Source organism: Helianthus annuus, chromosome 15 (genome assembly GCF_002127325.2).
Source record: "Helianthus annuus cultivar XRQ/B chromosome 15, HanXRQr2.0-SUNRISE, whole genome shotgun sequence".
Taxonomy (NCBI): Eukaryota; Viridiplantae; Streptophyta; class Magnoliopsida; order Asterales; family Asteraceae; genus Helianthus; species Helianthus annuus.
The window spans coordinates 47426240-47498328 of NC_035447.2; the positions used below are offsets into that span (position 1 = coordinate 47426240).

The 72089-nt window shown below is 37.8% G+C and overlaps 2 protein-coding genes and 3 long non-coding RNA genes across 9 annotated transcripts; 2 read left to right on the forward strand and 3 right to left on the reverse strand.

Moving 5' to 3' along the window:
- Nucleotides 1–16220: 16220 nt before the first annotated feature.
- On the reverse strand, nucleotides 16221–19497 carry LOC110909685. Of its 2 annotated transcripts, XR_002575537.1 has the most exons (4): nucleotides 19360–19497; nucleotides 17803–17888; nucleotides 17215–17305; nucleotides 16221–16410 (listed from the first exon to the last, which is right to left on the reverse strand). It is a non-coding gene; the product is annotated as an uncharacterized LOC110909685 (long non-coding RNA). The 2 variants fall into 2 exon arrangements; XR_002575536.1 differs by having other exon boundaries at nucleotides 17215–17888.
- Nucleotides 19498–24880: 5383 nt separating this feature from the next.
- LOC110909686 lies at nucleotides 24881–27138 on the reverse strand. The gene is made up of 3 exons (XR_002575538.2): nucleotides 27051–27138; nucleotides 26464–26554; nucleotides 24881–25082 (listed from the first exon to the last, which is right to left on the reverse strand). It is a non-coding gene; the product is annotated as an uncharacterized LOC110909686 (long non-coding RNA).
- A 3326-nt stretch (nucleotides 27139–30464) lies between these two features.
- LOC110911648 (AT-rich interactive domain-containing protein 3) lies at nucleotides 30465–35815 on the forward strand. The gene is made up of 12 exons (XM_022156268.2): nucleotides 30465–31111; nucleotides 31209–31248; nucleotides 32463–32515; nucleotides 33176–33221; nucleotides 33622–33711; nucleotides 33898–34020; nucleotides 34669–34714; nucleotides 34802–34877; nucleotides 34980–35046; nucleotides 35173–35223; nucleotides 35318–35410; nucleotides 35491–35815. The coding sequence occupies exons 1-12, from the start codon at nucleotides 30684–30686 to the stop codon at nucleotides 35593–35595; spliced, it is 1218 nt and encodes a 405-aa protein (XP_022011960.1). The 5' UTR covers nucleotides 30465–30683; the 3' UTR covers nucleotides 35596–35815.
- Nucleotides 35816–36886: 1071 nt separating this feature from the next.
- Nucleotides 36887–40290, reverse strand: LOC110909687. The gene is made up of 2 exons (XM_022154511.2): nucleotides 39825–40290; nucleotides 36887–37182 (listed from the first exon to the last, which is right to left on the reverse strand). The coding sequence occupies exons 1-2, from the start codon at nucleotides 40154–40156 to the stop codon at nucleotides 37035–37037; spliced, it is 480 nt and encodes a 159-aa protein (XP_022010203.1). The 5' UTR covers nucleotides 40157–40290; the 3' UTR covers nucleotides 36887–37034.
- Nucleotides 40291–43759: 3469 nt separating this feature from the next.
- On the forward strand, nucleotides 43760–47201 carry LOC110913720. 4 transcript variants are annotated; one of them, XR_004881957.1, is made up of 6 exons: nucleotides 43760–44130; nucleotides 45354–45509; nucleotides 45838–45880; nucleotides 46507–46719; nucleotides 46801–46899; nucleotides 47009–47201. It is a non-coding gene; the product is annotated as an uncharacterized LOC110913720 (long non-coding RNA). The 4 variants fall into 4 exon arrangements; XR_004881956.1 differs by having other exon boundaries at nucleotides 46498–46719; nucleotides 47009–47200; XR_004881954.1 differs by lacking the exon at nucleotides 45354–45509 and having other exon boundaries at nucleotides 43771–44130; nucleotides 46498–46719; nucleotides 47009–47194.
- The last annotated feature ends 24888 nt before the right edge of the window (nucleotides 47202–72089 follow it).

Here is a 72089-nt window from a genome sequence, read left to right on the forward strand (position 1 = left end):
GAGGCCAAATATAAATCCAAACTTGAAAAGTACTACAACGCGCGCGTCCGCGTTTGTACTTTCAACCCAGGAGACTACGTCCTACGCGACAATGAGGCATCTAATGCCGAGCGCCCAGGCAAACTCGCCCCCAAGTGGGAAGGACCCTACCTCATCAACGAGGTCTTAGGGAAAGGCGCGTACAGATTGCAAACACTAGAAGGCGAACCTATCGCACATGGAATGCACAACAGCTTCGACGCTGTTATATGTAAGCCATGTTCTTACATTTCTCTATGTAACCTATTGGGCCGCAGGCCATTTGCAAATAAATAAATAAGCAATTTTCTACATTATCGTTTGTTATTACTATTACAAATGCGTGTTCCACTTTGCGGTATCCCAAAAACAGATTGGCAAAATCTTCATTCGTGATACCCATACAAAGTGGTAACCACACACAAATATTGTAATAGGCCAGCAAAAGGCAAAAAGACTTGCATGTTTTATCCGGCCGGATACACAAGTTTTTGTTACACTTAACACAGTTCCTGAGCCCAAAAAGGCAAACAATGGAATTGACGCGGACTCATACGACAAAGGTATGGAGTACACTCGACCCCATTCACAAATGGGTAGAGTTCCGGATATATAAAGCTTTTACAAAGCTTAAGCAATTCTAAAACCCTCACCCGGTAAATAACAGAATTGATGCATACTCATACGACAAAGGTATGGAGTACACTCGACCCCATTCACAAATGGGTAGAGTTCCGGATATATAAAGCTTTTACAAAGCTTAAGCAATTCTAAAACCCTCACCCGGTAAATAACAGAATTGATGCATACTCATACAACAAAAGTATGGAGTATACTTGACCCCGTTCATAAATGGGTAAAGTTATGCATACATACGTTCAGACATGCAAGAATTAAAAACACTTGTACAAACTGAACAAAGAAACTTTATATTCAAAAAATTCAAGTGTCCACAGGATGCTTAAGGAATTTACATAAAGTTCCTATCCTATACAAGAGGAATACAAAAAGGAGGCACACTCGCCAACCTAAACCCTATTTTGTACCGCTGGTCCCCGCGTCTCCTCCGGCACCACCAGCGGGTTCTTCCTCTTCCACATCCGGATAAAGCATCCGCAAGCGGTCAACATAGTCCGCAACCTCCAAACAGTCGTCCAGCTCCCCTACACAGGCAAGGGGCGTGTCATAAAAGGAGGCTACGGCCGCTTTCAGACGACCTTCGGTATCCACATCACGGAACCCGGATGCCTGATCAGTATAACCGCCTGCGGATAAAACATAGATATGCCCAATGCAGCGGTTATAACCAGCCTTGAAGCCAGCATCGCGCGCACGCTCCTTAACCAGGTCCAAACCAGATGCGGTCTCAGGGGCGTTCATGATAGCCTCGATAATCTGCAATAAAAGGATCATAAGTCTTGAATACTAATCCAAGCAAATGTAAAGGCAACGGATACTTACACGCGCGATGCCGTGAGTCCGCAACCACTCACGGTCAGCTTCCAGCTGGTTAAACGACGACACCAAGGCATCATTGGCCTCAGCAGCAGCGTCAGCCCGCTTCTCCGCAGCAGTCACGCGGGCACTAAGGTCCGTAACTGCGACCTCCCGGGCCTGAACCTCAGCCTGTTACAAAAACAGCAAACAGTTCACTCGATAAATATGTTCAAAACAATAAAGGACGAAAGCAACAAAGTTAAAGAAACGTACCTGCAGGCTTTCAACAACTTTGCCTAAACGAATGCGCTCCGCATTCGCCTATTCAAGAGCCTTAGAAGCACGGCTCTCCTTCTCTCTGGCCTCTTCAAGGGCCTTTGAGGCACGAGCCCCGGCTTCTTTGGCCTCTCCAAGCGCCTTCAGGGCGTCGGCCTTCGCCTGCAGCGCTTTAACAGATATGGCCTCAGCCGCAGCCTTCTCCTGGCTCAAGGTAGCATTCGCTGCCTTGGCATTTGTCAGCTCCTGCCGAGCATGAAACAGAATGTCATTCTGCTTAGCCCACGATGCATTCCACTTCTTGCGCTCATTGGACATTTTTTCATTCCAACTCTTGCGCTCATCAGCAAGAAGTTTAGCAAGGGTACGCACCTGTTTCAGCTGGGCAGCGGTAGCCCATTCAGAAGTCTGCTTCTGCTTCTCAAAAGCAGCCTTGTCCTTTTCGAGCTGCTCCGCACCCGCACGAGCAGCCTCAACCAACTTCTCTGCCTCGGCCCGCATACGAGCAGCATCCTCCTCGCGGCGACCCAGCACCTTATAATCTTCCAAAATGACATTAGCCACAATGGAAGTCCCTACCAGCATTGATGAAAGCTGGTTTATACGCAGCTCTCGGGGTGCGGCACGGGCACGCTCGACTTCAAAAGGGGTGCCCAGGCCACCCAGGATCTCCTTGCATGCCGCAGGGTCGTTAGAAATATCATCCCCCTGCATAACAGTCCAGGGGGTCGGTGATACACCATACTACGACCCGGGGAGTACGTGCGGTAATAATACTCCAATTCAGACTCCCCAGGCTGAATTGGAGACCCGTCATAACCCGCACCACCAGCAGACGAGCCGCTACCTTTCTCCCCAGCAGGAGACTTCTGCGGCTCAGCATCCTGCTGCCGCACCTCAGCATCAGACTTCTGCTTACCGGAATCTGAAAACCTCAAGTTCAATCCATCACCCTCATCAGGAGAGATCAGATTGTCCGAGGAGTCCACAGTGTCAAAAATCCGGTCAGCAGTCGTCTCCACCGTCTTCTCCAAAGGGGGATCACGAACTGGCCCAACAAAAGGGGCCGCAGCCTCCTTGGGCGCGACCGTCTCCTTCGATACACCCGCACCCGCAGCAGCGGTATGCGGAGGAGACGCAGGGATGTCGAAAAAAGAATACCCCGCATCTCGGGATTCTGCAATACAAAGAGTATTCAATGAGTATTTCCCACCCATTGTACATACAAAACAAAGAAAAGGGATATACTTACCAGCAGCAACTGCAGGTTTCTTCTGCACCGGAGCAACTCTCCTGGTCTGCAGTCTCCGCCTCTTCGGTTCACCACCACCAGCAGCTTTCTGCTCTGGCCCCCTTTTCTCTCCAACAACGGGGGGAACCACAGCAGTTCCACCCGCGGCCGATCCACTACCTATAACACCCAAACCCTCAAGGGTGTCAGATACTACGACGTAATCGGTATATCCCCGAGAACAAGATTGATAGGTACCTGCGGCTTCAAAAACGGATGAAGGGGCAGCTGAGCCTTCAACACTCCCCTTGCCACGACCCCGCACGGTCTTCTTTACCGTTTTCTTCTCCACAGTCTTTTTGGGGACGCGTTTCTCAAACTTCCCCAAATCCGCAAGGACACCTGGATTCACACAATCAACAGAACCAGTCAAAAAGATAAACTGAAAAAACTAATGCCACGTAAGACGTACCTCTTGCGTCTCCCGAAACCGGGGCATCCAGCACCGCTTTCGACGGCACGCGGAAGTTCTTCAGAATTTCAAGGTTGAAACCTTTCTTCAGCTCAACCGCAATCAGTTCAACCTGGCCCTTGAAATCAGGCTCAAACATCCTCCACAAGCCAACCGCATCCGCTGATACATGCATGCAGGTTATTACAAAGGCTTAGGAAATAAGGAAAATAACAAAGGGTAACGTGCTTACCACCACCCTGTTCCCGCAACACGGGCCTTTCCTTCCTATCCGGTCTGGAGAGCATCATCCGCAATATCCACAGTTGATCATTATCCAACTTCTTGAGTTCAATAGGCCGCAGCCTAGAGAACCAGTCCGCGGTCTTTGCGGAAGCAACAGGAATGTCTTCATCAGAAACTCCAACATCGACATTCCTGAAAGACATGCTAGCATAGACCGCACAGGCTTTCACATAGAAGAACCTCTTCTTCCAGCCTGTCACACCCTTAGGGGGTGTCATCAACTTCAGACTCCCATGCCTTTGAGTAAACGAGAAAAAACCGGTGTTCACCGTCAACTGGTAGAACCGCCGGAAATTCTCTACTGTAATGGGCAGGCCATGGGCACGGAATGTGTACTCAAAATTCCGAATTCGGAACATTCCGAAAGGACTAAGTTGGGAGATATGGAGGTGATAATACTCCAATACCTCCGCCACAAACACCGTCACCGGCAACCTAAGGTTGCCGTGGTTGAAAAAATCCGCCCACAAGGTTATATAACCGGCCGGAGCATCGGCACCGGTGTCCCCCACTTGTGGGTAAGTAGCATTCCAGTCTTTGGCCATCTGCACAGTGGCCATCAGGGTTTTAAAACTACCCTTTGACCACTTCAACACCGGTAACCCACCACCGGGAACGTCAACATCATCATCTTCGTCTTCATCAGCCGATACTACCGGCTGTTCAGGGTTTTCACCCTCCACATTGTGTGGATTAGATGGTTCAGCCATCAAGAATATCAAAGAAACAGAAGATGGTGAACAGAAAAACTAGAAACCCTCACTGGAACTTCAAGAAATTTCGTCGGAGAAGACAAAGAACAGGTTTTCTCTCACCGGAAAATTTTTGAAATTTCAAACAAGTGAGGGGAAACCACGAACGGTTTCCCCTTATATACCCATCGCAATTAATGCGGAGGGAGAAAACAAATGATCACGTTCAAAAAGAGCGAATCATAGGACACCACGTGTCGAGCGCCGTTTCCGCTGACGGTTATCACGCGCGCGTGGCCGCCCACGCGCCTGACACAAGAGACGTTTACACTCTTCGCTACAGTGCATTTAATGCCTCGGGCAGTGCAAACGTCATTTCATTTCAGCACATGCCAGGAAGATCTCACCAACTTCCACCAACTCACACGCGCGTCCAGCCACGTATGCAACAAAAAGCGACTACATTATCCAATTTCAAGCGGCATGCGGTTTCTCTGGTATAACGCACCATAACCCATACCGCATGTCGTTTTTTAACATACCCCTAAAAATAGGTAAAAACATATATCTCTACACTATAAGGGGGTATAATACCTATCCGCACTACCCACGAGCACACGTGGAATATGCGGACATGACACACACGAGCCCGTTCAGGTGTGTCAGATGCTCAGAACCAGCGTTGGCCGTTGGACTGAACCGCATCTCAGACACAAGAGAACCGGATTGCCTTCATTCTCTTCAAGCTTCAAATCCCTCCTGCCCGGTTCACAACCGCAGAGGGTACATGAACACCTTCTTTAACAAAAGGAAGGAAGGGTATGCACGCGAACGCACATCAGCAACCCTGTCTCCTGAACCTTCAAGAGCTACATCCGACCCACACCCGCTTCGAGCAAATGTGGTAATACAAAACCACAGACACTCACGAGGAGCTACGGACATAACCATAGCTTCCGCAGAGTGGTTGCTACGGAAGAGCCAAGCTCACTCCACATCACCGAACAATGCTACTGCATGGCAAACTCGGTATTGGAGCGGGAAGGTAAGTGGCTCCAAAACGAACGCAGAACAGCGCTCTAAATAAACCCTCGTCGAACAACAAGCGTCCGAACAGCGGTAACAAGTCTGCTTATGACTTTGTTAGCCCGACTATGGGCCGCATAGAATAAACAATGGTGGGCATACCCTTGCCTATGACCATGTTTATTTACCCATAGTATGAATATACATTGTTCGACCAAACATGGCCAACAATGACGCAACGAGGTAACCGCAAAGAACGTGCAGTTACTAGAGAGCTATGACGATAAACACGAAAACCCCACAAAAAAGGGATCGTCGTCTCATAACTCGATGCTGAACATAGAGCTCGAGCAAAGCACTTGCAAGCATCAACAACTTTTGATCCCAGTCTCAAAGATTGGTCCAAAAGTTTCTTTTCTTCTTAATGCACCAATTCAACAATTGGTATGAAGAAAAGCCCACCTTTAAAGGATGGGAAACCTCCACATACCTTCGAACCACCATCTCAGAGGTTGGTTCGAAGTTTGTGCAGCATTACTAACAAGGTCTCCAAGAGACCTTCGGCACAACAACAGGTGGCAGACCACCTGGTGACATAAATCGGCTGAGAATCTCGCATCAGACGAGATTCCTTCACCGATACGGAAGAGGCGTCAGATGACCCTTCCGGACCTCCAGCTTCATTTACATACAGAAAAGACCACACATGGTCTAGGATCTTCTCCAGACTCCAAACTACCTTCCAAACACCATAGTCCAGTACTCCTCCCACATACACCTTGTATGCGGCAGCAACACTAGACTAGGGGGACTTGAAGGGGTATGGTCCCAGATCTCGCGTCAGCATCGACCGCGAGTGACCATTACCCTTATCAAAACCCCCACTAGCTAACAACCTACTTGTGCCCATGCGGGAACGCGTTGACACAAGGGTTGAGTCCAATCTATCTAGTAACAAAGGACTTACATGGAACATGAGAACGGTAGAGTGATGCGACATAACATCACATCTGGTGTATGAAAACGGAAGTATTCACAGCGATGCGGCATCGCACCGCATCCAGTGAACACTTCTACCAATACAGGAAAGCCTTACCTTAGGCATAGAAGAAGATGAACGTAGCGGTATGGTTGACACCGCACCATACGGGCATTTTCGTCACGACAAGGGATGCAGGCAAGACGACGATGCGGCTAGCACCGCATCTCGCGTATTCCTTGATCACAAGTAGGAGACGCGGTAACTTCAGATGTTACCGCACGTAGCGATGCGGCTTGCACCGCATCCTATGTACTCAAGCAAGTGGTACTGACACCACAGTGCAAGTGGCACCAATGACAGTTACCTGTCAGAGCTACGTAAGCAATGGACTGACGTGGCGTAACCTCCATAACCGACGAGCCTGACACACCTGAAAAGGGGCAGCACGTCGTCAGTCCATCCATCATCATCCTCCTCCACTCCTCGGCTATAAATACCAACCCCAAACCAGGTTTGAGGTATCTTCTCACAACTCTCTCACTACTACTACTATCTTACTTTGCTTCCCAAGCAAACTACTGATTCTCACGCCGGAGAGTGGTAACAAGGAGCACCCCCCACCCCATCCTCCTTGTTACGAGTCACGGCTTGTTTCCTTGTGCAGGAGATCAACCACCGGTGATCCAGCCAGCGATCCTCGAGAGGAAGGGATTAACCCTTCTTGACGAGACCAGTGTGTTAACCCTGCCCGGTTAACCATTGTTTCATCAATGGGTGAGATCATAAAGTGGTAATTCAGAAGTGTACGGTCGTGTATAGTTTTTAACATTTTTAGTTTTGACACATTTCATTATAATGTATTAGCTTATGATTCGTTTGACATGTTTCATTTTGATGCACCAATTGTGTACAATTGATGTGTTTCGTATTAGTTCACCATATTATGTGTTTCATTTTTATTCACTTTATTTTGAATTGTTTGGAATGTTATATTTTTTTGACCTGCATTGACCCATTTTATTGTAGTTTTCCTTGCTTTGAGCTGTTTCATTTTAATGCAACAAATTAGGACATTTTTAGTCGGATTCATTTTAGTTAAGTAATTATGACATGTTGGACCTTTTTCATTTTAATGTAACATTTAATACGTTTTATTTTAGTTCGCAAGTTGTGATCAATATGACGTGTTTTAATTTATGCCACTATATTTTGGCGTGTTTTATTTTGGTTTTCTACATGATTCACTCATATGACCTTGATATAGGGTTCTTCACGAGCCTACTCGAGCCGAGTTAGGGAAAGCTCAGATTTGAAATCGAGCTGAACTCTTAGCTCAAGCTCGGCTTGGTTTTTGACCGAGCCAGCTCGGCTTGGTTCAGTTCGGTTTGGCTCTAATTTAAAAATAAATATTGATGTGTGTCGGTGTGTATATAATTTAGATGTATATTTAAGCCCTTTTTACACTTTTAACCAAGTTTTAAATTTATAAAACACGATATTCACTGACACTAAACACACATATGGGCAAGTGCACCCATCGTGGACGTAGTATAGTGTTGGTAAGATACCGAGGTCGTCCAAGGACACAAGAGCTTTTAATACCGGTTTATCCTCAACGTCTAACCAAATCAAAAAGTTAGAAAAATATTTTAAACTAAGAAAAATAAAAACTAACTAAATGCTGAAAAATAAAATAAAATAAAAACAGATAGACAAGATGAATCACTTGGATCCGACACGTGTATTAGTATAACCTTTGATTATTTTCGCACTTTTGCACTTGTTTAAGAGATTATCTTAGTTATTGTAGTAGGCCCCTCTTTTGAAGGCGACGTTACCCTCAACCCAGTAGTTTGAGTCAGCAAGGATACAATCCTAAAGGGTCGGATTATTGAAAGATAATGAATTAAGTTATTAATGCAAATTATGGTAGGCCCCGCTTTTGGCGGTGACGTTACCCTCGGCTAAGTAGTCTGAGTCAGCAGGGATACAGTCCTAAATAGCCGGGTTATAGTATTAATAGTAGTTAGCTTATGAGGGGGTCAAAGAGTTTGGATCCCCGCCATCCAATACCTATGGGCATTGAAGGAGATCCTACTAAATTTGACCCAGGTCCCAAGCAGGACCTCTAAACGCTGAACAAGGGCAAGACCTTTACCAAACCGTTCCCTTAACCCCCGACCAGGTAGCCAACATATCTCCATATAGACCGTGGAGATATGAATGGTGAAAATCTTTTATTTTATATAGACAGTAAAATAATGCCAAGACACCACGGACAAACGATAAGGAAAGATCACCTTCAACATAAGTAACTAGTTATTAAAGTCATTAATACAAAACCAAATAAAAAGTGCAAAAGATTAAAAATAAAAAGTATTATACTAAACACTTGTCTTCACCAAGTGATGTAAGAGACTTAGGCAAACATGGCCTTGATTGTCAAGAACTCTTACGATCAATCTTGGATCCCGAGACGACTCACACACTCTACGATGGACAATGGATGATGGTGGTGGATGATGGTGTTATGGTGGTGGTGGGTGGTGGATGAAGTGTGAGAGAGGTGGTGTGCCAAGGGATGAGAGAGAATGAAACCAAGCTCCTCTATTTATAGGCTGGACAGAACGCTGGACACGGCCCCGTGTCCGCTGGACACGGCCCCGTGCCCGTCTGACACTCTCTCTCTTCATTAATTGTAATTGCGAATTACAATTAATGCGCCTGCTGTACTTTCAACACGCCCCCGTGCTCGCTGGACACGGCCCCGTGCCCAGCAATAGAAGCTTCTACTGGTTTGTCTTATTTGCTGCTTCCTGGGCACGCCCCCGTGTTCGCTGGACACGGGGCGTGTTCAGACTCTGTTTTCTTCTCTTTGTCTTGGGAGGTGCCGTTGAGGGTCCGGGCAGTCCACTTTTGTTCCTTTTCTTGTATTTATGGTAGAATTAGGGGTCTTTTTGCTTCTTTTGTGATTTTGAGCTCATTTCATCCTGAAAATACAAAAGGAAGACAAAAACACTCTTTTCCCAACATTAGTACTTAAAAAGGGTTAGTTTTATGTCTTAATTGATGTGTTTTATATGTTGCATTTTACACACATCAAATACCCCCACACTTGAACTTTTGCTTGTCCTCAAGCAAAACTCTTTTAATGTGGCTTACACTCCCAAATGGAATAGGTAGAAGAGAAGTTTTTAGCTTGTCCTAGAGTGTCGGGAATCCAAGGTTTGTATAGGTTTTATTTTTATTTTATTTACAATCCTATTCGTCATGATTTATTTTGAACTTTTCATAAGATAAACTACTTATTTGGGCATAACATGCCTTTTTAAAATTCCATTTATATACAAGTTCACATACCTCACGGGAGATCACTCAATCACTCGGCCGAAGGTGTATATTTAAGTGAATCGCTCGAGAGCGGCACGGACTTACGTTTTCCATAGGCTTGCCAAGCGATCAATCCTCCTCCTTTTTAACTTTTTACCTTTGTAAATATCAAGAGGACTTTTGGGGTGAAGGCTTGGGTTTAAAGGTGGGTAGTTGGTTAGTGGTTAGTAAAAAGGGCGAAAATCGTAACAAGTGTCGGTTTTCATAAAATACCTTATTTTTAGTGACATTTATTTTTGAAGTATTTCTCCAAACAAGCTTTTGTAGCTTTTGTTTGTTTTTGACTTCATTATTCATATTTTTTTTTTCGTCACGTAAAGGGTATGTTTATGAAAAACCGAGCTTGTTACTAAAATAAGGGTGAAAAAATGAAAAAGGTTTTTGGTGGGTAAAAAAAATTGTTTTGGGGGTAATGAAATGAAAGGTTTAGGCTCAAAGGGGTTTTTCTAGGGGGATTTTGGGTAGGTAAAAAAAAATGAAAAATAATGGTTTTGAAAGAAAAATAGTTAGTCCTAATGCCTCCATCATTTACTTACTTGGGTTTAAGTTGGTAAGGACCGGGAATGTATCGTCGTGGCAAGTTCTAGATTTGTAAAGACCGAGCGGCTATTCACACAAGAAACGAAAAATGAGCATTTAATCTAAATATGTATATTTTTATGCTCAATAAAGGCTCAAAACTCACTTTTGTGGGAATGGGTTTTTTATGTGACCAAGCATATATAATCGAATTTTTAACTAGACTTGTTATACCGTTTCATAATTTTCTTATGTTAGTTCTTTTTATCACGACGCTATCGGTTGTAAAATAAAAAAAAAATATAATCCTTTTATAACTTGTTATTCCCAACTTAAACTAAGACAAGTAAATAAAAAAAGTTTTTGAAAAAATTTGGGGTGTTTAGCGGTTCCAATAGAGTTTTGTGTAAGGCTTGTTTTAGGATTTTGCAAAATTTCAAGGTTTTAGCATTCCCCCTCACACTTAAATTACACATTGTCCTCAATGTGTCCAAAAATAAAGTTTTTGGTTGATTAGAATATGTAAAAGTGTGTTTAAAAACAAAGTTTTGTGTTACTGGCGCTCTGGACACGGCCCCGTGTTGACCGGGCACGGCCCCGTGGTCAAGTGCCAGTAACAAAAATTATAGAATTGAAACAGAAGCCTGGACACGGGGGCGTGTCCGCTGAACACGGCCCGTGTCCAGTTACCTGAACTGGGTGATTTCCTGCAGGGGGCTCAGCACGGGGCCGTGTTGGTTGGGCACGGCCCGTGTGGAGCCTTCTGTTATGGAGATTTTTGTCGGTTTGTTCTGTTCTTCCGCATGGTTCCATTTTTTTCTCGTTCCCTTTTTCATCCATTACCACCATGAGTGTGATTTATTCTGCAAAAACTAAAAGATTAGACTAAACTAAGGATAGGTCCGCGGAATGCCTCCGTGGTGCGCCACGTTTATAAGGGTCCTTGGCTAGACCCGATTCCCGGTCACACGTCTTTTGATTGGAGTGCCTTGCCTCCCAAGTTACACCGTCGGAGAGCGGCATCCAAGCTTGAATCAATAACCTTCATGTAGTGGACCGGGTCGTCATCCTCTATTCTCTTCCCAACTCCAAACTTTACCTCATCGTCCCCATATCTCAAAGTTAGTGTCCCGTCATTCATGTCCACTACTGCTTGTGCGGTGGCAAGGAAAGGCCTCCCTAGAATAAGGGGGACCTCGGTGTCTTCCTCCATGTCGAGTATGACAAAGTCAACAGGATAAACGAATCTGCTTACCCTTATCAAGACATTCTCGATGACACCTTGCGGGAATTTGACCGATCGATCAGCGAGTTGTATGCTTATTTTTGTGGGGCTTGTGGTTCCCAAGCCAAGCCTTTTGAACATTGAAGAGGGCATGAGGTTAATGCTAGCCCCTAAGTCGGCCAAGGCATTGCGAACGGGAGATTCCCCTATTGAGCATGGAATCGTGAAACTTCCGGGATCGATCTTCTTTTGGGGTAGTTTATTGAGTACGAGGGCAGAGCATTCTTCGCCTAAATTAACTAATTGCAAATTTTCAATTTTCTTTTTATGTGTAAGGAAGTCCCTCATAAATTTAGAGTATTTGGGCATTTGGGTTAGGACTTCGATAAAAGGAATATTGACATGCAATTGTTTTAGCAAACTTTCGAATTTTGCGAATTGCTCATTGGTTTTCTGACGAATTAACCTACCGGGGTACGGAACTCGAGGGGCCTTGGTAGGCTCTGTTGATGGGGGAGTGTCCTTCTCCTGCAGATGTGTTGGCGTTGATTCTTCTGTTGCTGGAGGTACTTCTGCAGGCCCTACGGTGCGGTTTCGTAGTGTGATGAGGTGAACTTGCGCCTTTGGGTTGGTTTCGGTATTGCTAGGTAATGCGCCTTGTGGTCTTTCGGAAAAATTTTGAGCTAGTTGACTTATTTGTTTTTCTATGTTTTGAATGCTAGCTTGTTGATTCCTAAAATTTGATTCTAATTGTAGGAATCTTTCCGAATTTTTCTTATCAGTGTCGGAGACAAGGCGAGATATGGTATCTTCGAGCCTCTCTCTTCCACTTTGTTGAGTGAAATTTTGCGACTCATTTCTTGATTGCTGAAAGTTTGTTCGTTGCGGTTGTTGGTTACTACTATTGCCGGGCTCCCTCCAACCAAGGTTTGGGTGGTTTCGCCATCCTTGGTTGTAGGTCCCCGTTGGAGGACCCGACGGCCTAGGTCTATTATCAATGTAGTTTACCATTTCTTGTTGATCGTCCGTTTCTTTCATGCAACTCCAATTTTCATGTGACCCACCACACCCTTCACAAGCCATGACCGAGACTGTTTTGGTCATTTCTAATTTTTTTATTTTTGAAGAAAGGGCCTCGATTTGGGCTTGTAAAGAGGTGCTTTCGTCTACCTTATGGGCGCCCGGGGCGATATTTTTATTTCCCCGGGGAGTGTGCCACTGAAAATTGGTTTGAGCAATTTCCTCAATCTGATTATATATTTCGTGTGGGCGACGATTACCTAAAAGTCCCCCGGAGCTAGAATCAAGTGTCTGCCTAGTATGTGGCAACAACCCATTGTAGAAAGTGGATACTTGTTGCCATATTGCGAGGCCGTGATGGGGACACTTGCGTAATAGCTCCTTGAACCTTTCCCAAGTTTAATATAAGGATTCCCCGTCCTCTTGTGAGTATGTGTTAATTTCAGCCATTAATTTAGCAGTTTTAGAAGGAGGGAAATACTTATATAGAAATTTTTGGGCTAGTTCATCCCAGGTGTTTACCGATCCAGCTGGGAGGGTGTTGAGCCAAGCTTTCGCTCGGTCTTTTAGTGAGAATGGAAACATACGAAGGCGGATGGCGTCGTTTGATGCTCCATTGATCCGAAAGGTATCACATATTTCTAAGAAATTAGTTATATGTAGATGGGGATCCTCGTCCGCGAGCCCGTGAAAGGTCGCGGAGTTTTGGAGCATTTGTATCAAGTGCGGCCGAAGTTCGAAGTTATTGGCTTCGACATTCGGGGCATTGATAGCGGCGCCGAGATTACCTACGGTGGGCCGTAAGTAATCCATGAGGGTACGTTGGTCCGCCATTGGGGGTGGATCACCCGAAACCTTCTCTTGGTTTTTGGCTTTTAACCTTTTTCTGAGAAAGCGTTCGGGTTCTTCTAATGGTTCCTTTATGTCTTTATTGGAACTGGAGCTCATACACTACGTGAAGTTGGCGTCGGGTTCCAAGTCCTGCAATAAAAACAGAAAAGAATGTTGGTCAGAAGGTTCACCACGGCCCCGTGTCTAGCGAACACGGCCCCGTGGTCGGAGTTACAGTGGTTGTTTTTCAGACCCCAGTTACTGGAAGTTGGACACGGCCCCGTGTTGCACCGACACGGCCCCGTGGTCAGCCTTCTGTAACTTGAAAAACAAAAACTGTCAGTAACGTTGCTGAGCACGGCCCGTGTCCGACCAGGCACGGCCCCGTGCCGGGCTCTGCAGAAGCTGAAAAAATCTAAAAAAAATCCTAAAAATTAAAGAAAAATAAAAAGATGATTAGGCCGTTGATTCCTAACTTTCTTAAAATCCTTGTGTCCCCGGCAGCGGCGCCAAAAACTTGATGTGTGTCGGTGTGTATATAATTTAGATGTATATTTAAGCCCTTTTTACACTTTTAACCAAGTTTTAAATTTATAAAACACGATATTCACTAACACTAAACACACATATGGGCAAGTGCACCCATCGTGGACGTAGTATAGTGTTGGTAAGATACCGAGGTCGTCCAAGGACACAAGAGCTTTTAATACCGGTTTATCCTCAACGTCTAACCAAATCAAAAAGTTAGAAAAATATTTTAAACTAAGAAAAATAAAAACTAACTAAATGCTGAAAAATAAAATAAAATAAAAACAAATAGACAAGATGAATCACTTGGATCCGACACGTGTATTAGTATAACCTTTGATTATTTTCGCACTTTTGCACTTGTTTAAGAGATTATCTTAGTTATTGTAGTAGGCCCCTCTTTTGAAGGCGACGTTACCCTCAACCCAGTAGTTTGAGTCAGCAAGGATACAATCCTAAAGGGTCGGATTATTGAAAGATAATGAATTAAGTTATTAATGCAAATTATGGTAGGCCCCGCTTTTGGCGGTGACGTTACCCTCGGCTAAGTAGTCTGAGTCAGCAGGGATACAGTCCTAAATAGCCGGGTTATAGTATTAATAGTAGTTAGCTTATGAGGGGGTCAAAGAGTTTGGATCCCCGCCATCCAATACCTATGGGCATTGAAGGAGATCCTACTAAATTTGACCCAGGTCCCAAGCAGGACCTCTAAACGCTGAACAAGGGCAAGACCTTTACCAAACCGTTCCCTTAACCCCCGACCAGGTAGCCAACATATCTCCATATAGACCGTGGAGATATGAATGGTGAAAATCTTTTATTTTATATAGACAGTAAAATAATGCCAAGACACCACGGACAAACGATAAGGAAAGATCACCTTCAACATAAGTAACTAGTTATTAAAGTCATTAATACAAAACCAAATAAAAAGTGCAAAAGATTAAAAATAAAAAGTATTATACTAAACACTTGTCTTCACCAAGTGATGTAAGAGACTTAGGCAAACATGGCCTTGATTGTCAAGAACTCTTACGATCAATCTTGGATCCCGAGACGACTCACACACTCTACGATGGACAATGGATGATGGTGGTGGATGATGGTGTTATGGTGGTGGTGGGTGGTGGATGAAGTGTGAGAGAGGTGGTGTGCCAAGGGATGAGAGAGAATGAAACCAAGCTCCTCTATTTATAGGCTGGACAGAACGCTGGACACGGCCCCGTGTCCGCTGGACACGGCCCCGTGCCCGTCTGACACTCTCTCTCTTCATTAATTGTAATTGCGAATTACAATTAATGCGCCTGCTGTACTTTCAACACGCCCCCGTGCTCGCTGGACACGGCCCCGTGCCCAGCAATAGAAGCTTCTACTGGTTTGTCTTATTTGCTGCTTCCTGGGCACGCCCCCGTGTTCGCTGGACACGGGGCGTGTTCAGACTCTGTTTTCTTCTCTTTGTCTTGGGAGGTGCCGTTGAGGGTCCGGGCAGTCCACTTTTGTTCCTTTTCTTGTATTTATGGTAGAATTAGGGGTCTTTTTGCTTCTTTTGTGATTTTGAGCTCATTTCATCCTGAAAATACAAAAGGAAGACAAAAACACTCTTTTCCCAACATTAGTACTTAAAAAGGGTTAGTTTTATGCCTTAATTGATGTGTTTTATATGTTGCATTTTACACACATCAAATATCAACACATAGCTTTCAAAATTCAATAGTCTAAGATATCATTCAGTAATTCAAAATGACATATCCAAAACAAGTTCAGCCTATGAAGAAACACAGAACTAATCTGGTGATTAGTTTGGGATTGTGCCTCGACAAATAAGGTTAATCTTCTTTAACTCGTCCAAGCTGTAATGATGATTCTCTTGCAAAACACTAAACACCTCGTTAAGCTCGTTACGAGTCGAGGAATAGGGGGTTCTCCTCGTAACCATTCTCCGGCGTGAGAAGAAGTATATGTTTTGAGGAGTAAGTATGTAATTAAGAGAGAGAGAGAGCAAGGAAGTGGATCCTTAAACCTGTAGGTGAAGGTTTCTATTTATAGCCGGAGTGGTGTGGAAGGAGATGGGCTGATGGACCTTGGGCCTTGCAGTTGACAACAAGGAATATCCATTTTGTCCCCTCTTCCACGACCGTTGGTGCTTCTGGGCGAGAGGAGAGTTGCTGGTAGCAAGCCTTCCATCGGGAAGAAGGTTACCGGTAGCAAGCCTTCCATCGGGAAGAAGAGGGATGTAAGACCCTTGGTATTATTTAAAAGTTTTCGTATGATTTACGAAAATAAATATGTAATTATGGATACACATATATTGAAAAATACGGGTTTATTAAAACTTTTACAATTTAAGAACAATACAACGTAATGTAATTGAGTTCGCCGTTTAATAATAACGACGAAACTATGTGCGGAAGCTTGTAACTGCATAGTGTTCGGTTCACTTCATTGCTTGATCGACATCCGGATGGTAGCTACATTCACCTAACATCAAAAACAAACTTAAAGGTTAGTTTTGATAACTTAAAAACAAGTATAAACAAGTTCCATAACTTTTTATCTACAAGTCCGTTTCACGTAATTCTTTTCCCACGCGTCCGTAATTAAATTACGAATCTGTTTATCACCTCGGTTTGCATAAAAATCTGATTTATAAGCAAACGACTTAAAAATCCTTTGTGTAATTATTTGACCCGTTACTTTTAACAGCATACTACAAGTTTATTAACAATATTCATTGCTTATCGTTTTTACCCATTCCGGGCTTGCCAAAATTTAGCATTTTAGCTTCCATTACAAGGTTTGTATTCGTGTTTACATTCACCGGTTTATTTTGAAATTTTCCAACACTTAGCCAATCTTAATCACTTGCTTTATTTTGACCCGTTTAACGGTTTTTATGCATTTAAGCATCAATTTCACTCATCTATTTTCGCACTTCACATTTTTATATTTAAGATGTCTACTTATGTTTGACCACAACTATTTTTGTGGTGAATTAATGCAATAAACCGATTATCCCGAGTATTACTTTTCGGTTAGTCATTTTACTAAAAAGACCTATTCTTAGGCATTTGACCCACGAAAGTTTATGCCTATATTCTTATACGTATCAAAAGGGTTACATAATCCTAATACAAGTTCCTAAACAACCTCTAGGGTTCGTTTGCCCGATTTACCCAACGAGGGATTTTTGGTCAATTTTAATCCTTCATTTTACAACGAAGGACTTTCGCTAATTAATTGACCAAGAATCGTATGTTTAACTAAAAGCTTGTTTATGCGTACCTGGCTCGGGTCAACATATAAATCCGTTTTATACCTTGCTTCTATTAGCCGCTACTTTATAGCGACGCAATTATCCACTTCCGGTTCACTCCTGTGAACATACGACTTAACAACCAACGTTAGTCAATATTGTCAAATGGTGTTATCACCACCATTTGACCCGTTTGGCCTATATGACCAAACATTCGCATTTGTTTCAAAGCATGGTTTTTAACTACCCATTTCGGATTTTACCACAAAATTTGCTTTTTCTTACATATTTATCCCATTTCGGCTTACGCCGTGGGTATCCATTTAATCTCAACTTACATTTAGTCATCACATGACTAAATTACCCTTTTTACCCTTTTTTCCCATTTCTAGTTACGCTATTAAGTAACTTTAAGAAAACTTATAAATTCTTAGTCAATTCATGACTAAATTACCATTTTGCCTCTTTTTACCATTAACCATGGTTTTGATCGTTTTTATTCGTTCCGACTCATTTCGGTTCGTGTCGGAACCCATTTTTTTAAACATAATCCATTGTCATATTTATCACCTATAAATTAAACACGTACACTTAAATTGGGTGTAAGCTTTACTTACCTTGCATCCTTGCGAGCTTCATACTTGAACTTGTATCCATTTGACCCGTTCATTTCCACGCTCCTACCTAGCTTGTCAGAGTCAAACTACCATATCATATTCACAAGATGATTAGATTAGTCAACCATTAACATGACCATCACACCTTATGGATTCACACACTTATTCATTAAAGTATGCTATTTATTCAACAACTATTTTTTTTCCAGAATTCTTTCCATTCACTAAGCGTTTGACCCGTTAGTCAAGTTACTTATACAAACTAGTTAGTAAGTGATTTTGAACACTTTAAGCATGTCACATAAAGTGTTATTTGTTCCTAACAATAAATACTTCATGACTAAACAAATATAGACAATCATATGTCTTTTTCTGGATTAATAACAACATTATTAATGTGCAGCGATTTTATATTCAGCTGCTGTAATCGACCATTATGACCCATTTAAACTCCGAACTAGATTAACATGTTCAAAAATGGATCGTAGAAAACTTCAATACCTTCGCAAGCATATAAGGTACACCTTCTAACGAATTTTCTATGATTTTATATGATTTTTATAAAATCAGTACAACAACTATATTTTCATTTTTCAATCAACTTTTAAGGTTTCTGAACAGCTGTTTTAATTCACATTTTTTACGTATTTAACAACCACATTTGTTTCTTATGATTGAAAACAGTAAAAATTTACTCCATAAGCTTTCCGAAAAGGTATAGAACACCCAAATCGCATAAACAGCTGATTTTATATGATGTTTTTAAGATTAGTCAAAATCCATATAAAAAGCTACGGAAATCATGTTTAGGGTCCTTTCAAATTCAACCCAAACCATCAAATGCAACCCATTTCCATGGCTATAACCCTTATTAAACTCTTGGTAATGGCTAGAAACCTATAACACAATGATTGTAGGCTAAGAGACGTCAAAAACATCATCTATTTCAAGAAGTCATCATATGAATCCTAATTTTACCATCTTCTCAACTTCAACTTTGTCAAATTAAGAACTAGAACTAAAATTAACATATATTCAAGTTCTATTTGGTGATTCTCATACACCATCATATTTAAAACCCGTACTATTCCATATCACACGAAATTAGTCAAATTAGCCAATTACGTGTTTCTTTCATAATTTCAACATATAAACATTCGTTTAGGCATTTTAACAAGCACCTAGCGGGAACGATTTCTATACCTCTTATTTAGTTCATGGCTAATCTTTTTAACTAAGTTTCAATCATTAAATCAAACCCTTATTTCTAGCATTCATAAACAATACTAAGACTTGTTTCATAACATCAATTCTACACTATTTCAACATTGAAATTTAGTGTTCATTACATAATTACAACACCCACTTAACGCATGTATGAGTAATTATCAATTTCATAATTTTCATCACTAATTTAACAAGTTATTGACTAGGGTTTACTCCTAGACATGTTTTCATTACTAATTTTATCTAAATATCAATCAATCAAGTTCAGATTTTGATTTCTCATGTTCATCAAAATTCTAAGATGTAACCAAAAGATGAAATTTAACATACCTTGTGATCCCTTCACTTAGGTGATCACTAAAATAAGCTTGGATTTCGATTTGGGACTGATTTGGCCTTCCAATTGCTTGATTTTTGGCTAATTAGGGTTTGGTTGAAAGAAGCTTGTTCGCCCCTGTGTTGTGTACAACCAGAACACACACCAAGTGTGTGTTTTGGGTTTTTAATTTTTGTTTTAATAATAATTATTTTCTCACTTAACACTTTTAGTCCCTCTAATTTCTAAAAGTTATAAAAAGGTTACTATATCAAGTTCCTTCATTATTTTAAAACACTTAACTAACTAGGTTGATATTCATGGTTACTTAGTGGGTCCCGGGAGTTATAACCCGTTTTATTTTAAGTCTGTTAACTCGGGCTTCTTATAAACTTACCTTTTTTAAAGCATTTATTCTCCTTTTAATTAATATTAGGATTATTTGTTTAAATCCATATATTCATCTGGTTAATTTTACCACTAACAATATTTTACCCGTTCATTAATATTAACGTGGTTTGACTATCAAACCTGTTTTCGGGGTGTTACAGGGATCTAAGAAATTTATAGACAGAGGTCTCGCCTGGTAAGTGTTCTTACACTTGTTTTTTGTTGTCTCTTTTTCACCCTTTGTCATTTGCTGACAAATTTTCTTTTGTTTGTTTTCAATTGTAGAGGTTTCAAATAAGCCGACTGCGCGGCCGAAAACCGCTGTCCTTTCCCCCAAAATTGCTGCTGAGAAGAAAGAAGTTGAGACTTCTAAGGCTGAGAAAAAAACCAATTAACTCGAGCTTCTTATAAACTTATTTTTTTAAAGCATTTATTCTCCTTTTAATTAATATTAGGATTATTTGTTTAAATCCTAATATTCACCTGGTTAATTTTACCACTAAAGGTATTTTACCCGTTCATTAATATTAACGTGGTTTGACTATCAAACCTGTTTTCGGGGTGTTACAAATCTACCCCCCTTAAAGAGGTTTCGTCCCCGAAACCTTATTTACGTAGTTCATTGGTTTAATCAAACGAACCAAGTTTCATTTTCAAGGCACCCGTTTCTTTCGGTCCAAAGTTCTCATTTATTTTGACGCATACGTCTTTCATGTGTGAGGCCTCGTGGGCCGTTACTTTCAGCTTATATCCGTTATCTTTGTTGATTATTTACTTTTGCGGTTAGACTTATTAGTCACCGGTTACCTTATACCCCATCACCTGGGTATACCATATTGCCATCTCCGGCCTTATACGTGTTTACTTGTATTTAAGAATTTATGTCTGAGGATTTATTCCTTTCCATTATTATTTGATGCGGGGAATCATAACTACTTCCTACACTAAACCCAAATGACCCGTAGATTCTTTCACTTAGCCTCGTAGGCTATTTATTTAGATTTTCACCTTTTTACCTTTTTAAGGTGAGACCCCGACAATTCGTTTCTTTCTATTTGTGACCCGAAGGTCTTTTTGGTCCCATAGACCTTAACATTACTTATAATCCCATAGGTTATAATGATCCCGTAGATCATCTTTTATTCGAGTCTTTATTCAACTGTATATATATCTATGGTGTCAATGTACCCTTTTTATGTTTAGAATAATTTATTTTTGTTTTTGTGTTTCATTTGACCTTGACCGTAGTCTAAGGCTACTTTTGTTTTCTTTCGAATTATCTTTCCGACTTTATGACTTCTAACGTCATTTACACGTCGGTTTGTCCTACACTTACCGTTACCCGGTTCTTACCTATACTTCTTTACGACCCATCACATAGGTTCATTAATATTTCGCGCTCCCATCAATCGGTTTGTGCTTACTTGTACTACCAAGTTTTTATACTTTATTTATCCCGTTTGACTTATTCGTGTGAGATTTCATCACTTATGAACGTCAAACTTCATTCTTTATTCGACCCGTTCAACTTTAAAATAGTTGAACATAGTTATCAAAATTTATATTTGCAGTTTCTCATCGTCTTTTAGTCATGACTCATAATCCGAGTCTTTTAACTTTCTATTTCGCATTCTCGTCCCTTGGTTTACGCAGACTTTTAAAATCCTACCCATCTATCGGGTATTTTACCGAAGTCACTATCAAGGCAACCATCCCGGTATGTATTAAGACTTCGTTTTAATTTATTTGTTGTCTTAGCGAAATTCATCACTTTTATTCAATCAAGTTCTTTATTCTTTATGTAATTCGTCTGACTTGTCCGTGTGAATTTCATCACTTGCGACAGTCAAACTTTTATCCCTATGCCTTAGCATTCCTATTAATCGGTCTGTATTTTCTCTCGGGCTCGTTATTCTAATGTAATACGCTTCCGTCATCCGACTTGCGTTTACGTTTATTATCAAACATTTTGCTTATTTTATTCATTTGGGTACTTTTTTTTTTTAAATTGTCCCATTCACCCCATCCTTATTAAATCGGACGTAAATGTGTCCATCATATGAAGTTCATGGTATTATGTGTTCACTACTTACTTGGCCAGAGTAAGCGGTCAACACATGACACGCATGACCTTTTTATAATTTTCACATCACGCCCTATGTAAGTAACGCCTCTATTTATTTCTATATCTTTGATTTCATTCCGTAAAACTTTATTTAATTGCTAAACGACAATCATTAGTTTTACTTGTTTTGCCTTTTAACATATAAAATGTTTTTTTTATCAAACTATTATGTAATCACATTCGTTAATGTGATCGCTACTTTTCACAATAGTATAATATTGAGAATTATTCACTTGGGTAATTACTCCCGTCCAAGTTTCCACATAAACTAACTCTATTATTGTCTCGTTATTCACAATCGTGAATAACACATGTTTCTATTTGATTTTTCTTGGAAACATCATTCTAAATAGATATCCTATTCGGGTTTTCCAAGTTTTATCCTACATATGCAACCGTCATTCTCTACGTGTTTGTTGCATATTGTAACGCCCTAACACGTTTTAACCAAAAGTCGCAGCGGAAATACGAACTTAAAATTTTCTTTCATTATATTCATTCTAATATACTTAGAAATACATTAAATCACTCTTTTACATTAAATACATTAATACTTTCTATAAATTTATAAAATCTGACATATTTATATTAAATTACGTGACCATGCACCCACACGTACAATCCATGTCTTGACTCGATCTTCGACCGCTTACACCCCATGATGAGAATCCACAGTTCTGTACAACCTGCAGACACCACATACAATCACATCATTAGCAGCCAGTGTCATCATACATAAAATTTTAAACATGCATAATTAGGCGTCAACATATCATGCTTTTGCTTATGTTAGTCCATTCATCTATCCATTCAAACCACTCGCATTGGATTTCGGTGTCTACCTTCAACTTCCATCACAAGTATACCTGCATCCCCATTTCATTCTCAATAGGAAAACGGTTAGCATCATTAGATTTCATTCATACAAACATATCCATGTATACGCATAACAAGTCTCATTCATTTGTGCATATAACTAAATTCCAATTCATGCATACATACCCTTTCTATCCGTACATGTACTTACAATTTACATTCTACACAATATTACTTACAAGTCCTAAACACACACGTCTATACATGTAAATCGTATACACATAATTCCCCATACTTACGTGTTCATAGTCATACTCTCCTATGAGTCCTAATTACTTACTTACAATCAAACCCATACCTATGCGTATAACTACTTATTTCGTCTTTATGCATAATACCATTATGTAAGCTTCCTTCTTACCTATACTTAATAGAAACTATTTCTTAACCACTTTCGACTCCTTTACCGTACACTTACCTTATTACTTCCATTGTTTCATACTCTCTCACATGATTCACAATAATCATCGTACTACAATACATTTTACATCTAAAGTGTAATTCCGGGATTCACTTACCTCATGCGTCCGAGTTCAAGCACAGCTTCCGTGTTTATCTTTGGCTCGTTGCCCTTCCATGCTTGTGTCCATGTTGAAATGACTCCTATCCGTACATGCTATCACATTCATCATATCATGATTAGCATACATATCTTTTAATGAAGGTTTCTAGCCATTTCATCTTATCAAACTAATTTCCCACTTGTAATTCATTCAAAACACATTCCTTATACAAATCTATTATCTAATACATCATCATCACATTCTACATACATTTATTCATTATTAGCATACAATCTCACTTATCATTTTCTCCTAAGCATTTCATCAAACACCTGGTGCGCGTATCACTTTCTAAGCATAATGTACAAGTGCTTTAAGCATATTCTTCCTTATTTCATCTTATGAGCCATTACATTCAAGCAAAATCTCATAATCATAAATTCCACATCAAGTTTATCTATCTTAGTCTATCATACAACACCCTATACATCACAAGATCACACTATAACATCTTCAAGTTTATCATGATCATCATCTTCACACTCATGCAATGGGTTTCATTCTAAATCACCCAATTACTTGAAATTATTCATAACACAAGTTCTATTTGGTGTTTCTAACACCTCAACATGCTTAATTTCATACAAATTCATGGATTGATCATAACCCACTTCAAACAAGATCATCAAATCTAAGTTTTAAGACATACCTTATGATCCCCTTGTGAAGATGATCGTTAATTCATGTTCAGTTGTGAATTTGGACTTCATTCCACCCTTCAATTTGAAGATTTATCAAGAACAAGGGTTTGAACCCTTGTTCTTCTTCTTCCTGATCGTCTCACGCACATACGAAGTGTGTGTGTGTGTGTGTGTGTTTTCCTTTATTTAATAAATCATGTTTCCTTTTTTAACGGTTTTGGTCCCTCAACTTCGTTTCAATTAATAATGAGACTTACACTCATTATCTTGTTACTTATATACATGTCACCACTCGGTTAGTTATTCCTAGTCAACTTTTATTTACGGTTTCGCTTTTACCCCAAACGGTATTTTACCCGTTTCCTTTATATTAACCGGATTTAAATTATCAAACCCATTTTTGGGGTGTTACACATATTACTATTTGTGCGATTAAATGTAAAACGTGCACCTGGTAATGCTTCCCCCGGCGGGCTTTCCTTGTCGTTAACCTTGTTCGCGATTGTTACGCGATTTTTGTCCTTGGCGAGCATGCCCTGCTTGTCATACTCGGACCGTTTCTCCGTCATATCCAAAATTTGTTACACTCTCAGCATCCTCAGATGTGAGTATCCTTCAATTAAAACATTTACAAGGAAGTAACGTCGACTTCAATAAATGCCCGTATCATAATACAAGGCTTTTCTACTATACGTGTCAACGCACGTAATTTCGTTAACTATATCGATCCTTGATCGATTTAATTGGGGTAACGTGTATTACACGATAATCCTATGTGTTATTTACAACACTTTAATCATACTAAACCATTACTATATACATGTACTTACCGGATTTGCGATCAAGCCTCGAACCGAACACTTTATTCTTTTAACCTTGAGCTCTGATTACCAACTTGTAAGACCCTTGCTATTATTTAAAAGTTTTCGTATGGTTTACGAAAATAAATATGTAATTATGGATACACGTATATTGAAAAATACGGGTTTATTAAAACTTTTACAATTTAAGAACAATACAACGTAATGTAATTGAGTTCGCCGTTTAATAATAACGACGAAACTATGTGCGGAAGCTTGTAACTGCATAGTGTTCGGTTCACTTCATTGCTTGATCGACATCCGGATGGTAGCTACATTCACCTAACATCAAAAACCAACTTAAAGGTTAGTTTTGATGGATTAGGTTCAAACGTGAACAAAATCCCAAGAGTGAACCGCGTGAACTGATCTGGGCCCTTGATTTTTATTATCTTGAGATTAAAGTGAGTGGCATGATGGTAATTATTTGGCTAATTTTTTTCCATTTAATTAAATACAAAAAGGGTATATGTGTAATTTCAATCTTAAATTGATTGCATAAATCTCTCACAAATCAAATCAACGATTAGGAAAGATGTAACTTAATTCAATTATTAAAATAATTATTTGTTTAAATGCAATGTACACATGTGTATTCTGATTTTGCCCTCTTTCTAATGCGATGTACACATGTGTATATCGTCTGTTTTTGTGATATCTCAGATTTTTTTTTTTTGTATTGAATGTTGATGTACACCTGTGAATTACTGTATACATATGTACGATGCCGAGTACACATGTGTACTGTTCTATTTATATCCAAGTACACATGTGTATACCGTTGAAATATGAAGGTTACGTGGATTTTAAAAATCAAAATTTGAATTCTGGTGATGAAATCTGAAATAAAAAGTAAAATTGAAATCTGGTGATTTGTTGTTTGTTTTGATAATTATCTTATTAATAAATAAACATAATGTGGATAATGAATTTAAATTAGGAAAAATGTAACTTAATTCAATTATTAAAATAATGATTTAAATCTAACTTTATATAATTACAATCCTACCCTTAACAACTAAAAAGGAAATCAAGGGTCCATATATGTTCACGCAGTTCACTCTTGAGAGGTTGTTCACGCCGGAACCCTACCCTAAACAAGTTCCATAACTTTTTATCTACAAGTCCGTTTCGCGTAATTCTTTTCCCACGCGCCCGTAATTAAATTACGAATCTGTTTATCACCTCGGTTTGCATAAAAATCTGATTTATATGCAAACGACTTAAAAATCCTTTGTGTAATTATTTGACCCGTTACTTTTAACGTCATACTACAAGTTTATTAACAATATTCATTGCTTATCGTTTTTACCCATTCCGGGCTTGCCAAAATTTAGCATTTTAGCTTCCACCACAACTATTTTTGTGGTGAATTAATGCAATAAACCGATTATCCCGAGTATTACTTTTCGGTTAGTCATTTTACTAAAAAGACCTATTCTTAGGCATTTGACCCACGAAAGTTTATGCCTATATTCTTATACGTATCAAAAGGGTTACATAATCCTAATACAAGTTCCTAAACAACCTCTAGGGTTCGTTTGCCCGGTTTACCCAACGAGGGATTTTTGGTCAATTTTAATCCTTCATTTTACAACGAAGGACTTTCGCTAATTAATTGACCAAGAATCGTATGTTTAACTAAAAGCTTGTTTATGCGTACCTGGCTCGGGTCAACATATAAACCCGTTTTATACCTTGCTTCTATTAGCCGCTACTTTATAGCGACGCAATTATCCACTTCCGGTTCACTCCTGTGAACATACGACTTAACAACCAACGTTAGTCAATATTGTCAAATGGTGTTATCACCACCATTTGACCCGTTTGGCCTATATGACCAAACATTCGCATTTGTTTCAAAGCATGGTTTTTAACTACCCATTTCGGATTTTACCACAAAATTTGCTTTTTCTTACATATTTAACCCATTTCGGCTTACGCCGTGGGTATCCATTTAATCTCAACTTACATTTAGTCATCACATGACTAAATTACCCTTTTTACCCTTTTTCCCATTTCTAGTTACGCTATTAAGTAACTTTAAGAAAACTTATAAATTCTTAGTCAATTCATGACTAAATTACCATTTTGCCTCTTTTTACCATTAACCATGGTTTTGATCGTTTTTATTCGTTCCGACTCATTTCGGTTCGTGTCGGAGCCCATTTTTTTAAACATAATCCATTGTCATATTTATCACCTATAAATTAAACACGTACACTTAAATTGGGTGTAAGCTTTACTTACCTTGCATCCTTGCGAGCTTCATACTTGAACTTGTATCCATTTGACCCGTTCATTTCCACGCTCCTACCTAGCTTGTCAGAGTCAAACTACCATATCATATTCACAAGATGATTAGATTAGTCAACCATTAACATGACCATCACACCTTATGGGTTCACACACTTATTCATCAAAGTATGCTATTTATTCAATAACTATTTTTTTTCCAGAATTCTTTCCATTCACTAAGCGTTTGACCCGTTAGTCAAGTTACTTATACAAACTAGTTAGTAAGTGATTTTGAACACTTTAAGCATGTCACATAAAGTGTTATTTGTTCCTAACAATAAATACTTCATGACTAAACAAGTATACACAATCATATGTCTTTTTCTGGATTAATAATAACATTATTAATGTGCAGCGATTTTATATTCAGCTGCTGTAATCGACCATTATGACCCATTTAAAGTCCGAACTAGATTAACATGTTCAAAAATGGATCGTAGAAAACTTCAATACCTTCGCAAGCATATAAGGTACACCTTCTAACGAATTTTCTATGATTTTATATGATTTTTATAAAATCAGCACAACAACTATATTTTCATTTTTCAATCAACTTTTAAGGTTTCTGAACAGCTGTTTTAATTCACATTTTTGACGTATTTAACAACCACATTTGTTTCTTATGATTGAAAACAGTAAAAATTTACTCCATAAGCTTTCCGAAAAGGTATAGAACACCCAAATCGCATAAACAGTTGATTTTATATGATGTTTTTAAGATTAGTCAAAATCCATATAAAAAGCTACGGAAATCATGTTTAGGATCCTTTCAAATTCGACCCAAACCATCAAATGCAACCCATTTCCATGGCTATAACCCTTATTAAACTCTTGGTAATGGCTAGAAACCTATAACACAATGATTGTAGGCTAAGAGACGTAAAAAACATCATCTATTTCAAGAAGTCATCATATAAATCCTAATTTTACCATCTTCTCAACTTCAACTTTGTCAAATTAAGAACTAGAACTAAAATTAACATATATTCAAGTTCTATTTGGTGATTCTCATACATCATCATATTTAAAACCCGTACTATTCCATATCACACGAAATTAGTCAAATTAGCCAATTACGTGTTTCTTTCATAATTTCAACATATAAACATTCGTTTAGGCATTTTAACAAGCACCTAGCGGGAACGATTTCTATACCTCTTATTTAGTTCATGGCTAATCTTTTTAACCAAGTTTCAATCATTAAATCAAACCCTTATTTCTAGCATTCATAAACAATACTAAGACTTGTTTCATAACATCAATTCTACACTATTTCAACATTGAAATTTAGTGTTCATCACATAATTACGACACCCACTTAACGCATGTATGAGTAATTATCAATTTCATAATTTTCATCACTAATTTAACAAGTTATTGACTAGGGTTTACTCCTAGACATGTTTTCATTACTAATTTCATCTAAATATCAATCAATCAAGTTCAGATTTTGATTTCTCATGTTCATCAAAATTCTAAGATGTAACCAAAAGATGAAATTTAACATACCTTGTGACCCCTTCACTTAGGTGATCACTAAAATAAGTTTGGATTTCGATTTGGGACTGATTTGGCCTTCCAATTGCTTGCTTTTTGGCTAGTTAGGGTTTGGTTGAAAGAAGCTTGTTCGCCCCCTGTGTTGTGTACGACCAGAACACACACCAAGTGTGTGTTTTGGGTTTTTAATTTTTGTTTTAATAATAATTATTTTCTCACTTAACCCTTTTAGTCCCTCTAATTTCTAAAAGTTATAAAAAGGTTACTATATCAAGTTCCTTCATTATTTTAAAACACTTAACTAACTAGGTTGATATTCCTGGTTACTTAGTGGGTCCCGGGAGTTATAACCCATTTTATTTTAAGTCTGTTAACTCGGGCTTCTTATAAACTTACCTTTTTTAAAGCATTTATTCTCCTTTTAATTAATATTAGGATTATTTGTTTAAATCCTAATATTCATCTGGTTAATTTTACCACTAACGATATTTTACCCGTTCATTAATATTAACGTGGTTTGACTATCAAACCTGTTTTCGGGGTGTTACAGGGATCTAAGAAATTTATAGACCGAGGTCTCGCCTGGTAAGTGTTCTTACACTTGTTTTTTGCTGTCTCTTTTTCACCCTTTGTCATTTGCTGACAAATTTTCTTTTGTTTGTTTTCAATTGTAGAGGTTTCAAATAAGCCGACTGCGCGGCCGAAAACCACTGTCCTTTCCCCTAAAATTGCTGCTGAGAAGAAAGAAGTTGAGACTTCTAAGGCTGAAAAAAAAACCAATTGACATAACTCCGGAGATCGAGAAGGCTCAGGAGGTTGGAGGTTGTGAAGACTGCTGGGAGTGAACAACCCATGTTTGAGCGCATGGAGACTTAAGCGCGGGTTGGGAACCCTATCGCGCATCAGGCCGCCCCTATTCAAAAAGAAAATATTGCATCAACTGCTTGGGGGTCTGGTGGCAATGTTCGTGAAGAAGAACACATGGACACCCAGAATGTTGATGGTAAGGCCGTAGATGGATCTGGCGCGGGCGGCAGGAAGGATTACCCGCTCAAGACTCATAGACGGGTACCTTCGCCGATCCGACCTGAAGATACATTGGGTGATATTTATTACAAGTCATATGATGAAGGTCGCGCCAATGAGATCCATGCGCCGGTCTGGAAGGTGGGGTGATTGTGGTGACGGTGAGGTGATTGTGGAGGATAAATTACAAGTTTTGTCCTTTAAATAAGTAAAAAGACTAAATTAACCACGTGTAATAACATTTAGAGTTAAATGCCCGGATAGTCCCTGTGGTTTGCTCTTTTTTTTACCTTTAGTCCCTAACTTTTTAAAATTACAGCTATAGTCCCAAACTTTTGCAATTTCGTTCCCGGATAGTCCCTAGGCCTAACATCAGTTAGTTTTCTCAGTTAAGAGAATGTGAAATGACAAAAATACCCTTACTATAAAACAAAATAACTTAACCTAATAGAATCTATTTAATAGGTTAAGTTATTTTGTTTTATAGTAAGTGTATTTTTGTCATTTCACATTCTCTTAACTGAGAAAACTAACTGATGTTAGGCCTAGGGACTATCTGGGAACGAAATTGCAAAAGTTAGGGACTATAGCTGTAATTTTAGAAAGTTAGGGACTAAAGGTGAAAAAAAGGCAAACCACAGGGACTATCCGGGCATTTAACTCTAACGTTTAACAGAAAAATTTAACTGGATTAGACTCAAAGGACGTAACTCGCAATAACATTCCCTAAAAAGGGCTAAAACTGTTAAAATTCGTTGAAAAGAACACCAAATACAAAATAATAATAATAATACTTCGTATATAAATAAAGTCCAAAACTTAGTAATTTTTTCTTGATAATATGTAGCATAAAGTTATAGGAGTAAAGTATTGGGGTCCAAATATGTACAAAACTACAAATGTCTGAATGAAGTACACCACTAGCAATTTGATTTTGGGAGGGAGAAACAAAGAGAAATTGGGGAAAAATTCTAGGGTTTACAACACGCGATAACGACACCGATTCTCGATAGCAAATTTCCTCCCAAAAAACCCTAGTTACTACCGATAATCAACAACAAAATGCTACCGGAAGATGATCAGGAGCAAGATAAACCTAATTCCGGTGAATTAAATCCATCGTCAGACGAAATCAGATCAAACAATTTCACCGTTGAAACCACAGACGATGCGAATAACACAGAGCATGATCATAAGATCGGTGACTCAGTCACACGGTCTGACTCGGTTGCAGTAGTTGAGAAACAAGTGAAGCTGGAAGATGACGTCATGGATGGTGACGTGGCGGTGGTGCGTGAGGTTGGGGACGAAGTTAAAACCCTAGAAAACCAGAAATCGTTTCTGTTAGAGCCGAATTCGGCCGGTGAAGACGAGTCGGGGACCGAGGAGGAGCAAGCAGAGTTTATGAAGGAGTTAGAGAGTTTTCATAGAGAGAGGTTTTTGGAGTTTAAGCCTCCTAGGTTTTATGGAGAGCCATTGAATTGTCTTAAGTGAGTTTTATCAATTCACCTTGTATAACCTTTTATTTTATCATATTTGTGTTGATTATATTATTGTTGTTTGATTTTGGTTTAATTTGTATGTCAGGTTATGGAGATCAGTGATCAGGCATGGCGGCTATGAACAGGTTGTTTAGTCTCACAAATCTTTTGTATAGTGTGTTTTTGGTTTTAAATGATACCTGTTTATCACATTAGTATCTAGGGATTGTCCTTATATTCATTTGCCTTAAATATGCTAGAAAACAGCTGTTGTTTTATTATTATAAGGGCGGGCCAGTGTCCGGTGGTCATATGTATTATCATGGTTTAAAAAAACGGCCGAGGCGGTCGTACTGAGGCGCGCCTCAGTTCGAAACGGAGAAAAAACGTATATGAGGCGGCGCCTCAGGGTCAGAAATTATACGCACGCCTCAGTGGAGTGAGGCGTAAGTTTCAGATCTGAGGCGGAACGATTTTGGAGAGGCGTACGTATATATTTTGGGTTGGATAAAGACGTACGACGCTTGTGGCTATGCGCAATCAAGAAAAAATAGGGTAGAACAGAGATGGAGACATACCTTATAGCGATGGGTTACCAAGAAAATTAGGGTAGAAGTAGAACAGAGGAGTTGATGACGGCGATAAAAGAGTGATGTAACTTATTAGGGTTACTGAAGAAAATAACTAGAGCTTTATTTATTTCATTTACAAAAACTTACATTACATAAACACCCTTAAACATTAAACTTTTATCATAGTCAACCCAAAACTATTCTCACAAGTCTATTTACATTAGGAAAGTTCTGTATTTTATGTTTAGTATTTTATTTTTTAAAAGATATATAATTTTTATATTATTTTTTTAATTCTGCCTCGGGCTTACGCCTCGGTTCGTCTCGAGGCTTACGCTTCGTGAGGCGAAGGGAAAACGCCTCGAAACTCGTTTCCGTTTTTTTAAACCTTGTGTATTATGCTGCAAGACATGTTTATAATGATTAATGGTTACGGAAGTATTTGGTTTACTTAAGCTTGTACCTTGAAATATGGAGACTGCGTATAAATTTACTAAAATGGCTTAGTTAAACAAAGTTGTCTCTTGAACGTTGTCAATAAGTTGTCTGATAATGAGTTAACCTTAGACATCCCCTTTTTGAATCTTGGCACACCGCACAGCTTTTCTTTTTGGATGCTTCTTGGTGTAATCAAAAGAGATGTTAAAATTGAATGTTTTTGACTTTTGACATGAATTTTTGTGATTTCAAGAACGTTTTTATTTTTGTTAGGTAAAAAATCTCCTATGATCTTTTTTCGAGCACAATATGAAGATTTCAACCATCTTTATATGTTCTTGCATTTGCAGGTGACCTCAGGCAAGGTGTGGCGGACAGTGGGAGAATCATTTAATCCCCCAAAGTAAGCATCAAATGCTCGTTTTTGGCTTTTGTTTATTCATCTTATTTTACTTTAAACAGTCTTATTGAGAAAAACTTGGTTTGCATGATTCGGTCATAGTCTTGTTGTTTATTCGTTAACTGACTTTATCATCAACATGTGAGTACAAATCGCTTATATCGATATCAAGATGTTTTTGTGACAAGCCACCAATGTCAAATGCGGTCTTCTGACAAGCCATTGTTTCTGGATGTTAATATACGAAATCTAGTCACAACTCAAGAATATTGTGATCGTACTCCTTTTCCCAATTAAACGATTTCTACACGTGCTCTTTTTCTTGGTCAGTTTCATTCGAATCTTACAGGAGTCATGGAATCTTATCTTTTATATCGTCAACATTTGAAATATTTTTGTTTTCTTATATGCGATGCGGAGTTATGATGTGATTATAGCATACTATTATTTAATGTTAAGAGAAAACATTGAATGGTGTAAAAGAAAACAGCGCTTGAAGTTGCTTAATAAAGAAAAACTTGAGGCAATAAAGAATAATGTGAACTTCATATTTCTTTTTTTTTTTGCTCTCTCATTATGTTAATTGTGATGTGTGATTACATTCATAAGTTTTTTCTTGAAGACTAATCTCACAGTTTAACACTTATTACTCATTTTATACAGGACTTGTACTACTGTATCATGGACGTTCCGATGTTTTTATGAAAAGGTTCTTTACTTATCTATTCCGAGTTATTTTTTCTTTTTTACTTAATAGCAGTGAACACAGAACATTAACTGTTTTTCTTTGACCTTGCTAATCATATATATCCCCTAAAGTTATCTTTTAGGTTCATCATCGTAGTAGGTATTAACACAAACAGAGTTGGCTTTGTGCTATCTGCTTTAATGTTCTTTCAGGAAATGATTTGAGTGTGTTTGAATGCATCACTAAGAAGTTGTACGTTTATCATGTTACTTTCGTTAGCAACTTAGCATATATGCGTTGAGTTGGTTTATTTCTTTGCCAAATGCCAATTGAAGTAGTTACGAAAGTGAAATCAACAATGACTCTATTAGGATGCTTTTAGTTTCTTCATTACAAATATCATTGGTTTGAAATATTGCAGGCATTGCTTGAATATGAGAAGTATAAAATGAGCATCGGGGATCTGCCATTTTCTGATACTTATCCAGAACCTGCTTCCAGTGCAAAACAGGTACCTCATATTTTATCTACTCAGTTCGATTGGTGATATTCATCATAAAGTGCGACTATCTATAAAAACATTAATTAATTATATATTCATCATAAACGCATAGCAACTTACCTATTCAGTTATATATAAATGTAGCCGTATTCTTCATTAAATATGACTAATCATGAACTTTGTTACTGTTTGTAGCCCAGTATAAATCAAACCCCTGGATCAGGAAGGGCCAGAAGAGATGCAGCAGCGCGAGCCATGCAGGGTTGGCACTCTCAACGTCTTCTCAGTAACGGTGAGGTTGGGGATCCAATCATTAAGGTATAATTTTATGTGTTTTTAATCATCACATTAATATTAGAGTAAAATGCCATTTTCGTCCCGAGGTTTGGCCAGTTTTGCGACTTTCGTCCAAAGGTTTGTTTTTTCGCATCTGGATCCAAAAGGTTTGAAATCTTGCCATTTTCATCCAGTTTGTTAACTCCATCCATTTTTCTTCGTTCAGTCAGGGGTATTTTCGCCTTTTTGTTTACTTAAAGGGCAATTTGGTCTCTTTTTACTTTATGCACAAGCATTGAAGCATTTAGCATAATGTACAAATATTTAAAATACCCTTACTAAATAAAAAGGACGAAAATACCCTTGACTTAGCGGAGAAAAATGGATGGAGTTAAAGAGCCGGATGAAAATGGCAAGATTTCAAACTTTTTGGATCCAGATGCAGAGAAACAAACCTTTGAATGAACGTTGCAAAACTGACCAAACCTCAGGGACGAAAATGGCAAGATTACAAACTTTTTGGATCCGGATGTAGGAAAACAAACCTTTGGATGAAAGTTGCAAAACTGGCCAAACCTCTGGGACGAAAATGGCATTTTACTCTTAATATTATGTGAATTTTTGTAGATATAGATTTTTGTTTGTAGTTTTTATAATATTTGAACTGACACAATAAACTTTGTTTTGCAGGATAGGACGCCAAGTACGTCTGTAAGACGAGATAAGCGAGACATTGGTACAGTTTGCATGATTACACCAAGTTATAACATAAACATATTTGAATGCCTATACTCTCTTTGACCTTTTCCATTTGACTATATAGGTTTGCTGAAGCGTAAAAAGCCATCTCCAGTCGAACGTGCTGTCAAACTTGCACACATGAAAGCATTAAAACCACAGTTGAGATGTTTTGTTTCCTTATAATGTTGTTAAATTTAGGCATATCAAATCTGCAACATATGGTTATAAACTTACACACGTCACTGTAATGAATATCTCAGATTGGACTCAGCGGTTGTTGATGTTGGCCTCCCTGCTGATTGGGTGAAGATCAATGTGCAGAGAACTGTAAGTTTGTCTGTATGTTATTTTTTTTATTATATTCTTCAATTATTTGAATTACTTTAGTTATAGTTAAATGTTTTTTACTTTAGCCATTTGATTTATTACCTTTGTTATAATTTGACCATACAGAAGGACTGCTTTGAGGTGTATGCTTTGGTTCCTGGACTTTTGCGTGAAGAGGTAATATACAATATAAATTTACATATAATCTTTTCTGAGGGGAGTAAGGTAAAACTTGAAGATGAACAGTAACATATTTTGTGGATGGAAGTAGGTGCGGGTACAGTCTGATCCAGCTGGTCGCTTGGTTATATCTGGTCAACCAGAGCAGCTCGACAATCCATGGGGCGTTTCTCCTTTTAAAAAGGTATGCTACGAAATCTGATCATAACAAAATTGGAAATAAATATTCTGATTGTAAATGATAACAAACTTTTTGTGATAAAGGTTGTGAGCTTGCCGTCTAGGATCGACCCTCATCAAACTTCAGCAGTTGTAACCCTGCACGGTCAACTCTTTGTGAGGGTGCCATTTGAGCAGTCAGCCTTGTAGAACCATCACCGAACTGATGCGGAAGATGTGCAGAAGGTTGTAGTTGTAGTTGTAGATGTGCAGTTCATGTTCTCAGTACTGAGTTTAGTGAGGTTTAAATTATTAAAGTTTTTGTTGCTAGATTTAATTTATGAATCCATCTAGTCACAAACGTTTCCTAAAAATTTTACATGGATCTCAATCTAACAAACTTGTTTTTGGAATTAGGTCTTTTAAATTATAGCATGGGAAAATATGCTTCCTTTTCTTTTATGTAAATTAATTTTTATACTTCCTAACTGTAATCATAATGATCTTGGGCTAGAGAGCTCTAATGATATTCGTATCTTTTGTGATATTGATAAATCTTAAACAAAATTTTAGTGACTTCACATTGTAAAGAAAACTTTTTTTTTTCGGTAAGCAACAATGACCAATAACGGAAATAAATAATTAATTCATATATTGCACTAGAATATTAATTTAAAATTTCATGTATGGTTATTTTAAAGGTTTAACTATAAATTAGAATTAGAATATTAATGTAAAGTTTCATGTATGGTTATTTTGAAGGTTTAACTATAAATAGTTTAGATGTTCAAAAAATGATTTAAATAGCATTGAACACATACAAAATAAAATTTACTATTGTGTTTAAAACATTATAAGGATAAACCTATAATGTTTTTTTTTTCAAATGTTAAAATAGAAATATAATTTTTATATTTGTAATTGACCATATCAAATTCTGTATTATAGAAGTTTTGAAAAGTTTTCTAGATAAAAAATAAATAATAATAAGTAATGATTTTTTTTTGGGTTAGGAATAAATTCAAAGGTTTAACTATAAATAAGAAATCGTAAGAAGGGTATCAAACGGATTCCGATTGACCTTATTAAGTGGCATTGGAACCGTTTCATCGAACTCTATGATATGAGATTTTAGGTTTTCACTTTGGATATATACCTCGTAGATTTTAGAATTTTTGTTTATATCATTGTGTCTTTTTATTTAATATTGTTTCTTTTCTACATTTGCGTCATTGTGCCTTTTTTCTTCGACATTGTGTTATATTTTTCAGCACTATGTTATATTTTACTAGATCTTGTGTTATATTTTGGCATTTTACGATCCATTGTATCTTTGTACACTTTTTAGATCTAGGATACTTTGTAGGATAACATTACCCGATATTCTTATAGCTTTAAGAAAATAGCTTCTTCTCTATATAATAGTTCGATATAACGTAAAGCCAGGAGATCATGAACCTGTTTAATAAACATAGCAACCACAATCATATAAACATAAAAGTAAATTTTGAACCAAACAGTTTCAATCTTCTCATGTATTGTCACAACTAAACTGATGTACTGCACTACTGTTCCAACAAAAACTCCTATTGATAGAACAAAATCGGGTAAAAAAATATGGTGAACTACGTTCTTACACAACTACAGTACTATCCAGTCGATCTGATGTGATCCTCATTGGCATTGTTGTCTGCGGTTGTCAAGTCCATTCCCTCTCTGTACACATACACCAAGTCGTCTTCAGTCATTGGCACCCACTTCTGGTGTCTGTCATGAGCATGGCACAATGGCATTCCCCTGAAAACAAGTTCAATATATGACTGTCTGGATTACCATACAATGATTCTTATTAAATACTAATACTCTATCACTAGGATAAAACAAAATGAAGTTGTTGGACAGGAATCTTGAAATTTAGGGTCCGTAGGAGGTTTATATGTAACAACAACATAAGACTTACATAAATTATGAAAACTTATTCGATAAATAGTTTATATGTAAAATAAACAAAAGATATGCAACTTCAACTTCAAGTGTAAATAAATCTTATTTGGTTGTACGTCTCGCCTCAATTTTTGGGACGAAAACGCCTCGAAGCTCTCACGCTTTCTTAGGGTGTCCGGGGCGTACTCGGTAAGCCCATTCGGTGAGCCCTTTCCCCGATCGGGAACACCGCCGCCATCAAAGCGAGGTCCCGATTCGGGGTGTGTTTTGTGTGTGTTCACCGATGGAAATTACGCGAGGAACGAGGAGAAGACCGTTGACAACGGTCGGATTTAAAAAAAAAAAAAATTCAATTTTTTTTGAACTAATATAAATACCCAACTCATTCTCACCCTTTTTTTATACACAACCCATCTCATTCTCTATATTTTTTTAAACTCTCCAACCACAACCATTTCACTTTTTATTTTTTATACTCTCCAACCAAACCCCCTCCACTTTTTATTTTTTATACACCGAGCAATGGAGAACTGACCCCGCGAGGCCAAGAAAAAAAATAAGGGGCGGGTATCGAAACCGTCTCGAGATGGTTCGAGCGGTGCAAATGCTCAACCACAACCCCCTTTCGGATACACTTCACAACCCCCGTTTTTTTTCCAACAACCTCCACACCCCTCGTTTTACAACACCCAACAACCCAATTTCGGCTATTTTCAAAATTTGCTATCAATGGACGCTCCTCCTCAATCCCCCGCCTTCGACCCATACGCTTATCGTTCTCCACAAGTTCCTTGTACACGAGGAAATGTCGAACGTCCTCTACCGGTTTACGACGACGAGGACGATGAGGTAGTGCCCGAAACTCAAAATTTGGGCGACGACGAGGAAGATGAATATAATGTGGACGAAGAAGCGGGCAACGAAGAAGACGAGGCTCGAGAAAAAAAAGGGAAAACGGTGAGCGAAAAATGGACAAAAGAACAAGAAGAGGCGTTGGCGAAGGCGTGGGTACATTGTTCTACCAACAAAAAAAAGGGCAATCAACAAAGTCGCGAAAGTTTTTGGGGTAAAATTTTAGAGCACTTTAACAAAAGTATCGGTGGAAGTAACCGGACCGTTCATCAAGTACGGTCTAAATGGAACCCGATGCATTCGAAAATAAACTTTTTCAACGGCCTATACCAACAAGCGGTAAAAATTATATTTTTTTTTAACATTGCATATTTTTTATTTTTTTCCTAAGTTCATAGTTTTTTAACACTTTATAATTTTTTTTACTTTATAACATGTAGGATCGCACACGAGCAAGCGGATGTCAAGATCTCGACGTGATGAAAATAGCGTTAAAAGAATTTAAAGAGAGATTTCCAAGCGGTTTTCAACACATCGAGGCGTGGGAGGTCGTTCGAAAACACGAGAAATGGGCCCAAGTCCCATTGATGTGCGAGGAAGGTGAAGGTTCGGCACATAAAAGAAAGCCCGTTGACGTAGACTTTTCAATACCGGATATGAACGAAGATCCCTCGCCACAAAGAGCACAACGGCGAGACAAGCGTCAAGCTACATCGTCCGAGGGAAGCTCGGCCGAGTTGGCGGCACAATTCAAAGTGTACACCGCCATGAAAGAAGCGAAGCAAGCGGTAGAATTGGAGGCGATCGAATTGAGGAAAAAAAGAGAGTCGGAGGCTTGCGAGCTCATATCGGCACAACTCGAGACGATGAAAAACTACAATTTCGATCGAGATATGAAAACCTTCCTTAAGCCGCACGACGATGTTCCGCCAAGTATGTTGCCGATCATCCTCGCCCGAAAGCGAGAAATCGCTAACAAGTACGGGTGGCCATGCGATTTCTAGTTTGAATGTATTTTTTTTTTCTAGTTTGAATGTATTTTTTTTTTCTAGTTTGAATGTGTTTTTTTTTCTAGTTTGAATGTGTTTTTTTTTCTAGTTTGAATGTATTTTTTTTTTAAATTTAATGAAATTTCTTTTATATAATTTTTAAACATCCATAATTTTACCAAAAAAAAAAATAATAATAATTTTGAACTCACCTAATAGGTGAGTGCCGCCATCAAAAAGGGGTATTAGGGGAGTGTATTAGGGGAGTTGACGTGGCACCATGTGATTGGTTAGGTGTAAGATGAGGGACTCACCTATTAGGTGAGCACCCCTTACACCCTTATACCAAAAAGTGAAAACACATTGATTTCTTAAACCAAAAAGCCAATACATCTTGATTGCTAAAAATGATCTAAATCTAGAGTCAACCCTACTTCTTTCTAAATTCAAATTAAAAATTCCTAATGCACGTTTATGGACAAATTAACATCAAATCACAAACACTTATTACAATACACTTTATCCCAGTTGCCAATTATTCTAAAAAGCATAAACCCATCCCAATTCTAAAGTCAAACCACGTAACCTTGACCAGCTAAAGTCAAAGTTCCAATTCTCAACAAGAAAACAAAGCGGGAAAAAAAGAAAACGTACCGAATATGAAAAAGATCAGAAATATTGTCCATACAGAGGTAAACATCAACAGATTCCAAGAACGAACGATAAGTGTTCACATGCAAGCCGTCGATTCTTGGATATGGAAGGCGGGGGCGAGGAGGGGACGAAGATCCCTTGAGATAAAGTCTCGCGGCAGGAAACGAGTATTCTTTCCAGACGGGTGCATCAGCTGTTGTGGCGGTGGGAGCGGGTGGTAGAGGGAGGAAGCCGAGAGTAGACAAGATGTGATCGAGTTCTTCGTGGTTGATGATGGGGTGGAAAGTGGGGGTGTGCCAAATTGTGAGTTTTCTAATGGACTCTACTACCATGGTTATGGATTGGAATGGAATCGGAATCGGAATCGGAATTAAGAGTTCTTGATTTCAGTTGGTATCGGAGCGTCAACTTTGTGCATGACAAGAAGAGTAAATTTTGAAAATTTTTAGTTTTCGTCCTCTAGCTTTATTGTAAATTTCAAGAATTGTCCTTAACCCAGTAAATTCGGGCTCGTGGAGTCCTCAAGTGTGGATGTAACTTGTAAGCGGGGACGAGCAATTTGATTTGTTTTGTGTGTGTGTGTGTGTTTTTCTAAGAACGTTGGCTAGGGATGCAAACGAATCGAATGAACATGAACACAACCTTGTTCGTGTTCGTTTGTGAAGGAAATAATGTGTTCATGAATTGTTATGAATGAACACCTATTGAATGAGTTTTTTTATTTATGTTTGTTCATTGTGGAAATGAACATGTTTGTATTCGTTTATGCTTGTTCGTTAATTTTAGATACTGGACAAAAGCAAACACAAACGAACCTTTATGAATACAAACGAACACAAATGAAGGCAAATAAACACAAATAAGTGTTCATAAACATAAATGAACATAAACAACCCATATCTTGTACTGAGAATGACGAAGAACATCAACGCAAAAACCCCGAATCGAAGATTGGAATGAGAGTGGGGGCATAATTGGGTGGCATCTGCTTGGAATGAGAACGGGAACATTTTTTTTACTAGCTTTCCAACAAGTAAGGAGAAACTCTAATACATAATCCACAATATTTAATAAATACTTTATTAGTGGGGATTTTGAAGTACTTAAATATAAAATAAAGCTAAAAACCCTAATTAATAAACTATCAAACACAAAAGAACATGTTATCGAACATTCACGAATATAAACAAATGAACGCGTCCCTTGTTCATGTTCGTTCGTTTAACTAAACGAATGGAATTTCTTGTTCGTGTCCATTCATATATTAAACGAACGAACACAAACGAACTTTCTGCCGAACGATTCACGAACTGTTCAATGAAAGTTTGGTTTGTTTGCAACCCTTACGCTAGAATATACAAAAGGAATTGACTTGTTTATTTATTTATTATTACGCCCAATATATTATTTTGTTTACCACTCAATTTGATATTTCTCAATTAATTTGTATACATTAAAGACATCGCACCCTTTAAAGCCTAGCAAATTCTGACGAATGCCTTATATAGTGAAATAATAATAATAATAATAATAATAATAATAATAATAATAACAATAACAATAACAATAACAATAACAATAACAATAACAATAACAATAACAATAACAATAACAATAACAATAACAATAACAATAACAATAACAATAACAATAACAATAACAATAACAATAACGACTAGTACCTTCATGTTTTTCATTTACTCATGTGTTATATATTATTTAAATTAAATGGTAAATTATATTTTTATATAATTTTTGGTATTAAATTAATTGTTTATAAAGGGGTTTAGGAGAGTTCAAGAAACTATACCTCATTTATTATATTATATAATATAAATTTGAAATTATACATTATATTTGATTAGACTTGAGCTCGAGCTCAATTAACTTATGAGAGCTCGAGCTAAGCTCGAACTCGACTCGTTGGTATTTTCTCAAGCTCGAGTTTGGCTCGGGCTCAACTCGTTTATTATCTATTAATTAATATATTAAATAAAAAATATAAATAATAGACTATTCATGCTCGTGAGCTCGATAAGTGAAGCTCGGGTTCGAGCTCGTTTACTAAATAAGCTTATTTTTAGTTTCGGGGCCGGCTCGTAAACAATTTTAAATAAGATCAGCTCGGCTCGGTTCGTTTACACTAAAGCTGGATAAGGCTCGACGATCCTGACAAGCTTCACATATCAAGCTCGAGCTCGGGCTCGATAAACAAACGAGCTTTTATTTTAGGCTCAAGCTCGACTCGGGCTCGATAAGGCTCGACTTATTTCGAGTTTTTTTCTTGAGCCGATCTCGAGTAGCTCGCGAGCCGCTGATGTGCAAATTATGGTCTAAAAAAACTAACCTAATCTAGACACCCTAGTTTTAAATTTATAAACTAAGACTCTCTAATTGCTAGACCACTGACAGGCAAGTGTACCTATCGTACGAGTAAAGCCTAATTAAGTCCGAATATCGAACCCACGAGACACCAGCGACGCTACCTAGACTCTGACTCAACTAATTACTTAACTGGTTTATTTTGTTTGATTGGATTTTGGGGTTTTAACTAATTAAACTAAAGGAATTAACTAAGACGGACTAGACAACCTAGACGCCGGCTGAAAGCTACTAAGGTGAAATCAAGGATGAGAAAATACTACTCAGGTTTGGAATCCTATTCGTGACTCTCGGTCTTCTCTCGGCCATGGTAACTATGCTGGAACCAGGTTCTAATAATACGATACTCTAAGACTAAAGATAAGTTGAACCTCCTCCCGGTCTCATCAACTTCTCCTAAGGTCCTAAATGTCAAATAAAGCTCACTGGTATGGGTTGGATCACCTCCCGGTCTCTCCAACAATACTAAAGTACCCAAAGACTAGATCTCCTCTCGGTCTCACTAATCACAATACACCCTAGAGTGCACGGGATAACCTAAAAACACTTGACAAGACTTAGGAAAACAAATAATACTAGGCCACTTAGACAGATCTCCTCCCGGTCTCACTGCACCTAAATACCTAGCACCGAAGACAATCCAAACTATCTATCTCCTCCCGGTCTCAAGAATAGGTAGAACACTAAACTCCTCTAAATTATCAAACAAAGTTCCTATGGAGTACGTGAACCATAAACCATAAACTAGTTACGAACACAAAGTAAGTAACCTAACATGCATCTATACATGAAAGACATTCACAAAGACACATGAGGAACGATTGAATGATAATAAATTAGAATAAAGCACGCACGCACATCTAGTCAATTATTATTAGGTCTTTACTTTAATATTTATCCATCACAAAATTACCAAAACCGAGAAATTACCAATTATCAATAAATATTCATCACAAACCCGGGTAGATAAGCTAATTAGCTAAGAATCATAGTCAAGAACAATAATAAACAAGTCTGAAATAACAAATAATTCATGTTCATACGTTGAAAACAACAAAGTAATTAAAACTGAACACTAACTATTTGTAAACCCGACCTGATTCTTGATCATGACTTGAACCCTCGAATCAATCACCTTCTTGATCTTCCCCTTCGCAGTCTCTTCGTTCAAAACCTGCTGCCCGTCCGTTGTTGAATATATCGTAGCCGCCCCTGATGTTGTATATAAAAATTAGGATTGTGGCGTCCCCCGAAAATCCCTTCAAAATATGTCTCCTCATGTATATGGGCTCAATTATTAATATAAGCGAGCATCATGGCCTACTTCCACAAAAGTTCACCGTAGACAATCTGGACTTCTCATGTTTGGCGGCTCAATGTGATTTCCTCTCCAAGAATTTGCGTCTATTGTGCATTATCTCAAATAGGGTACCATCTACCTATTATACTAAAAAAATACACTTAATGCCACATGTCCTTTTCTTAAGCAATCATTTATTGATGTGGCATGTCTCTTTGAGCAGAGAATTGGTACATGGGCGGCAATTTGTTTTCCCCTCTCTCCTTATTATCCTTATTCTCCTTATTACAACACGCGAATTTCAGAACACCCAATCTTCAAATTTCGCCATCTTCTTCGAGCAAATTCTCTTTCGTTGCTAATCATCCACCGCTACAATCCTTTCGATTTGAATCCGGATTTGATTAATCCTCCTTCACATTCAAAAACCCTAATCTACGTCCTGTGCCACCGAATTTAAAATAAAAAACCCTAGATCTGATTATATATTTCATGTTGTCGATTCTTCTCTGAAAGGATTCCGGTCAGCTAGGGTTTTCTCCGCAGCAATTGGTGGTGATGGATTTCTCTCTGCCGATCTAGGGTTTAACTCTAAATCCCCACCTAAAGCAACTTAGCCAAAAGGTATGTTTTCTTCTCAATCTTTAATGTTGTAACCCAGATTTCCGTTGATGATTCCACTTTACCGTATGTTTAATCTGTTTATTGTCCATATGTGTTCTTATTTAGTGTTTTTAAACAATCTAACATTCACCAAATCACTTTTTGATGTTCATCCGAAATTTAAAATCTTGAATCATTTTGATGTTTTTCATATGTGTTATCTGTTTTCTTATTTAGTGTTTTTAAACAATCTAACATTCACCAAATCACTTTTTGATGTTCATCCGAAATTTAAAATCTTGAATCATTTTGATGTTTTTCATATGTGTTATCTGTATAATCTTGATTTCAAGTTATTTTCTTCATCGATTACAGTTTTTCAAAACTCCAAATTCAACAAAAGAAATTAAACTTTTCATGTTGTTCAAGTTATATCTTGATTCACTTTTGATTTCGACTAACTTTCAGTTCTAATTCACAATGGATTTGAATCAAAGCAAACTGTTAAGTTGTGTGATAGGAATTTTGGCATTGGATTGCTGATGCATGATAGTGGATTGAGTTAGTGTATGCACGCCAACCGTTTGTGTATTTGCTTGACTGAAAGTTTTTTATTTTTTTTGATGGATTGGATTACCTCTTGCACGCCAATTGTTTCATTGTTGAATTGTTAGTAGTGAATGCATGATTGTTATGGTTTTGGCCTTTTATGTATTGGATTATAATATACCACCAACTGTCTGTGTTTATGCATGAATGAAAATTTTGTTTTCTTTTTTATAAAAGTACTTAGTGTGTGCTGGATAAGAATCATACCAATGAGGCAAGAATAATTAGGTCAATTCGACGGCCGGGACTTCTAATTTGTGCAATTAAGTGTATTAAGTACATACACTAGAATAGCTTTAAAAAAGTAATTAACCAAAGTTAAAAAAAATTGATAGTTGGCCATATTTTGTGATATGCTACAGTACTAATTTACCAATATACTAGACAAAACTCCAATGACAATATAAGATGTATATTAGAATAATATATAGATACATATTTTGAAAGAATATTTATTACTTTACTTATCAATATGTGTTATTTTCTCTAGCTAGACTATATGTATCTTATAGACTATGAAGATGTGTTTATATGTAGTATATATCTGACATTTTTAGTGCTCTCTTTGTTTTGATAACATGCTAGCAACAACAGTACATGTCTCAACAGATTTTTGTATTTTTTTCAACTAGCAGATACCACTTTTCTCCTAACGTTACCTGTGTATCCATATGACTGGTCCGGCCAGCTGCTGATCGTTTCTTGGATAGAACCAACATAATTTGAGAGAGAGAGAGAGAGAGAGAGAGAGAGAGAGAGAGAGAGAGTTGACACAAAGAGCAGAGTGCCGGGTAAGTTTGCATGAGGTTTTAACAAAGTCTAGAGCAGTAGGATTGGTAATGACACAAGTGGTGTAGTGGAAGTTGATTAGAAGGATTAGCAAGTAAAATGTATGTCCTTAAAGTTTGATATTGTAGTTTAGTTCCTTGAGATTTAACTTTTGAGGACTTAGATAGTAGACACTTATGAAATAGTTTAAGACCAAACTTGATTTTTAGTTAAAGTGTTACCTCTTTTCCAAGATCATTTTTCCTAAGTTGTATGTGACCAATGCAAACCTCAGAACCTAACCCGATTCTATCTAATTAAAAATACTTTTGTGTTTATTTTTCTATGTAGATATTCAATCTCAAGCTTTCTGGAGCAGGAACATTTCACTAAGGTAATTTCTTGGAATTGACATTTGTTAAAAATACCATTCAATGTAGTTTTTTCCATATAATCTAATGCATAAGGTTAAGGGTTAAAGAATAGGTTGTATAAGTCTGTTATCGTTGTGTAGTTCACGTTTGTATGCATTGCTTTTACGGCTAATTAGCATTAAAGTAATCATTTTTGTGCAAAAATGCATCACGTTGCTGTTGAATAGGACTATTTTTAATCTTTTATTTTTACCAAGTATAGTGTGTACCTGAAAAATACTAATTTGTTAGTTTTTTTATTATCAACATAATTACTTTAGAGCAATATGGCAGTTATCTGCTCACACCATGACACCTTGGGCCACATTTTGTTTGCTTTGTTGTAAAGCAAGTGAGTTTAATTTGGTGAACATGCTTTGTTTGCTAGGGTTAAGTTTTAATATTATTAAAGCTAGGGTTTAATTTCTGGTTGAATGATTAGGATTTAGACCGGTCAAAGTTAGGTTAGGGAGATGAGAGATTGATATATGAGGTGAAATGTTATGTTGTTTGAACTTTCTTAATGTGTTTATGAACCGTTTTTGGATTGATTTTTGATAGAGTGTTAGATGATGAGTGATTTTTGTTGATTGTTAAGGTGCATCAGGTTGGAGAGACTGTGAATGTGGACTACTTTTCGGTTGATGGGGTTTCGGATCATGAATTGCTTCTTGATGAGGTTGTGAAACAAAGGGGGGAGCTTCAGCATTTGGAGGTTAATTTGAAGGCTAGATTGATTGCTAGATCAGAAGTGACTGGGATTCATGAACGGTTTGATTCGCAGATTAAACAGCATATTACTTCAAATGTTAAACTTCAGGTGTGTGGGAGTGTCTTGGTTTAAGGATTTATGTTTGTAGTTATAGAAATTTATCGCTTACTAGAGTGTTTCTGTGTAAAGGAACAACTGCATGAAAGGGAAAAGACTATAATGGACTTGCAAAGAACTTTGGATGATAAGGATAAAGAGCTTCATGCAATTAGATTGGACCATGAAGCGGTATTCACCTAAATATTCATGATTTATTTAATGCTTTTATTTATCTGTTATTTTATATATATATATATATATATATATATATATATATTTTTGTTCTTCATTGTTATAGGCATGGGCTAAAGAGGACCTCATACGTGAGCAACAAAAAAAAGGAACTGGCAACTTTTTAGTATATCTTTTTAGTTCAAAGTTTAAACCTTCCATGTTTTTTTGAATTCTGATAATACTTAAACATGTTTACTCTGTGGTTGTATATAGACTTGCATGTATTAGTCACACTGTGGGGATGTATCTAAAATTTGATGATTGTAATATAAGTCATCATATATGCATTTGCAGGAGAGAACGTGATAATTCTGAAGCTGAAAGGGCTCAGCATATTAAAAAAATCCATGATTTACAAGAACATGTTCAAGAAAAGGAGAGGTAGCTCATGAAATTGTAGAGACAAGTACCCTTTCAGCTATTCTTTTGTAATATAAACCAATACCATCATGATTTCAAAGCTTTTTAATCTTTATTCTAATTGCCACAATATCATTGACTTGTGTTATATGTTATATCAAACTGAGCACATCAAGTCAAAGCATTTATGATGATCTATAAAGCTGGCTTTTAAAAGGCGCTACTGGCATGCGCCTCAGGCACAAGGCTGGTCACTTCTGAATTGAAAAGGCCTAATATGTACACAAGGCACACTAAAGGCGAGGCAGGCGCACAGAAAAGCGGCTTGAAGCGCACTCGGGTCCGGAGTCTACTGGTGTTGAACATGTTGGAGGCAGTATGTTTGATCATGTGCCTAAAGCTGATGGAGTTTATATGACAGTTAGCCTTACACTTGAGGTTCTTCTCAATTGCATTTGAAAAGTATTTATAACACAGTTCATACTTTATCTATGAAGCTTTGATATAAATATCATTATAAAATTATTTAGAGCTCAAGTTAGGTGACATGGAATTTTCGATATCTTTTGATAGTACCACTTGAATGAATTGGTGGAGGTAAGTAATAGGTAATTTTTTAGTTTTTTTATGCTAATGAAGTTTTATTTTGATATAGAGTTTTCGATATCTTTTGATAGTACCACTTGAACGACGAGAACCATGAAAATAAAACAGTATCAATTACAATGAATATTTGCTTTTTAAATCCATCATTTCAAGTAATGTCTTTTTTTAAACCAAACATGGTGTAATGAGAATGGTGATATAAAACGTGAAATATGTTATCAGGTGGCGTTTTGTTTGTCTATTAGGGATGAGCATGAGTATTTGTAGTTTTCATATCAACAGGTTTTGGTATTAATGGCTGGGTTACTTTACTTTTTTACAAGAGACTCGGTTAATTCCGTTGACCATCGGTTAACTGTCGGCTTTGAACATAGGTGGATTCAATGATCAACAATTGCTTTTGGCTTCACCTTTGTGTAGGGTGTTTTTAAATTATATCTCTAACATATGCAATTCTAAGATACTCCTTTTAGAAGTTGGCATTGTATTATTTGTGAAATAATGTCATATTATAACCTCATTATCTCTGTTCTAAACTTCTACTAATTGATGTTCTTTATTTTAATAGTTTATTGCCTGATCATAAGTTGAGGACACTTTTTCAGCAACCTCTGAATCACATTCGAGATTTAAAGGAATTCAATTCACTTCTATCATCTGGCAATGGGAGGAATGACTAAAACATAGGTACACCAAATTGTGTTACAATTCCATAGACTAAGTTACATTTGCAGATGCTTCTCACAACAATAGTCACTAAGTCAAATGTGACTAAAATATGAGATTTTATTGTATATAACTACCAAGCCAAATATGATTAACACTTTTGGAGGCTTTCCGTTCCATTGACTCATTTCTTATTTATTTATTTTTTTACCCTTCTCACCAATTAGTAATTTAAGATAACTGGGTCGACCCATTTTGTGTTATGTTATTTGCTAAGCCAGTTATTTCTAAGGTTCGGGTATCTATGTTGGTTTTACAATTATTAGTAAATCCAATTGCTTCCTTCCCTTGGGGGTAGTATTTTTCATTATGATAGGGGGCAAATAGCTTTTTTTCAAATAATAAATAACGACTATTTGCAAAAGTGACGTGTTTTTTAACAGGTAGATAGATGTTTCCTCTACCTACGTTAGTTGATTTTAGTTTATATTGATAGTTGAGACTTGATTAATATATTATTTATCTTGACTATTTTTTTTCACTTGAAACACTTCATTTATAAGGTTGCTTGTGTTGTGTCTGCATAAACTGTTGTCTCAATACATGGTGTCAAATTCCAAGAGATTCTTCGAGTCGATGAGGTGGTTTAGTGAACACATTCATCTCTATTTCAAAATTATATTTTTATCCACTATTAATGCGCAACAAGGTAATTGAACTCAAATCCCTTTAGTTGTTGATATGCATTTATGGTAGGGGTGTCAATTGTGTCTGGTTGGCAGGTTGACAGGTTGCGGGTTGGCGGGCTGAAACCCGCACATGTAAATTCAGGTCAACTCGAACACGTCCCGTTTAACCCATTTTTAAATAGAGTATGTTGACAAGTTATAAACGGGTTGTTGGATTGTAAGCGAGTTATTGGTAACATGTTTAATGGTGAGTATAAGTGGGATAGGTATATAGTATAGTGGGACAAAACTAACGTTATTGTTACTAACCATGTAAAATGAAAAACATAAAAAAATCTAAAAGTTTTTTTTTTCTAAATACTTAAATGGGTTATCGGTTAATCCGTTTTTATATGGTTCAACGCGAACCCAACCTGTTTTTAATACGGGTCAACCCGAACCGGGCCCGTTTTTTATACGTGTCATGTCGTGTCTACCTAAATGAAGTGTTTCTTCGTGTCAGGTTCGGGTCGCGTCAAGAGTTACCGCTCCTAATTTATGGTATACATTTCACGAACCACATATTCTAATTGCACTTAAATATGCAGGTTTAGGTTGGATACATTGCAAGCTTTTAAGGAAGGGTGTTATGCTACCAAGAGCTATCAGCTTGTGTGCAAATAGGTCTATCGACAACTGTCTTTAACAATATTTGTTTTTTTATATAAGTTGGGGGGTGTTAAAATATGTTAATAATCGTAACACGAGAACCAATTGTGAGTATAGTAGCATCTACATCTATGTATAATTTATTAAATCGATAAATTTATAAGAAGTATTTCCTTTATACAGCACGTGTATTTATTGATAACATTTTATGTTAAGGTGTATAAAGAGATTTTCAACGAATTGTGATTTCTGCATATTGATGGTTAATAAAAGGCTGTTACCTGATCCGTTTCAACACGTGTATTTATTCATAACATTTTATGTAAACGACGATGATGATGAGATATTATCTTTAATCAACCCGTGTAATACACGGGTTCTTAAGCTAGTATTTTAATATATAAATGCACAACAGATCCAACATCAATGTTTCACACGATATCTGTTGGGCTTTGTCTTTGATGATGATGATTATATTAGCATCCATTTTTTCAATATATCCTTTTTAGAATAATATACTTCAATAATAACGTAGAGATAGCGGGCTAGGCCCACTCAACGGCAATTTTACTTCGGTCCCTGGCACACCACTTTGCCCAACTGGTTGGTTATTTCCATATTATTCGTTTTTGCTCTATTTGCACCATGACCTGGCCCAATACAAAATAGTATAATATAATACTAAAAACTAAGTAAAACAAATAAAAACTTGTAGGATCGGATCGCGACCCGAATGAGTCGATCAGAGGCGTTTTCGTCAATTACAGGTGCGGAAAACAAGTAATCAACGTAGGAATAGCTTGCAATTCACTTTAAACTCTTTCTTTATTGATTTGACAGCAATTACATTCAGTTCTCGATCCGGCAGCACTTCGGTACGAGATTTAGCAAACGTTACAACTGAAATCGCTCCTAGGGTATATATAGACTACTGGGATCGCTTATTGGACAGGCCCAATAAGCGGTCCAGACACTTGACACATGAGCGGTCCAGGAAGTTGCCACTCGAGCGATCCAGCAAGCGTACATTCGAGCGGACCCAGCTATATATCCGTTCGAGCGATCCTAAACCTAATGGGCTATATGAGCGATCCAACATGCCTAATTCTATACAATCATGCAATTTCTCGTATTTCGTGCCCAGATCTAACAACCTAAGACTATGACTCGATACAAGACGTAATCAGCAGATGTAGTGCACCAACAGACTCCCCCTCAGATGTTGATGGAGTCGACTATCGAGTCACAACAATGCTGTGTCTTCACATCTTCAGTCTTGATCAGTCTTTGGGCTTCTCTCTCTCTAGCTTCAGACTCCCCCTCTCGATTTACTGGTATTCCTTTGTTCTTCAGTAACATCTTCAGGATCATTGTCTGGCTTTTCGTCTAACAGCTTCTCATCGTATCCTGCATAAGCTCTACCTCAAAGTAAATTCCTTTCACATATATTTCAAACATAAAACCCTGCACCAATTCAGACTCTCCTTCAAAACAAATACAGATTTTGATGAACCACTTGAAAGGTTGGATAATGAAAACATTTAACTTCACACAAACACTCCCCCTCAAGTATTGCTCATCATGTTTAGCACTCGGAATTTTGAAAATCAGCTATTCAACATCAGTTGTCGAAAATCTTTTTGACTTTTTCAAAAATTTATGCTAAGACACACTGAAAATCTTTTTGGATTTTTCTAAAAAATAAAATGCAGAAATAAACTATTTACAGACAATATTTTTGTGAGCTCGTGCAAGAGGATCATATCAGATTTGAGACAAATCACTAACACCGTTAAGCTTTAAACATTCTCAGTTCTAAACAATTTACCTAGATTGTCAGTATGTTCGTCCACTTAAATTTTCACACAAATTTCAATTGATTCGAGATACGATATTCATGTTTTAGATACTTAAACTTAATTGTGTATCACTCCACTTGAATATACTCCTGTATCCAGATCCCAAATATTCAGTCTTACAGGTGAATATACCACAGATGATATCTGTAAAGAGGTTATGTGCGAGGGCCGTGAGAGCTCAGGTCGATACTTCCGTATACGCAGAGAGATGACGGCTTCGACTTTTGGTGGGTCCCCTTTAGAGGATCTTTTTTACAACAGCAATGACTATCAATTTTATTGTTTAATCAGATTGCTGAGGGCGGTGCTTTTTCAAGCATTTTGCAGAAAGTATTATCCGGGGACTAGGTCAGTACTTCCATACAGCAGAAGTCCCGGGATAATACCCCAGATATCACTGAGTATAAAGACCTAGTATCTCAGAATACGGGACCTTTCAAACAAGATTTCGGGGGTTACCCATATATTCAAGAATAGTTACCCACGAATCAAGCAAGTTTGATTTAGGTTTATATCTCGTTTCAATTTACTAAATGTGCGAAAATCTACTGACACATCCGCAGTAAGATCGTTTATCACATTTTGACTTTCCAATTCTTTAGCGTATCGTGATAGTCCACTGTTGTACTATCATTTCCTCTTTTATGCAACAAATACTCATTTTTCAATTTTATCATGTTTTTGGGTTTTTCAAATTTTCTGATGTTTTTGGATTTTCTAAAAATTCTTACTCCCCCTAAAATTCAAATACATCTAATGAAAATTGAAAACAAACTGTACAGAACATAACAACTGATATCGAATCACCTCATTCGCCATTCACTAGGCATAAACAATCAGAACTCCCCCTATCAACAAACTATTTTCCCATTTAGATTTCAAAACACTTAAGTTTGTTTTAATCACAATGGTTTTTCCGGAAAATAAGTTTGTTTGATTTTACCAATTGTAGGTTTAACAACAAGTGTTCGGGGGTGTGGTTCATCATCTTGTCTATCGACCAATGTAGGAAAATACAAGTACAACTTAATGTCCTTGATTTACCATTTTCAGTTCAGAAACCTCTGTACCAATTGTAAAACATCAACAAACATAAACAAACCTCTTTACCGTTTGCATAATTGACATTACCGAATAGAATTTTGAGAAAGATGACGATTCATGCTCCACGCTTACCAACCTGGGAGCTCCGGCAAGTCCTGAGACTTATTGTTCATAATATGTACCATCCGAGTCACAAACCAGGGATGGTTCAACTTTTTCTTTCTTTGTTTTCTTCTCGTAAAATTCTTTAACTCCGTTGACTTTTCGATCAATCATTTTTCCAAAGATATTTTTTACTTTGGAGTTAAAGACCTTCTCAGCATCAAATTCCTGTTCATCATGATAAAATTGGTTAGAAATTTCAACTTTACCAATTTTCTTTTTATAATTCTCAGCCCGAAGTAATGGAAACTCCTCATCATTAACAATCGGAACTGAGTTCTCAACTTTTACATCAGCTTCACATTTTGAAACAACTTGTGGCTCAACTGACTTTGTGGAATCCGTTTCATCGCCAGAAGATAGCTCCTCTGATTTCAACCTATCAGAATCATCGCTAGAGCTTTCACTACCCTTCTTCACAACCCATTTTTGTTTATCAGATTTTACATTCTTTTTGTAAAACTTGTTCGAACTCTCACCCTCTTCAAAAATAGAATTTTTAAATAATTTAGTTCTATCCAGTGGTGATTCGAACGCAAACACCTTTTCTGAGATTTTGCGAAAAACTCCCTGTTTTGATTGTATCGCCTGAGAACAATCTTTGGCGATATGTCCAACGTTGTTGCACTTGAAACAGGTTCTCGAGTCCTTCTTTTGTTCAACTACCTTCTTCAACTCAGCTTGTTTCTTTTTCAGAAACTCACTGTTTGTTTCCCTCCAGAAACTTGTCTTTTCTTCTTCATCAGTTGATGTACCTGAAACAAATGACATTTTGGATTTAAAATTACGAACATATTTTTCATTTTTCTGTTTTTCTGTAGGAGTAAAACCAAGACCTTTCTTTTTGAAATTACCGTTATGGTTTGATTTCTTTTGAAAACCAGAACCAGAACCGTAACTCTTTTTCTTGTTTAATCTTTGTTGAATTCTTGAGGTGTAATACTTAGGTTTTTCATTAAGACATAAGTCTTTTATTTCAGAAATATTAATTTCTGTGAGTTTGAAAACCTTTTTTATCAATTCTGTTTTGACACCTCTTATTGGAAATTCATCATCAGAATATAATTTGTCAGAATCATTGAAAGTATAAGCAACTTTAAACAATCCATCATCCAAATTAGGTTTTGACAACAAAAACTTTCTATCATAAACTAATTTGCCCTGTTTTTCTGTTTGACACTGTGTGCTTGACCCAGACTTTGACTCTTCAACATCATCACTCTCTAACACATGATCCACGACTTTCTTCATCAATTGAGATTGTTGATCAGTGTCAGATGATGTAAACAGAACATCAATATTTTCTGGAAGATTTACTGACGACTCTGACTCCCACTGTAAATTTGTGGCCTTTTTGACTCTTTCATCGTTTGGATATCTGGGCAAATATCCATTTTCCAGCGGGGGTGGACACTTATTGTAACTGACACCTTTCTTCTTACCAGATGAAGCCTTTTCAGTGTCCTTTTTCTGATCACTCTTCTTCTTGTCAGCAATCTTTTCACCAGCATCAACTCCAACTGCATTCTCTTCAGTTACATCATCCTCTTCCTATACCTTCATGCTCTCAACAGTCGGATAAATCCTGTCAATCACATAGGAAGTACATGAGTAACTTTTCAACAAACGATTTACTCTTTCAGTTTCAATTCGTTGCAACTCAAGCTTCTGTTCTAAAGCAGCACATTTTTCAATATAGTTGTTTACAACTTTTTGTTTTGTCATAAATGCTCCCTGAAGTGTCTTCATAGCAACAGCTTGCTCTTCACTCGTTTGATTGTACTGATTCATTGTCTTGTTCAGCACATCATAAGACTCCTTCAAACTGTTCAAGTTGTAAATCAAAGTGCTGTTCTGCTTCTTTACAACTTCACAGTTTTCACACTTCACAGGAATCTTTTTTCGCATCAACTTCTTCCTCAACCTTGAATTTAGGCACTTCTTTCACCTTTTGTCTTCTTACCACCGGCACCTCTTCATCATCACTGCTCACCGGTGTCTTGATCTTTTTCTTTTTCTTTTTGACCTTTTCATCTTCACTATCACTTTCAGCAAGTAACTTCATATCTTCTCTGTATTTTCTCGCCCAATACTCTGTATCATCATCACTATCATCTTCAATCTTTGCTGTAAATGCAGTGTAAGCTGTGGTTTGATCAGGAATATAATCATCCCAAGTGAAGTTTGCCCAGCTAAAACCCTCTGCTAGTTTTTCATCTTCTTGATCAATCAAACAAGCTTTTCCATTATCTGGGATATATTTATCCCAGTTAAACGACTGCTTTCCGTCTTGATTTACCACACATGCTCTCTTTCCCGAATCTTCAATCACATCCCTTCCATGTGCAGTTTGAGCTTGATGTTTAGATTGTTGAGATGATTGACCAACTTGGTGATAGATGGCTTTGCGATAGTAATCGTTGTTGTTGTTAAACGGATTTTGAGCTCCACTTGCTTCTCGGTTTGTGCACTCTCTCTTGAAGTGTCCTTTTTCCCTGCACCGAAAACAAGTAACTTTAGATTTGTCAAAACCTAAAGTAGAAACATTCGCATCACGAAGATCATCTCTCCCCGTGATTTGTTTGAACTTCTCAGCTCTCCGTAAAACACTAGCCAGACACCATTTTATGTCCATCAGCTCCATTTCTTCAGCATCTATCTGGTCGTAATCTTCTTTGGTTAACATTGGATTCCCGATACGACCTGCAACAAAACAAGTGTAAGATTCCAAAACCATTCCTAACAAAGACATTTGGTTTTTGACAACTTCCTAAGAATAATCTTGATCATTTTCAAGATTTAACACAATGTTACACTGTAATTTTCTCCCGTTTTTAGTTGCTGAAATATTTGGATCAAAAGATGAAAATGGTGTGAAACTGGTTTTGCTGTTGGATCCCGATGATGGACTTCCAGATGAGTTCTTGGCGCTGTAGGCAGTTTCAACATTCGGAGATAGATTTGAAGATTTTTTCTCATTAACCCCAGCCTTATAATACAGCCCGATATCCTGTTCACCATATCTTTCATTCTAATCACTTTTCTCTGTTCCATTTCCTGAGCCTCTATTTTCTCAATGAACTTACTGAGCGTCAGATTACTGAAACCTTTCTTGTTTCTGAGCATCATCAAATATGTGCCCCACGTCTCACAAGGCAATGCATCAGCAAGCTTCTCAATCAGCTCATCATTACTCTTCTCAATACTTAACCTTTTCATATTTACAAGCAGATTACAATAACGTTCAATAATCTCTCTCGTACTCTCATTTTTCAACCCTCGAAATAAATCGAACTCTTTCTTTAGAAGCGACTTTTTACTCTTTACCATCTCCTCACTTCCCCTAAACTTCGATCGCAATGCTTTCCAAATCGAGTACGAAGTTCCATTGTGCTGTAGAAGAACCATTATATCTTCTTTCACTGCCTGTTGAAGAAGACTAAGCATCATTTTCTCATCTTTGTACTTCTTCCTAGCATCAGCAGTAAGATCTTTTATCGGAACGGGTTCTTCATCATCATTCAAAGGTCTAACATACTTTGTCTCGACACATTCCCAAGCATCAAGATAGTTTGCTTGCACCCAATTCTCAAACCTACCTTCCCAACCTTTATATTCCTCGATGTTCATTAATTTGGGAGGTTTTTGCATTGTCCTGTTTCGTTTTCTAACATCGTGGTTTGAATAGCAGTGATTGGGGTACTAGGAGTAGCAAACGCATTATAAAAATCCTCGTTCATTTTCAAATTTTTCGAAAAATATTTCAAACAGCCTTAAAAGCGAACTGGGGATGTCAACTGTACACAAAAGCGATCCAATATAATCAGATGAGCGAACCGGATGGGTCCAAATAAGCGGATCAGATAAGTGTTCAACCGGACGAATCAGACTTGTATGTAAAAGCGATCCAAATGAGCGGTTCACAACAATGGACACAAGAGCGGTCCAAGCAGTGATGCTATACGAGCGGTCCAGAGATGTTCAGAAAAACGAACCGACTGAGTCACCCGACCGAATAAGCGATCCACAACCGACCGAATACGCGATCCAATCACTATCCGTACGAGCGGTCCATATGCTGTTCGAACGAGCGGTTCAAGTATTGTTCAATCGAGCGGTTCACAAGTGTCTGAAAAAGTGGTTCAAACAATGTCCGAATAAGCGGTCCACAACTGTTCAAATGAGCGAATTGCCAATCGGACCTGTTTTTCCTTCGAATTTTGGCTCCAAACTTTCAAGGGTTTGTCTCTATACTATCGTGCACAATCCCTGAGATTTTCAGCAAATTTCGACCGTTGAAAGTGTCTGAATCTGAAAAAGAAGGTGTAGAAGACAGAAATTTTGACGATTTTCAACTATTCTCTGCAGAACTCCTCCTCCTGAAGCTCTGATACCAATTGTAGGATCGGATCGCGACCCGAATGAGTCGATCAGAGGCGTTTTCGTCAATTACAGGTGCGGAAAACAAGTAATCAACGTAGGAATAGCTTGCAATTCACTTTAAACTCTTTCTTTATTGATTTGACAGCAATTACATTCAGTTCTCGATCCGGCAGCACTTCGGTACGAGATTTAGCAAACGTTACAACTGAAATCGCTCCTAGGGTATATATAGACTACTGGGATCGCTTATTGGACAGGCCCAATAAGCGGTCCAGACACTTGACACATGAGCGGTCCAGGAAGTTGCCACTCGAGCGATCCAGCAAGCGTACATTCGAGCGGACCCAGCTATATATCCGTTCGAGCGATCCTAAACCTAATGGGCTATATGAGCGATCCAACATGCCTAATTCTATACAATCATACAATTTCTCGTATTTCGTGCCCAGATCTAACAACCTAAGACTATGACTCGATACAAGACGTAATCCGCAAATGTAGTGCACCAACAAAACTCTACAAAAAAAAATATACAATTTACACGGGACAAATATGTGTATTTTACCACACCTCAGCCGCTCGCTTGACTCGTTTGCACCCCTATGCACACATGTCAAACATAAGACATAGAAAGTGAACGAGTAGATGTCAACTCGCTTTAATCAAACATAATACTTGTTAGAAGATATGATGAACAAAACTGGGATAAAGCACATTTTCTAGTGATAGGTGTTTAAACGTTATTAACTTCTCAAGATTTGACAATTAATTTATCGTCCGCAAAGTAGATAAAACAAATGTAAAAGAAACATCCTTTTGTGGTTGTTGCTATAAAACCCCCCAATGATATTTACGCATGAATGAGTAGAAGTTGACTCTAGTCGAAGTTGTCTGTGGTGTTGTAGCATCATTCTTCATCTCCCTGATCCAGGTTATAAACCGTCAACATACAAAACTCGGTAGAAGGTCCATGGGATTGAAGGATGCAGACAATCACATATATGAGAAATATACCATCACAAGTATGTAGTATGTTTGGATACAAGTTGAAACATCACAACCCTCATGTTTGAACTATGTTGGTATAGTCCCGATTGATCAGGGTTTAACTTCACTGGAAGGAATCAAAAACAGCTAAAAATAATATAAACAAGAGACAAAATTTTGATTTTTTTTTGTTAATATGGTTTCTTGATAATATTGGAAAATTGGTTAATTTAATAATTTTAACAAAAAAGTGTTTGCATGTCTATTGATTTTAGAGTTATGTTTGACCAAATTATGTTGTGTACTGGTTTCTGAATTGTGCATGTATACATACTTGTTTTGTAAAGTATCGCCTTCTCCCCTAACCAAAATCCCTTAAGACTGCTAAGATAATGTAGCTTTAAGGAGTTTAGACGAGGTAAGATAAACTCATTCACTTTGGCATCACATTCTTCTTCTTCTTCTTCTTCTTCTTCTTCTTCCTTCACAATTACCTCCATCTTGTTGCACCAAGTTATACTTAAGTCTTGGAGTTGCACTAGACTATCAACCATGGAACATGTAAAAACTAAAGAAACCATTTTGAAGCATTTAGTAATAAAAACGAAAGAAACAAAAATACACAAGCTTATTCGACTTCTGACCTCTCCCCAGTCAGTTTCTACTTTCCCCTAAACTCCACCTCTCCAGATCACTTACGGGTGTTCATCAGTTGGGGGTTTGGTCCTCAGTTGAATATACTTTTCAGTCGAAACCAAACAAAACAGAATTCAATGATGGCAAAACTGAATATTGAACACCCTGCCCACGCCATCAGGTCACGACAGTATTTGGGTCATAGTCGATCGTCTAACGAAATCAGCCCACTTTTTGCCGATACGAGAAGACTACAAGGTGGAACGACTAGCCCAAATCTACACCGACGAGATCATTCGTAATCATGGTACGCCTCGTGACATTATTTCAGACCGTGACGCTCGGTTCACTTCGCGATTGTGGGAAACGTTTCAAGCGGCCCTTGGTACGTCGCTTAATCTGAGTACTGCATTCCACCCTCAAACCGACGGACAGACTGAAAGAACGATCCGCACTCTTGAAGACATGCTCCGAGCGTGTGTTATAGATTTTGGTGGTAGTTGGAACAAACACCTGCCATTGGTGGAATTCTCGTACAATAACAGCTATCATGCCAGCATCCAAATGGCACCTTTCGAGGCTTTGTATGGTAGAAGAAGTCGATCGCCTATTGTGTGGCACGAGATCGGTCACTCACAATTAACCGGTCCCGAGATTCTACAAGAAACGACTGACAAAATCCATCAGATTAGAGACTACTTGGTGAAAGCTCGGAACAGACAGAAAAGTACCCAACAATACTAAAGTACCCAAAGACTAGATCTCCTCTCGGTCTCACTAATCACAATACACCCTAGAGTGCACGGGATAACCTAAAAACACTTGACAAGACTTAGGAAAACAAATAATACTAGGCCACTTAGACAGATCTCCTCCCGGTCTCACTGCACCTAAATACCTAGCACCAAAGACAATCCAAACTATCTATCTCCTCCCGGTCTCAAGAATAGGTAGAACACTAAACTCCTCTAAATTATCAAACAAAGTTCCTATGGAGTACGTGAACCATAAACCATAAACCATAAACTAGTTACGAACACAAAGTAAGTAACCTAACATGCATCTATACATGAAAGACATTCACAAAGACACATGAGGAACGATTGAATGATAATAAATTAGAATAAAGCACGCACGCACATCTAGTCAATTATTATTAGGTCTTTACTTTAATATTTATCCATCACAAAATTACCAAAACCGAGAAATTACCAATTATCAATAAATATTCACCACAAACCCGGGTAGATAAGCTAATTAGCTAAGAATCATAGTCAAGAACAATAATAAACAAGTCTGAAATAACAAATAATTCATGTTCATACGTTGAAAACAACAAAGTAATTAAAACTGAACACTAACTATTTGTAAACCCGACCTGATTCTTGATCATGGCTTGAACCCTCGAATCAATCACCTTCTTGATCTTCCCCTTCGCAGTCTCTTCATTCAAAACCTGCTGCCCGTCCGTTGTTGAATATATCGTAGCCGCCCCTGATGTTGTATATAAAAATTAGGATTGTGGTGTCCCCCGAAAATCCCTTCAAAATATGTCTCCTCATGTATATGGGCTCAATTATTAATATAAGCGAGCATCATGGCCTACTTCCACAAAAGTTCACCGTAGACAATCTGGACTTCTCATGTTTGGCGGCTCAATGTGATTTCCTCTCCAAGAATTTGCGTCTATTGTGCATTATCTCGAATAGGGTACCATATTTTAATATATAAATGCACAATAGATCCAACATCAATGTTTCACACGATATCTGTTGGGCTTTGTCTTTGATGATGATGATTATATTAGCATCCATTTTTTCAATATATCCTTTTTAGAATAATATACTTCAATAATAACGTAGAGATAGCGGGCTAGGCCCACTCAGCGGCAATTTTACTTCGGTCCCTGGCACACCACTTTGCCCAACTGGTTGGTTATTTCCATATTATTCGTTTTTGCTCTATTTGCACCATGACCTGGCCCAATACAAAATAGTATAATATAATACTAAAAACTAAGTAAAACAAATAAAAACTATACAAAAAAAAATACAATTTACACGGGACAAATATGTGTATTTTACCACACATCAGCCGCTCGCTTGACTCGTTTGCACCCCTATGCACACTTGTCAAACATAAGACATAGAAAGTGAACGAGTAGATGTCAACTCGCTTTAATCAAACATAATACTTGTTAGAAGATATGATGAACAAAACTGGGATAAAGCACATTTTCTAGTGATAGGTGTTTAAACGTTATTAACTTCTCAAGATTTGACAATTAATTTATCGTCCGCAAAGTAGATAAAACAAATGTAAAAGAAACATCCTTTTGTGGTTGTTGCTATAAACCCCCCCAATGATATTTACGCATGAATGAGTAGAAGTTGACTCTAGTCGAAGTTGTCTGTGGTGTTGTAGCGTCATTCTTCATCTCCCTGATCCAGGTTATAAACCGTCAACATACAAAACTCGGTAGAAGGTCCATGGGATTGAAGGATGCAGACAATCACATATATGAGAAATATACCATCACAAGTATGTAGTATGTTTGGATACAAGTTGAAACATCACAACCCTCATGTTTGAACTATGTTGGTATAGTCCCGATTGATCAGGGTTTAACTTCACTGGAAGGAATCAAAAACAGCTAAAAATAATATAAACAAGAGACAAAATTTTGATTTTTTTTCTTAATATGGTTTCTTGATAATATTGGAAAATTGGTTAATTTAATAATTTTAACAAAAAAGTGTTTGCATGACTATTGATTTTAGAGTTATGTTTGACCAAATTATGTTGTGTACTGGTTTCTGAATTGTGCATGTATGCATACTTGTTTTGTAAAGTATCACCTTCTCCCCTAACCAAAATCCCTTAAGACTGCTAAGATAATGTAGCTTTAAGGAGTTTAGACGAGGTAAGATAAACTCATTCACTTTGGCATCACATTCTTCTTCTTCTTCTTCTTCCTTCACAATTACCTCCATCTTGTTGCACCAAGTTATACTTAAGTCTTGGAGTTGCACTAGACTATCAACCATGGAACATGTAAAAACTAAAGAAACCATTTTGAAGCATTTAGTAATAAAAACGAAAGAAACAAAAATACACAAGCTTATTCGACTTCTGACCTCTCCCCAGTCAGTTTCTACTTTCCCCTAAACTCCACCTCTCCAGATCACTTACGGGTGTTCATCAGTTGGGGGTTTGGTCCTCAGTTGAATATACTTTTCAGTCGAAACCAAACAAAACAGAATTCAATGATGGCAAAACTGAATATTGAACACCCTGCCCACGCCATCAGGTCACGACAGTATTTGGGTCATAGTCGATCGTCTAACGAAATCAGCCCACTTTTTGCCGATACGAGAAGACTACAAGGTGGAACGACTAGCCCAAATCTACACCGACGAGATCATTCGTAATCATGGTACGCCTCGTGACATTATTTCAGACCGTGACGCTCGGTTCACTTCGCGATTGTGGGAAACGTTTCAAGCGGCCCTTGGTACGTCGCTTAATCTGAGTACTGCATTCCACCCTCAAACCGACGGACAGACTGAAAGAACGATCCGCACTCTTGAAGACATGCTCCGAGCGTGTGTTATAGATTTTGGTGGTAGTTGGAACAAACACCTGCCATTGGTGGAATTCTCGTACAATAACAGCTATCATGCCAGCATCCAAATGGCACCTTTCGAGGCTTTGTATGGTAGAAGAAGTCGATCGCCTATTGTGTGGCACGAGATCGGTCACTCACAATTAACCGGTCCCGAGATTCTACAAGAAACGACTGACAAAATCCATCAGATTAGAGACTACTTGGTGAAAGCTCGGAACAGACAGAAAAGTACCCAACAATACTAAAGTACCCAAAGACTAGATCTCCTCTCGGTCTCACTAATCACAATACACCCTAGAGTGCACGGGATAACCTAAAAACACTTGACAAGACTTAGGAAAACAAATAATACTAGGCCACTTAGACAGATCTCCTCCCGGTCTCACTGCACCTAAATACCTAGCACCAAAGACAATCCAAACTATCTATCTCCTCCCGGTCTCAAGAATAGGTAGAACACTAAACTCCTCTAAATTATCAAACAAAGTTCCTATGGAGTACGTGAACCATAAACCATAAACCATAAACTAGTTACGAACACAAAGTAAGTAACCTAACATGCATCTATACATGAAAGACATTCACAAAGACACATGAGGAACGATTGAATGATAATAAATTAGAATAAAGCACGCACGCACATCTAGTCAATTATTATTAGGTCTTTACTTTAATATTTATCCATCACAAAATTACCAAAACCGAGAAATTACCAATTATCAATAAATATTCACCACAAACCCGGGTAGATAAGCTAATTAGCTAAGAATCATAGTCAAGAACAATAATAAACAAGTCTGAAATAACAAATAATTCATGTTCATACGTTGAAAACAACAAAGTAATTAAAACTGAACACTAACTATTTGTAAACCCGACCTGATTCTTGATCATGGCTTGAACCCTCGAATCAATCACCTTCTTGATCTTCCCCTTCGCAGTCTCTTCATTCAAAACCTGCTGCCCGTCCGTTGTTGAATATATCGTAGCCGCCCCTGATGTTGTATATAAAAATTAGGATTGTGGTGTCCCCCGAAAATCCCTTCAAAATATGTCTCCTCATGTATATGGGCTCAATTATTAATATAAGCGAGCATCATGGCCTACTTCCACAAAAGTTCACCGTAGACAATCTGGACTTCTCATGTTTGGCGGCTCAATGTGATTTCCTCTCCAAGAATTTGCGTCTATTGTGCATTATCTCGAATAGGGTACCATATTTTAATATATAAATGCACAATAGATCCAACATCAATGTTTCACACGATATCTGTTGGGCTTTGTCTTTGATGATGATGATTATATTAGCATCCATTTTTTCAATATATCCTTTTTAGAATAATATACTTCAATAATAACGTAGAGATAGCGGGCTAGGCCCACTCAGCGGCAATTTTACTTCGGTCCCTGGCACACCACTTTGCCCAACTGGTTGGTTATTTCCATATTATTCGTTTTTGCTCTATTTGCACCATGACCTGGCCCAATACAAAATAGTATAATATAATACTAAAAACTAAGTAAAACAAATAAAAACTATACAAAAAAAAAATACAATTTACACGGGACAAATATGTGTATTTTACCACACATCAGCCGCTCGCTTGACTCGTTTGCACCCCTATGCACACTTGTCAAACATAAGACATAGAAAGTGAACGAGTAGATGTCAACTCGCTTTAATCAAACATAATACTTGTTAGAAGATATGATGAACAAAACTGGGATAAAGCACATTTTCTAGTGATAGGTGTTTAAACGTTATTAACTTCTCAAGATTTGACAATTAATTTATCGTCCGCAAAGTAGATAAAACAAATGTAAAAGAAACATCCTTTTGTGGTTGTTGCTATAAACCCCCCCAATGATATTTACGCATGAATGAGTAGAAGTTGACTCTAGTCGAAGTTGTCTGTGGTGTTGTAGCGTCATTCTTCATCTCCCTGATCCAGGTTATAAACCGTCAACATACAAAACTCGGTAGAAGGTCCATGGGATTGAAGGATGCAGACAATCACATATATGAGAAATATACCATCACAAGTATGTAGTATGTTTGGATACAAGTTGAAACATCACAACCCTCATGTTTGAACTATGTTGGTATAGTCCCGATTGATCAGGGTTTAACTTCACTGGAAGGAATCAAAAACAGCTAAAAATAATATAAACAAGAGACAAAATTTTGATTTTTTTTTCTTAATATGGTTTCTTGATAATATTGGAAAATTGGTTAATTTAATAATTTTAACAAAAAAGTGTTTGCATGACTATTGATTTTAGAGTTATGTTTGACCAAATTATGTTGTGTACTGGTTTCTGAATTGTGCATGTATGCATACTTGTTTTGTAAAGTATCGCCTTCTCCCCTAACCAAAATCCCTTAAGACTGCTAAGATAATGTAGCTTTAAGGAGTTTAGACGAGGTAAGATAAACTCATTCACTTTGGCATCACATTCTTCTTCTTCTTCTTCTTCCTTCACAATTACCTCCATCTTGTTGCACCAAGTTATACTTAAGTCTTGGAGTTGCACTAGACTATCAACCATGGAACATGTAAAAACTAAAGAAACCATTTTGAAGCATTTAGTAATAAAAACGAAAGAAACAAAAATACACAAGCTTATTCGACTTCTGACCTCTCCCCAGTCAGTTTCTACTTTCCCCTAAACTCCACCTCTCCAGATCACTTACGGGTGTTCATCAGTTGGGGGTTTGGTCCTCAGTTGAATATACTTTTCAGTCGAAACCAAACAAAACAGAATTCAATGATGGCAAAACTGAATATTGAACACCCTGCCCACGCCATCAGGTCACGACAGTATTTGGGTCATAGTCGATCGTCTAACGAAATCAGCCCACTTTTTGCCGATACGAGAAGACTACAAGGTGGAACGACTAGCCCAAATCTACACCGACGAGATCATTCGTAATCATGGTACGCCTCGTGACATTATTTCAGACCGTGACGCTCGGTTCACTTCGCGATTGTGGGAAACGTTTCAAGCGGCCCTTGGTACGTCGCTTAATCTGAGTACTGCATTCCACCCTCAAACTGACGGACAGACTGAAAGAACGATCCGCACTCTTGAAGACATGCTCCGAGCGTGTGTTATAGATTTTGGTGGTAGTTGGAACAAACACCTGCCATTGGTGGAATTCTCGTACAATAACAGCTATCATGCCAGCATCCAAATGGCACCTTTCGAGGCTTTGTATGGTAGAAGAAGTCGATCGCCTATTGTGTGGCACGAGATCGGTCACTCACAATTAACCGGTCCCGAGATTCTACAAGAAACGACTGACAAAATCCATCAGATTAGAGACTACTTGGTGAAAGCTCGGAACAGACAGAAAAGTACCCAACAATACTAAAGTACCCAAAGACTAGATCTCCTCTCGGTCTCACTAATCACAATACACCCTAGAGTGCACGGGATAACCTAAAAACACTTGACAAGACTTAGGAAAACAAATAATACTAGGCCACTTAGACAGATCTCCTCCCGGTCTCACTGCACCTAAATACCTAGCACCAAAGACAATCCAAACTATCTATCTCCTCCCGGTCTCAAGAATAGGTAGAACACTAAACTCCTCTAAATTATCAAACAAAGTTCCTATGGAGTACGTGAACCATAAACCATAAACCATAAACTAGTTACGAACACAAAGTAAGTAACCTAACATGCATCTATACATGAAAGACATTCACAAAGACACATGAGGAACGATTGAATGATAATAAATTAGAATAAAGCACGCACGCACATCTAGTCAATTATTATTAGGTCTTTACTTTAATATTTATCCATCACAAAATTACCAAAACCGAGAAATTACCAATTATCAATAAATATTCACCACAAACCCGGGTAGATAAGCTAATTAGCTAAGAATCATAGTCAAGAACAATAATAAACAAGTCTGAAATAACAAATAATTCATGTTCATACGTTGAAAACAACAAAGTAATTAAAACTGAACACTAACTATTTGTAAACCCGACCTGATTCTTGATCATGGCTTGAACCCTCGAATCAATCACCTTCTTGATCTTCCCCTTCGCAGTCTCTTCATTCAAAACCTGCTGCCCGTCCGTTGTTAAATATATCGTAGCCGCCCCTGATGTTGTATATAAAAATTAGGATTGTGGTGTCCCCCGAAAATCCCTTCAAAATATGTCTCCTCATGTATATGGGCTCAATTATTAATATAAGCGAGCATCATGGCCTACTTCCACAAAAGTTCACCGTAGACAATCTGGACTTCTCATGTTTGGCGGCTCAATGTGATTTCCTCTCCAAGAATTTGCGTCTATTGTGCATTATCTCGAATAGGGTACCATATTTTAATATATAAATGCACAATAGATCCAACATCAATGTTTCACACGATATCTGTTGGGCTTTGTCTTTGATGATGATGATTATATTAGCATCCATTTTTTCAATATATCCTTTTTAGAATAATATACTTCAATAATAACGTAGAGATAGCGGGCTAGGCCCACTCAGCGGCAATTTTACTTCGGTCCCTGGTACACCACTTTGCCCAACTGGTTGGTTATTTCCATATTATTCGTTTTTGCTCTATTTGCACCATGACCTGGCCCAATACAAAATAGTATAATATAATACTAAAAACTAAGTAAAACAAATAAAAACTATACAAAAAAAAAATACAATTTACACGGGACAAATATGTGTATTTTACCACACATCAGCCGCTCGCTTGACTCGTTTGCACCCCTATGCACACTTGTCAAACATAAGACATAGAAAGTGAACGAGTAGATGTCAACTCGCTTTAATCAAACATAATACTTGTTAGAAGATATGATGAACAAAACTGGGATAAAGCACATTTTCTAGTGATAGGTGTTTAAACGTTATTAACTTCTCAAGATTTGACAATTAATTTATCGTCCGCAAAGTAGATAAAACAAATGTAAAAGAAACATCCTTTTGTGGTTGTTGCTATAAAACCCCCCAATGATATTTACGCATGAATGAGTAGAAGTTGACTCTAGTCGAAGTTGTCTGTGGTGTTGTAGCGTCATTCTTCATCTCCCTGATCCAGGTTATAAACCGTCAACATACAAAACTCGGTAGAAGGTCCATGGGATTGAAGGATGCAGACAATCACATATATGAGAAATATACCATCACAAGTATGTAGTATGTTTGGATACAAGTTGAAACATCACAACCCTCATGTTTGAACTATGTTGGTATAGTCCCGATTGATCAGGGTTTAACTTCACTGGAAGGAATCAAAAACAGCTAAAAATAATATAAACAAGAGACAAAATTTTGATTTTTTTTTCTTAATATGGTTTCTTGATAATATTGGAAAATTGGTTAATTTAATAATTTTAACAAAAAAGTGTTTGCATGACTATTGATTTTAGAGTTATGTTTGACCAAATTATGTTGTGTACTGGTTTCTGAATTGTGCATGTATGCATACTTGTTTTGTAAAGTATCGCCTTCTCCCCTAACCAAAATCCCTTAAGACTGCTAAGATAATGTAGCTTTAAGGAGTTTAGACGAGGTAAGATAAACTCATTCACTTTGGCATCACATTCTTCTTCTTCTTCTTCTTCCTTCACAATTACCTCCATCTTGTTGCACCAAGTTATACTTAAGTCTTGGAGTTGCACTAGACTATCAACCATGGAACATGTAAAAACTAAAGAAACCATTTTGAAGCATTTAGTAATAAAAACGAAAGAAACAAAAATACACAAGCTTATTCGACTTCTGACCTCTCCCCAGTCAGTTTCTACTTTCCCCTAAACTCCACCTCTCCAGATCACTTACGGGTGTTCATCAGTTGGGGGTTTGGTCCTCAGTTGAATATACTTTTCAGTCGAAACCAAACAAAACAGAATTCAATGATGGCAAAACTGAATATTGAACACCCTGCCCACGCCATCAGGTCACGACAGTATTTGGGTCATAGTCGATCGTCTAACGAAATCAGCCCACTTTTTGCCGATACGAGAAGACTACAAGGTGGAACGACTAGCCCAAATCTACACCGACGAGATCATTCGTAATCATGGTACGCCTCGTGACATTATTTCAGACCGTGACGCTCGGTTCACTTCGCGATTGTGGGAAACGTTTCAAGCGGCCCTTGGTACGTCGCTTAATCTGAGTACTGCATTCCACCCTCAAACCGACGGACAGACTGAAAGAACGATCCGCACTCTTGAAGACATGCTCCGAGCGTGTGTTATAGATTTTGGTGGTAGTTGGAACAAACACCTGCCATTGGTGGAATTCTCGTACAATAACAGCTATCATGCCAGCATCCAAATGGCACCTTTCGAGGCTTTGTATGGTAGAAGAAGTCGATCGCCTATTGTGTGGCACGAGATCGGTCACTCACAATTAACCGGTCCCGAGATTCTACAAGAAACGACTGACAAAATCCATCAGATTAGAGACTACTTGGTGAAAGCTCGGAACAGACAGAAAAGTACCCAACAATACTAAAGTACCCAAAGACTAGATCTCCTCTCGGTCTCACTAATCACAATACACCCTAGAGTGCACGGGATAACCTAAAAACACTTGACAAGACTTAGGAAAACAAATAATACTAGGCCACTTAGACAGATCTCCTCCCGGTCTCACTGCACCTAAATACCTAGCACCAAAGACAATCCAAACTATCTATCTCCTCCCGGTCTCAAGAATAGGTAGAACACTAAACTCCTCTAAATTATCAAACAAAGTTCCTATGGAGTACGTGAACCATAAACCATAAACCATAAACTAGTTACGAACACAAAGTAAGTAACCTAACATGCATCTATACATGAAAGACATTCACAAAGACACATGAGGAACGATTGAATGATAATAAATTAGAATAAAGCACGCACGCACATCTAGTCAATTATTATTAGGTCTTTACTTTAATATTTATCCATCACAAAATTACCAAAACCGAGAAATTACCAATTATCAATAAATATTCACCACAAACCCGGGTAGATAAGCTAATTAGCTAAGAATCATAGTCAAGAACAATAATAAACAAGTCTGAAATAACAAATAATTCATGTTCATACGTTGAAAACAACAAAGTAATTAAAACTGAACACTAACTATTTGTAAACCCGACCTGATTCTTGATCATGGCTTGAACCCTCGAATCAATCACCTTCTTGATCTTCCCCTTCGCAGTCTCTTCATTCAAAACCTGCTGCCCGTCCGTTGTTGAATATATCGTAGCCGCCCCTGATGTTGTATATAAAAATTAGGATTGTGGTGTCCCCCGAAAATCCCTTCAAAATATGTCTCCTCATGTATATGGGCTCAATTATTAATATAAGCGAGCATCATGGCCTACTTCCACAAAAGTTCACCGTAGACAATCTGGACTTCTCATGTTTGGCGGCTCAATATGATTTCCTCTCCAAGAATTTGCGTCTATTGTGCATTATCTCGAATAGGGTACCATATTTTAATATATAAATGCACAATAGATCCAACATCAATGTTTCACACGATATCTGTTGGGCTTTGTCTTTGATGATGATGATTATATTAGCATCCATTTTTTCAATATATCCTTTTTAGAATAATATACTTCAATAATAACGTAGAGATAGCGGGCTAGGCCCACTCAGCGGCAATTTTACTTCGGTCCCTGGTACACCACTTTGCCCAACTGGTTGGTTATTTCCATATTATTCGTTTTTGCTCTATTTGCACCATGACCTGGCCCAATACAAAATAGTATAATATAATACTAAAAACTAAGTAAAACAAATAAAAACTATACAAAAAAAAAAATACAATTTACACGGGACAAATATGTGTATTTTACCACACATCAGCCGCTCGCTTGACTCGTTTGCACCCCTATGCACACTTGTCAAACATAAGACATAGAAAGTGAACGAGTAGATGTCAACTCGCTTTAATCAAACATAATACTTGTTAGAAGATATGATGAACAAAACTGGGATAAAGCACATTTTCTAGTGATAGGTGTTTAAACGTTATTAACTTCTCAAGATTTGACAATTAATTTATCGTCCGCAAAGTAGATAAAACAAATGTAAAAGAAACATCCTTTTGTGGTTGTTGCTATAAAACCCCCCAATGATATTTACGCATGAATGAGTAGAAGTTGACTCTAGTCGAAGTTGTCTGTGGTGTTGTAGCGTCATTCTTCATCTCCCTGATCCAGGTTATAAACCGTCAACATACAAAACTCGGTAGAAGGTCCATGGGATTGAAGGATGCAGACAATCACATATATGAGAAATATACCATCACAAGTATGTAGTATGTTTGGATACAAGTTGAAACATCACAACCCTCATGTTTGAACTATGTTGGTATAGTCCCGATTGATCAGGGTTTAACTTCACTGGAAGGAATCAAAAACAGCTAAAAATAATATAAACAAGAGACAAAATTTTGATTTTTTTTTTCTTAATATGGTTTCTTGATAATATTGGAAAATTGGTTAATTTAATAATTTTAACAAAAAAGTGTTTGCATGACTATTGATTTTAGAGTTATGTTTGACCAAATTATGTTGTGTACTGGTTTCTGAATTGTGCATGTATGCATACTTGTTTTGTAAAGTATCGCCTTCTCCCCTAACCAAAATCCCTTAAGACTGCTAAGATAATGTAGCTTTAAGGAGTTTAGACGAGGTAAGATAAACTCATTCACTTTGGCATCACATTCTTCTTCTTCTTCTTCTTCCTTCACAATTACCTCCATCTTGTTGCACCAAGTTATACTTAAGTCTTGGAGTTGCACTAGACTATCAACCATGGAACATGTAAAAACTAAAGAAACCATTTTGAAGCATTTAGTAATAAAAACGAAAGAAACAAAAATACACAAGCTTATTCGACTTCTGACCTCTCCCCAGTCAGTTTCTACTTTCCCCTAAACTCCACCTCTCCAGATCACTTACGGGTGTTCATCAGTTGGGGGTTTGGTCCTCAGTTGAATATACTTTTCAGTCGAAACCAAACAAAACAGAATTCAATGATGGCAAAACTGAATATTGAACACCCTGCCCACGCCATCAGGTCACGACAGTATTTGGGTCATAGTCGATCGTCTAACGAAATCAGCCCACTTTTTGCCGATACGAGAAGACTACAAGGTGGAACGACTAGCCCAAATCTACACCGACGAGATCATTCGTAATCATGGTACGCCTCGTGACATTATTTCAGACCGTGACGCTCGGTTCACTTCGCGATTGTGGGAAACGTTTCAAGCGGCCCTTGGTACGTCGCTTAATCTGAGTACTGCATTCCACCCTCAAACCGACGAACAGACTGAAAGAACGATCCGCACTCTTGAAGACATGCTCCGAGCGTGTGTTATAGATTTTGGTGGTAGTTGGAACAAACACCTGCCATTGGTGGAATTCTCGTACAATAACAGCTATCATGCCAGCATCCAAATGGCACCTTTCGAGGC

What these genes read in the sequence shown, in the direction of transcription:
- LOC110911648 (XM_022156268.2), top strand. Translation starts at nt 30,684, where the DNA reads ATGCTACCGGAAGATGATCAGGAGCAAGATAAACCTAATTCCGGTGAA. An exon ending in ATGAAAGCATTAAAACCACA is followed by an intron (nt 34,878 to 34,979) that starts GTTGAGATGTTT and finishes TGAATATCTCAG; the next exon opens with ATTGGACTCAGCGGTTGTTG. An exon ending in AGATCAATGTGCAGAGAACT is followed by an intron (nt 35,047 to 35,172) that starts GTAAGTTTGTCT and finishes TTGACCATACAG; the next exon opens with AAGGACTGCTTTGAGGTGTA.
- LOC110909687 (XM_022154511.2), bottom strand. Translation starts at nt 40,156, where the DNA reads ATGGTAGTAGAGTCCATTAGAAAACTCACAATTTGGCACACCCCCACT. An exon ending in TCTGATCTTTTTCATATTCG is followed by an intron (nt 37,183 to 39,824) that starts GTACGTTTTCTT and finishes ACTTGTTTTCAG; the next exon opens with GGGAATGCCATTGTGCCATG.